This window comes from Lissotriton vulgaris, chromosome 3_1 (genome assembly GCF_964263255.1).
Source record: "Lissotriton vulgaris chromosome 3_1, aLisVul1.2, whole genome shotgun sequence".
Lineage (NCBI taxonomy): Eukaryota > Metazoa > Chordata > Amphibia > Caudata > Salamandridae > Lissotriton > Lissotriton vulgaris.
In genome coordinates this window covers 1,440,452,796-1,440,524,884 of record NC_141689.1, presented here as the reverse complement: position 1 = coordinate 1,440,524,884, position 72,089 = coordinate 1,440,452,796, and positions in this window count along the sequence as shown.

The following is a 72,089-nucleotide window of genomic DNA, read 5'->3' as shown; positions in this document are numbered from 1 at the left end:
ATAATGAAGAAGTGACCATAAGAAATGGGGACAGAGAGAGTGGTGTTAAGAGAAAGAGAGCTAAAGGGAGGAACACAGAGGGACTGTGTAATAGATAGTAAGACAGATAAAAAGTGTAAGAGGAAATAACTGAGAAAAAAAAATGAATAAGGGAGCAAAAGAAAAGAAGAAATAGGAAGAAGACAAAAGCAGAGGTTCCGGGAGAATGTAAATGGATGATGAAAGTAAAAGGAAGGACAGTTAAGCCTGTGAAATCAACCACAGAACCCAAAAGCTCTTTTCAGAGCTACCCTAACTCTGATCATTCAAAGCGTTTATTTTTTTCTAACTTTTTTCACTATTTTTCACCAAAGTACGCTTTCGGGTGCGCTTAACGGTGCGCGCACCGGGCGCTCCCCCCGTGGAAAATTAAAAATTTTTTTTTTTTTTTTTACGTTTATGAGCCTCCTAAGGCCCCCTCAGAAAACCTAGAGGGTCAAGAAGTCTCTACAGTGCCCCCTTCTACCCATACCGAACATTGTTTACCCTCCATCTTGTGTCTTGATTGTACCGAAACACAAAATGGAGGACTCCCGTAACGCTGCCGGTGCGCGTAAAGGAGCGCGCACCGGTAAGCGCTCGATAAAAAAAGGTGGGAAAGCAATTTACAAAAAAACCACTGGAGACACTTTCATCAAATATAGAATAGGCCCTACTACATAGCAGTCCCTACCATTTGCCCAAATTTGGTGAAATTCCATTGAGACATTTAGGCTACAGGCCTGTCTAAATATCCTGAGGTAAATTACATGACAAAAACACACTTGTAATGTTAGAATTTACAACCAATTAAAAAGTATCTCTCATTTTCTACGATTATTTCCTGACGTTTGATTGGTTAAGTACAACAATATATATAAAAGAAGAGAGGGAAACACAGCCATTTTGACTACTGCTTCCTGAAGTACACTTGAAAACAAATTTCACTGACAACTTCAACTAATTTCTCTAAGGTAACTTCTAATTATGGAAGTATATTGTACACGTTAAGTTTATTTCTTAAAAAATATTCTGTTAGTGATATGCTATCCCTCTTTAATAGTTAGAGATAGAGATAGACTTCTCTGTAATAGTTATGGATTGAGTTAGGCTTCTCTGGTATACTAGCTCTACTAATATAGTTAATTTATATGCAATTTTCAGAAAGAAAATGGAAGGAGAAAATAAGGCAAATGATACTTCTATCAAAGTAAAGGTGGAAAAACCAGAAGATGAAAAAAAAGAAGTTGATTTCATGGATGACTCTTTGGATGAACAGTTTATAGAATGTTTGGAAGAAATTGAATCATGTACATATAATTATGAGGAAATTCCGGACAATATTATGTTAGAAATTTTATTAAATTATGAAAAAGAATCAGAGGAATAAATTTATCTTTAATAATTTCAATTGTTTCAGACAATATTCTTTTTTATATGTAATTCATGAAGTATTACCAAAAATGTTTAAAATATAAAGTGAGACTTATGGAAAGGGGCGACCACTCGGTCCCCCCGAACGTATGGCGGAGTGCCTCGATCCCCCCGGGAAGCCATTTTGGGGCGGGAAGCGCGTCTCGGCTGGTATGCCCGAAGCGGCGTAGCCGGGGCGCGCTTTTTTCCCGCCCTAGAGTGGGCTGGCCTAGACACCGACGTAGCCAGCCCCGCCCTAGGGGCAGGCAGTGGCGGGTTTTCGCCCGCCCTGAAGACGGATAAAAAGAGACGCAAGACCAGAAGACGTCCTCTTGTTCTTGTGCTCCGAAGCTGCACCTCCTCGCTACACGTGAGCTCGGGACGGAACGAAGAGCCAATTTTGAGCGTTTTGATCTTTTTTCTTTGTCTTCTAGATACTTCCTCGGAGAGATGCCCAAGAAAGGCGCAAAGAGAATGACGACCGACCAGATGGTGCGGGCCCTTTGCAAAGAGGTGTCCGACATAAAGAAACGGTTGGCGGAGCGAGACGGGGAGGAGGGTTCGGGCCCTGCGCCGGCTGGAGGGAGACCTAAGAGGCCGAGAAGGGTTCCAGCCGGTGGAGACGTCCCGGTTCCCTCTGCCCCGCTCGAGGCGCCGACCCCAGTACCAATGGAGGGGAATCCAATCCCCGTTGTCGTCACCCCGACTTCCAAGGAAGACATGCCCCCCGAGCTGGCAGCACAGCTAGCAGCATGGTTGGGGGATAGTAGTGATGGCGCCACGGCTGCCGAGGCACAGGCGCTGATAAAAGGGCTTCGTGAGAAGAGAGATGCAGCTAAAGTGACTGCGCCGTTGGTGGGAATAGACAAACCGCAAGCGGCAGATGCTCCGTCCGGTTCAGGTAAGCGGCCATTGCCGATTGCAAGGGACGAGTCAGCACCCTCTCGTAGAGAGAGATTGGGACAACATGTGCCTTTAGCCATAAAGGAAAAGATCTGGGCGGGGGAGTACGTGAATATTTTCTCCTTGCTTGTTGATCATTATGAGGTGGAGCATGTTAAAAGTCAGAAGGACCTAATGCATCCGAGTGTTTGGCGCGCAAAAATGGCCGCCTTTAAGGTAAATGAGAATATTGGCAACTGGGGCAATGCGTGGGGAATTTTTACATCAATTTTGGGGGAACGTAGGCCCGAGTTGCTTCCTGAGTTTCCCATTTATCAATCACGAATAATGGGTTACTCGACAGCATATCAAGGTAACCATTGGTTTTGTTATGACAATCTGTTCAGGAAAGAAAAGGAACATAACAAGAGTTTGACTTGGGACTGTTATGATTCTGTAACATGGGATAAAATGAAAGAATCGGGAATGTTAAGAATGCCATTGGTTGGGAGCACTGTTGTTGATTACTCCCGCCAAAATGGGGGGACGCCCTTTCGACCAAGTACGAGCACTGACGATCAGTCAAGGCCCGCAGGCAATACAGGGAGAAAGGGTTTCTGTTTTAATTTCAACAAAGGGAAATGTACCAGGCCTCCGGGATCGTGTAAATTCAAACACGAATGTAGTACGTGTGGGTCGTCCCATCCTGAGTCATCGTGCAGAGCCAGAACGGGTGAGAATGGGGGTAAGGGAGGCGCCAAACAGGTCTAAGCTAGTCCGAGGGGCGCCTTTACCAACCCCGATTGATACCTTGGCAATGATTCCCTGGCTCAGCGAATACCCGGATCGTACTTCTGCTGGGGTGCTGCGGAACGGTTTTACACATGGTTTCCGCATCCCGGTGGGGGACTTTCAGGGTGTAGGGATGTGCAAAAATCAACTTTCCGTTTTACAACATACATCTGTAGTGCAAGAGAAAATTCAGAAAGAAGTTAGCCGGGGACGGGTCGCCGGCCCGTTTAGTGTACCCCCGGTACCGGATTTTGTTTGTTCTCCGTTAGGGGTGGTCCCCAAGAAGGACCCAGGTGAGTTTCGTTTGATCCATAATCTGTCAGCTCCACATGGTCTTTCTGTGAACGACGCAATTGATCCAGAAGTTTGTTCGGTGCGATACGCATCGTTTGATGAGGCAGTAGCCATCTTGAATCGCCTGGGGCCCGGGACGTTGATGGCGAAATCAGATATCGAGTCAGCGTTCCGGTTGCTCCCGGTACACCCAGACGATCAGCGTCTTCTGGGATTCGGGTTCCAGGGGTCATTTTACATGGATAGGTGTATGCCAATGGGATGCTCTATATCATGTGCTTATTTTGAGCAATTCAGTACTTTCCTGCAATGGGTGTTCACTAAGAAAACAGGTTTCCGAAATGTAATGCACTACCTTGACGACTTTTTGTTCCTTGGCCCCGCCGGAAATCCCGAATGTGCTCAGGCCTTAGCTGAATTCTGTGTGTTGATGGGTCATTTTGGCGTGCCATTGGCACCGGGTAAAACTATGGGTCCCACGACTTGCCTCGAGTTTTTGGGGATCGAGTTGGACTCAAGGGAAGGGTGTTTCCGTTTACCAGCTAGCAAAGTGTTGAAATTCAGGGCAGCCCTCCAAGTATGTTTAAATGTATCTAAGGTTACACTGCATCAGTTGCAACAATTAGTGGGAAAGTTGAACTTTGCCTTGAGGGTGATCCCAATGGCTCGCCCCTTTTCCCGCTCAATTGCCCAAGCGATGGTTGGCCTAAAAGAGGGTCATCATCGCACGAGGTTATCGGCCGAGGTCCGCCAGGACATGCGGATTTGGTTAGCATTTTTGGCGGACTTCAATGGCCGAGTCGTCTGGAACAAGCCAGCCGTGTCCTCCGAAGAGCTTGGGCTATGGACAGATTCAGCAGGAAGCATAGGCTTTGGTGCCATCTTCGGCACAAAATGGTCGGCACAAAGGTGGCCCCTGTGGTGGCACGAGAAAGGGCTGACGAGTAATATTGCTTTCCTTGAACTATTTCCCATTCTGGTGGCCCTGAGAACCTGGCCAGAAGGGTTCAGAGATCATTCTGTCGTGTTCTGGTCCGACAATATGACCGTGGTAGAATGCATCAATAGTCAGGCAGCCCGTTGTAAATTGATTTTGAGGCTGCTCAAAGAAATTGTCTTACTGTGTATGCAACTGAACGTGATATTCAGAGCAAAACATGTCCCAGGGGTGATGAATCAGGCTGCTGATGCACTGTCTCGTTTTCACATGCAGGCTTTCTCGGGTTTCCTTCCTTCAGCGGACCCAGAGCCGGCACCCTTCCCCGAAGCTCTCTGGTCTCTCGGTGCCCCGAACTTCGTCACCTCGTGGGAGAGAGTCTAGCACCCAGGACAAGGAAGGCATATGAAGGGGCGTTTCAGGCCTATTTAGCCTTTTTGGGGGCAGAGAGAGGGGGACTTTGGGGTCAGGAAGAGTGGGTAGTACTTTTTCTGATGTCCTTACGTAGGGCTGGGAAATCGGTGGCTACGGCCCAAAGGCATCGTGCCGCCATTTCCTTTGTTGCCAGGGCCCATGGCATCCAGGACCCAACAGCGTCTTTTTCAGTACAAAAGGCGCTGCGTGGGTGGCAACGCCTAGAGGGTCGCAGAGTAGACGTAAGACGACCGATAGGTCTAGATAGGTTGTCCCAGTTACTGGCCACACTCCCTAACACATGCTCGTCTCCTTTCGAGACCTGTTTGTTCCGGACTGCATTTACGCTGGCATTTCACGGGGCTATGAGAGTTAGTGAGCTGGTTGCAAGGAACAAACAAGATGTGGCGGGGGGCTTGTGCAGGGAACATGTTCAGATCAGGGGCGATGCGATGGTTGTCTCCTTTCTCAGGTCCAAGACCGACCAAGATGGGAGGGGGGACTGTACGATCATTCGCAGGATCCCCGGGTCATCCATGTGTCCGGTACAGTGCTTAGAAGATTACCTAGCACGAAGGGTGGCATCATGGGGGGGGACATTGTTGAGGCATGCAGACGCCACCCCGCTGACGAGGTTTCAGTTTCAGCGGGTGCTTGCAATGGCCATTGCCGCAGCGGGCTTGGACCCGGGCGAATTTGGGACCCATTCCTTTCGAATAGGGGCTGCCACTGAAGCTACAGCCAGGGGTCTTAATGTAGAACAAGTGAAACGTGTGGGGCGCTGGTCCTCCAATTGTTATAAAAGGTATGTGCGATTGCACATGTTGTGAAGCTGTAATCATGTACTCACGCTTCTTGTCTTTTGTTTGTTTTCAGTTGCGCAAGCCTACGCGGCAGGGCGGACTGTGCAGTCGACCCAACACCAGGCCAGCGGTCACACATCACCGGCTGAGAGAAAGGAGGTGTGGGTCGTAGGCCACTCATACGTGAGACGGGCCGCAGACGTATTCAAAGCAGGTGACATGATTCACGTACCTGGGGAATACGGGTACAGAGTGTCCTTCTACGGAAGAGGCGGTCTCTGTATTGACCAGTTTCAAGCATTCTTTGAGGGTTTGTTAGAGCGGATGAGGTCACCGCCGTCCATAGTCATAGTGCATTTGGGGGGCAATGATTTGGTCACCACCGGTAGACGACTTCTCCTGGAGGCTATGCTTTCCACGGTAAGTTGGTTAGCAAGGAGAGTTCCGGGGTGCATAATTGCGTGGTCTCATATGATCCCACGAAAAGTGTGGCGGGGGGCTATCTCGATCCCTGCTTTGAATCATTCCGTTAGAAAATTGAATAACAAAGTGAGTAGGTTGTTCCGTTCCAAGACATTGCATTCGATCTCACATAGTTGTATTAATGATGACAGTATGTATTTGGGGGATGGTGTGCATTTGTCGAGGGTTGGGAATGAGTTACTCATAGGAGACTTCCTAGCTTGGTTAAAATCGTTAAAACATGACCTTTAGGTAGGAGTTTTGTGGGGGGTCCGGATAGCCGGTCAACTATCCGGACCTGTGGCGGTAAGGTCATGATCGGTGAGCACTAATTGGTAGATCCCTATGAGTGGGCGTCACCCAACACGGATGGGAGCGCTCGGGAGAGGTGGCCATTGGCCCCTCAATGGGGAGGCGGTCCCGTCTAAGGGCGGGTCGCCGGAAGTAAAGGAAAGGCGGTCAAGGCCCCTTCCTTTGTAGGAGGGGTTACAGCCCCCTCCTGGGGAATTTCCCGGGGCCAGTGTCATCTGCGACGGCAGATGCGGTAAGTTGTGTGGGGTGGGGTGAGGTCCACGATACCTTCTAGATACCACACACAAGTCTTCGAACGACCTTTAAATGGCGTCGAGTCTTAAGTGCCCCCGTCAAGTCAAGGGAAATTGTTAGTAGTTGCACTTGAGGTAAGCCTCTGTGCTGTCGCCCCTCCCAAGTGGGAGGGGTAAGTCTGGTTAGGGATCTTGACACCGGTTATGACCTTGCCGTTGGCCCTTAAACGTTAGGATGTACAATTTCAGTGTTTCTAGAGAATGTTTTTTGTAGGATGCTAGTTCGGCTAGGAGAACCTCTGTATTAGAGAATATGTTAAGGTTAGCCAAACATCGCAATGTGATAATGAAATTGTACATAACATGAAACGTTTAATGTTTTAATTTTTTGTTTTAATAAATACGGCCGGGATGGTTACTCCATCCCACATCCAAAAACTGTAAGAACTGTTTCCGGTTTTCCTCCTTTTGGGGATTGTGTTGAGAGGGGGTGGCGGGTATCTCAGCCATATGGAAAGGGGCGACCACTCGGTCCCCCCGAACGTATGGCGGAGTGCCTCGATCCCCCCGGGAAGCCATTTTGGGGCGGGAAGCGCGTCTCGGCTGGTATGCCCGAAGCGGCGTAGCCGGGGCGCGCTTTTTTCCCGCCCTAGAGTGGGCTGGCCTAGACACCGACGTAGCCAGCCCCGCCCTAGGGGCAGGCAGGGGCGGGTTTTCGCCCGCCCTGAAGACGGATAAAAAGAGACGCAAGACCAGAAGACGTCCTCTTGTTCTTGTGCTCCGAAGCTGCACCTCCTCGCTACACGTGAGCTCGGGACGGAACGAAGAGCCAATTTTGACCCACCCACCAGCCCCTGAGGACAGCAAGTTGTTGTGCAATAAAGTGAATTTATAAGTTTGTTCTTTCCATTTCGTTTACAGGCTGTGAAAGTATCAGTTTGTTGTTGATCATAATAAAGTATGGTGAATATCGTGTATATTGATATGATTAAAATGATTTGATGTAGTGTTGCATTTTATGCATGTTCTTTCGGTCGTAGCGACCAATGTTTTCATAGGTTTGAGTAAGAATTGTCGTATTTATTTTTTGGTAGGCGGTAAGGTCATGATCGGTGAGCACTAATTGGTAGATCCCTATGAGTGGGCGTCACCCAACACGGATGGGAGCGCTCGGGAGAGGTGGCCATTGGCCCCTCAATGGGGAGGCGGTCCCGTCTAAGGGCGGGTCGCCGGAAGTAAAGGAAAGGCGGTCAAGGCCCCTTCCTTTGTAGGAGGGGTTACAGCCCCCTCCTGGGGAATTTCCCGGGGCCAGTGTCATCTGCGACGGCAGATGCGGTAAGTTGTGTGGGGTGGGGTGAGGTCCACGATACCTTCTAGATACCACACACAAGTCTTCGAACGACCTTTAAATGGCGTCGAGTCTTAAGTGCCCCCGTCAAGTCAAGGGAAATTGTTAGTAGTTGCACTTGAGGTAAGCCTCTGTGCTGTCGCCCCTCCCAAGTGGGAGGGGTAAGTCTGGTTAGGGATCTTGACACCGGTTATGACCTTGCCGTTGGCCCTTAAACGTTAGGATGTACAATTTCAGTGTTTCTAGAGAATGTTTTTTGTAGGATGCTAGTTCGGCTAGGAGAACCTCTGTATTAGAGAATATGTTAAGGTTAGCCAAACATCGCAATGTGATAATGAAATTGTACATAACATGAAACGTTTAATGTTTTAATTTTTTGTTTTAATAAATACGGCCGGGATGGTTACTCCATCCCACATCCAAAAACTGTAAGAACTGTTTCCGGTTTTCCTCCTTTTGGGGATTGTGTTGAGAGGGGGTGGCGGGTATCTCAGCCATATAGTATACTGTTCAACTATTTTTCTGTTACATAGTAAGTTTACTCATAGTTACTACCTTTCTCCCACTATATTATCTCATATGAATATTTTACACCTCATTTTCATAAGTGAACAGGATAGACTACTCATGATCCCCTAGAAATTCTCAGGGAGTGCTTAAAAGATCTGTTTCTCCTTTCCAGACAGACTATATTATGAATTCCATATACCACAAAAAATACAATAACAACATGCAAGATGTCTACAAAGAAGATGGTGAACATTAAATTTAAGTCTCTTCATTAGTACCTACATGTAGGTACTTACATAAAATAAAAAAATAAAAAAAAAACAATTCATAAACATACAATTTTTGAAGTGATTATTTTTCCATAGTACCCTCCTCGATACGCTCCCCGGTGCGCGCACCAGGCGCTTCCCCCGCGAAAATCGAAAAAAAAAAAAAAAATTTTGAGGCCCCGCGGGGCCCTTTAATGGCCCCCATATCAAACCTAGGGGGTCAGGGGGGGTCTACCCTGCCCCCTTATGGTCAATTCCACCCTTTGTTTTTGCCACCTCTTATGACTAGATTTTACCGATAGACAAGATGGCGGCCGCTCCGGACTGTTTAGAATGTTTACAGACAACTGAGAACCAATCAGCTTTCTGCGCGCAAGTCGCGTGTCGCGCCGGGAGCGCTCACCGGTGCGCGCACCGGAGAGCGCCTATAGATATATATATTTTTTTGAACGTTAATTTCTCAAAATCCACTGAAGCACATATCTTGAGACATAGCAAAGGCACATCGGGCTACCAGTCCCTACAATTTTGCCAAGTTTGGTGGAAATCCATTCAGCCGTTCGAGCTAAAAGTGAAATCGACCGCCCTATGGAAATTAACATGGGGAAAACGCGTTTTGGGACCCCCCTTTTATCTCAGCCCCCGCTTGACGAATCCCCCCCAAACTTTCAGGGAAGGACCGGACCGCCATGAGACCATTTTCCTGAAAATTTCAGGCAGATTCGTCAACCGGCGCCAAAGTTATTCAAAATAGAATGTTGAGATTTAACATTGAAAATTATCCTAACTATAACTACCTACTGGCGACCGCCAGTAGGTAATATATATATATATATATATATATATATATATACATATATATATATTACCTACTGGCGGTCGCCAGTAGGTATATATAGTTAGGATTTTTTCCCTATGGGATTTCTGAAAATTCTATGTCTAATAACTTTGGCGTTTGTGGACGGAATTGGCTGAAATTTTCAGGAAAATGGCACATTTTGTTTCTGAGCAGCTCCTGGAAATTTGGGGGGGGGTCGTCAAGGGGGGGCCGAGAAAAAAGGGGGGTCCCAAAACGCGTTTTTCCCATGTTAATTTCCATAGGGCGGTTGGACTCACTTTTAGCCCGAACGGCTGAATGGATTTCCACGAAACTTGGCAAAATTGTAGGGACTGTTAGCCCGATGTGCCTTTGCTAGGTCTCAATATATGTGCTTCAGTGGATTTTGAGAAATTAACGTTTAAATCAAGATATATATCTGTAACAGCGGTCCGGGCAGCGATCCGGTTCGCGTACTTTTCGCGTAACGGAACTTTGCGCACGGAAAGCTGATTGGCTCTCCTGTGTCTGTCAACATTCTAAACAGTCCGGAGCGGCCGCCATCTTGTCTCTCGGTAGGATTGAGAGACAAGAGGAGGCCAAAACAAAGGGGGAAATTTCCATAAGGGGGCATAGTAGATCCTCCCTGACCCCCTAGGTTTTATGTGGAGGTTTTAAAAGGGCCCAGCAGGGTCAAACATTTTTTTTTTTTGCGCGATGAGCGCCTAGTACGCGAACCGGAAAGCGTTCTAGGCAGCGTACTTTAAGGATAATAGAATGATACACTTTTCAAAGACTGTATGTTAATTGTTTGTTGTTTTTGTTGTTTTTTTTTGTTTTCTTTATTTTTAAAGTTTTTTTTTATTTTGATTGTTTTTCATAATTTATTAAACTTTCTAACATTTCAGTGTCTGAAATGTCATTATTTTCTTGAAATATTGTTTGCAATCTGTGAGGTTGTAAAATGTCCTCATTTGCAAGGAGGGCATCTACTGCTTGGACACATTGCAGCAGTTCATTATCCAAGCTTTCATCCATAAATTCCATGTCAATTTGTTCAATCAATTCCTGGCTGCTCTCTTGCAGGTCCATTTCAAAAGAAACTTCGTTTTCGCCTTCCATTTTGCCTGAAATTTGGATTAAAAAAATATATATTAGTAGAGATAGGGCACTGTTGGGATTAATTTTAGATAGGCAGTTTTTATCAGTGAATTTATCTTTTGGCAGTGTATAGTATCAGAGTGGAAATAGGACTATAAAAAAGTGTATGTGATTTAACCAAGACAAGCCTAACTCCATTCATAACTATAACAGAGAAGTCTATCTAAATACATTACTACTACAGAGGGATAGTGTATATCTAGCAGAAAAATTCTATTATATTAAGTTATAGTGCACAATATATTTCGTTTTTAAAAATTATAACTTACCTTCACAAAGAAGTTGAAGTTTTTGGAAGCTATTGAAATGTGATGTACAACAAGAAGTAGTAGTCAAAATGGCTGTGTTTTCTTCTCTTCCTTTATATATATTCAAGTATATAACCAATCAAATGTCAGGTAATAAAAGTAGAAAATGAAAGTAACATTTTCATTGGTTGTCAATTCCAACAGTTCAGATGTGTTTTGTGAAGTAATTTACCTCACGGTACTTGGAGAGGTCTAAAGGCTAAATGGCTAAATGAAATTTCAATCAAATTTGTGAGAATGAAAGGGATTGTTATGTAGTATGAGCTAATTTATATTTGGTGAGAGTGTCTGTAGTCGTTTTTCTGTAAATTACTTTCCCACCTTTTTTTTGGACCGCTTCCCGGAAAGCGGTCCGGTCCGCGAACTAGGAGCGTAACGGGAGTCCACCATTTTGTGTTTCGGTCGAATCAAGGTATAAAATGGAGGGTAAATAATGTTCTGAATGGGTAGAAGGGGGCATGGTACAAGTATTTTGCCCCCCTACGTTTTCTGAGGGTGGCTGAGGAGGACTATATGTGCGAAGAAAAAACTTTTTTTTTTAAATTTTGCGCGGTTAGCTTCCAGTTCGCGTACTTCCCGGAAAGCGGTCCGGTCCGCGAACTAGGAGCGTAACGGGAGTCCACCATTTTGTGTTTCGGTCGAATCAAGGTATAAAATGGAGGGTAAATAATGTTCTGAATGGGTAGAAGGGGGCATGGTACAAGTATTTTGCCCCCCTACGTTTTCTGAGGGTGGCTGAGGAGGACTATATGTGCGAAGAAAAAACTTTTTTTTTAAATTTTGCGCGGTTAGCTTCCAGTTCGCGTACCGGATAGCGCTCTTTGAGCGTAGTTTGTTGAAAATTACAGAAAAAAGTTAGAAAAAAAATAATAAAAGTGTGTGATCAGATGAAGGGTAGCTCTGAGAAGAGCTTTTGGGTTTATGGTACATTTAGGTACTTATAAGTAGGTACCAATGCACAGTCTTAAATTCAGAATGAAAATTCTGTTGCCCTCATCTGAGAAGTGAACTCCATCTCCTCTGTAGATATCTTGCATGTAGTAACGCAAGTTATTGTTGTACAGAGAGCCCATTCCATGGTCTCTCATGAAAGCTGACACAGATTTGTTTACATGCTTCCTCAATTTGTGGACAAAATTGGTTGGACCACCTCCATTTCTGTCTTTGGCATATATTGGAATATACCAAGGCAGTTTGAGGAAAAAGTGCCATTAATTGCTCAAAGGTGTCCTTTAAAAGCATTTCCAGACCTACCCCTGTCAAAGTGCCCAAATCATTACCTCCACAGTGCACTATTAACAGGTCAGGTTTTGGCAAATGCATAAAGGTTTTCACCAATGGTATCAATTGGTGACATTTTAATCCTCTTTGGCCCAACCACTTAATTTCCACATCCTGTAAATTGAGGTTAGGTAAATTTCTGTTCTCAGCATACCTTTGAGCCCAGTGGATGTAACTATGTCCAACAATCCAGACCTTAAACATGGTGGGAGAAGGTTGTTCTGCAGTCAGATGAAGTGTGGTAATGAAAGGGCAGTTGAAACAGTAGGAGTTTGTAAAGAAAAAAAACTGTGGATTTCCAATGCTAATGAATCATTAGCAGTGATTGGTGCATTTCCATTTCTGAAAACAGAAAGTTAGGGTGCATGGATGTGTTCTTTGAAAGATGTAATTTGAATGGTCAAGGAAGAAACATTTCATGAAAGATTGCACTGGATACGCAGGTGCACTGAGAGTTCAGAGTTCAATTGAAACATTGTTGTGTGAATTTGCAAACATGAGAGGTCTTCCAGGAGGTGGTTGCTATGGAAAAAAGGCAGAGAGGGCAGAGGGGGGAAGGGTTTTGATTTGAAAAAAGTGAGGGAAGAGTTATGATTGGCTAATATGAGAGATATGTGAAATGAATATCTGTATTTCTGTGCTTTCAATAGCTGCAGCCTCTGGAGTGCATCCTTTTTCTTCTGCTGAAGACAATTTGGTGTATTTCTGAGACTGTTTTCAAAACTCAAAAAATATTTGCTAAGGTGAGAAAAGATTTATTTAATTTAGATAGAGAATAGTATGATTTAAGGAGAAAATGATGAAGAAAGCTGTGTTTTTAAAATGTGGTTTTGTCTCTAGTGATATACAAATAAAATTAGTTTCTTTGAGAAATTGTAATTGCATATTCGGTGTAGCATTCTGGCATGCAGTAACACAAGTTATTGTGGTACATGGAGCCCATTCCATGGTCTGTTATGTAAGCTGAAACAGATATGTTGTTTTTAAAAACGATTTTAGAAATCAATTACATTTCTGGATATGTACTGCTAGAGCTTCATAGGTTGTTTTGGGCCATATTTATAAGGCATTTGAGTGTCTTTGATGTTATGTTTTCCTTTTAAAATGGAAAGTGTTCCTCATGGGGCAAGTGTCTTGTAAATACGCTCCCACTTGCGCTTGGCAAATTTAGATTTTGATTATGGGAGTTACCTAGCCATGTTAATAGTGTCCCAAAAATGGTGCTAGGGCATTCCAGAAACACTTTCATGTGTCTCAAGGACATTTTCAGTCATTTCTTCATGAATGCAGGTATACAATTGATTTATATGCTGTGTTTAAAAACGAATTTTGAAATCAATTACATTTCTGGATATGTACTGTTAGAGCTTCATAGGTTGTTTGGGGTCATATTTAGAAGGCATTTTAGTGTCTTTGATGTTATGTTTACCTTTTTAAATGGAAAGCGTTCCTCATGGGGCAAGTGTCTTGTAAATACGCTCCCACTTGCGCTTTGCAAATTTCGATTTTGATTATGGGAGTTACCTAGCCATGTTAATACTGTCCCAAAAATGGTGCTAGGGCATTCCAGAAAACACTTTCATGTGTCTCAAGGACATTTTCAGTCATTTCTTCATGAATGCAGGTATACAATTGATTTATATGCTGTGTTTAAAAACGAATTTTGAAAGCAATTAAATTTCTGGATATGTGCTGTTAGAGCTTCATAGGTTGTTTGGGGTCATATTTAGAAGGCATTTTAGTGTCTTTGATGTTATGTTTACCTTTTTAAATGGAAAGCCTTCCTCATGGGGCCCTGAGCAGTTCTTAGCCATGTTATTTAATGGGAAGTGGATAACATGGCTAAGAGCATTTGCTGGAAAATGCATGAATATCGCTGACTTTTCAGCGATATTCATGCATTGCGGCCGTTTTTTTTCGCATTTGCGAGCAGTTCTTAGCCATGTTATCCAATGGGAGGTGGATAACATGGCTAAGAGCATTTGCTGGATAATGCATGAATATCGCTGACTTTTCAGCGATATTCATGCATTGCGGCCGTTTTTTATCGCATTTGCGATAAATCTTGCTAAGGAGAAAATGATGAAGAAAGCTGTGTTTTTAAACTGTGGCTTTGTCTGTAGTGATATAGAAATAGATTTTGTTTCTTTGAGAAATTGTAATTGCATATTCGGTGTACCATTCTGGCATGCAGTAACACAAGTTATTGTTGTATATGAAGCCCATTCCATGGTCTCTTATGTAAGCTGAAACAGATATGTTGTTTTTAAAAACCATTTTTGAAATCAATTACATTTCTGGATATGTACTGCTAGAGGTTCATAGGTTGTTTTGGGTCATATTTATAAGGCATTTGAGTGTCTTTGATGTTATTTTTCCTTTTTAAATGGCAAGCATTCCTCATGGGGCAAGTGTCTTGTAAATACGCTCTCCCCTGTGCTTGGCAAATTTAGATTTTGATTATGGGAGTTACATAGCCATGTTAATACTGTCCCAAAAATGGTGCTAGGGCATTCCAGAAAACGCTTTCATGTGTCTCAAGGACATTTTCAGTCATTTCCTCTTGAATGCAGGTATACAATTGATTTATATGCTGTGTTTAAAAACGAATTTTGAAATCAATTAAATTTCTGAATATGTACTACTAGAGCTTCATAGGTTGTTGGGGGTCATACACCATTTTTGGGAAATTATTAACATGCCTATGTAACTCCCATAATCAAAATCTAAATTTGCCAACCGCAGGTGGGAGCGTATTTACAAGACATTTGCACCATGAAGAACGTAAAATAGCATAATAGACACTCGAATGCCTTATAAATATGACCCAAAACAACTTATGAAGCACTAGCAGTGCATATTTCCAGAAATGTAATGGTTTTCAAATAATGACTTACTTCATTGGTAGGTCTTTACATGTATTTTCTCCTTGGTTTTTTTCAGTGAAAATCTTATCTGCAACCATGTGTTGGCCTCACCTCAAATAAACAAAACAGGTGATGGACCGAATGTGGATCAATGACACACATTCACCCCAGTCCAAAGATCTGGGCCTAAACAAACCTTTAGATAGGCTACATCTTATCGTCATCCTGAATTAATCATTTAAAATATTAGGGAGTGATTTATGATTGTTCTATGCCTGTTTTGTACCATTGAGTGTCATTTTTGTGATGCAGTGCTGGTGCAAAAGATTTGCTATGTTAAATAATTAGTAGGGCATTAAGTTTTAGATGACTGTTATTCATTTACTGTTTGGTAATAGTGGTTAATAACATTTTTTATTATATTTTTCCACAGATTCAACTGCAGATTCTTTCATAGTTTGGAAAATGCCTACAAAAAATAGAATTAGAAAGGCTAGAAAACGTCAAAGACAGCAGGATGATGTTTTATTGCAGCAGTCCTCTTCCCCAAATACTTGTCAAAACACCAAGAAAGGTCCGGGTAAGAGCACGAAATCATTCTTAAGAAATATTTGTAGTAAAAAAAGTATTTCTCCAAAAAATGTTTCAGTCCACAAAAAGAAAAGCAATTTAAATGGAAAGGAGAGACCCATCAAAAATGTTACTGGTAGAGGAAGAGATAACTCTGTGCATGATAGTAGAAGGAAACAACAGTTTAGGGACATTCGAAATCGAATGTTCCGTAACAGAATAATAGTTAATTTATTGAAAAATATAAAAAAAAAAGGCCAACAGAAAGCGGCATTTTATAAGAAGAAGAAAAATGTAGAGAAAATTATTGATCATGCTTTTGAAATTAAGCGAAAGTTATTTATTTTGGTAATCAATAGAATTAGGAAACTAAGCAAGGTAATTTCTGATTTCAAAACAAAAAGTAGATGGAAGAGAGTAGTAAATCGTACTAACTTTTGTGAAGTTTTTTCCGGAGAATGGATGCATAGTTCAAGTTGTGAGGCATTTTTTAATGAGGAGAGTTATTTTCAGGATAATGATTTGGTGTTTGCAGTTGACACCAGTGGTCGAGCTTATGAAGTGAAGGATGGTTGTCCAGTTGAAAAAGAACAACTTGTGACAACAGAGACAGAAGAGGCGCTAAGTGATGAGGTTTTAGGAAGACGTCCTAAGGGTCCTGTGTACATTTGGAAGTGTAGTTCTATTTGCAGTGTGCGACAGGTTTCCATCAATTTGCTTTGTGATTTTATACGGACATTTAATAAGAAAAGTTTGAAGCAGAAAATAAAGTTGTTGCAAGATTTAGATCCTTGCAGAGTGAGACAAATGACAGGTTTGCGTGGTCATTCACTGGCTTGTCTTTCCAGGAGAGTATGCCAGAGTGTTTTTCATCATTTCAGGATGCTAGCAGTGCATCATAATAAAGTGAGAAAATTAGTGAGAATGTTGTATTATGCTAAGAGTCCAGCAATTATGCCTAAACAATTATGTGCTGCTCTTTTGCATGGTTCTGAAATAGATGTGAAGAATATTTGTGAAGAAATTGAGTTTTGTTACTTTGGTAGTAGAGATGAGAATGTTCAAATTGACCCAGAAGTAGAGGGTTATGTTGAAGATAATATACAGGTTTCTAGTTCAGATAATTTTCAGAAGGAAATTGCCACGTTTCAGATGAAATCAAGTGAGAGGCCTAATTTCACGTGTGTATGTTGTCGACGCACTTATTATAAGAATCAGACTAAGTTAGTGGATTTATATGCAAAAACTGAAAGGGAAAATAATAGTGAATGGAAGGATTTTGCCACATACTTGATGGTAGAAAATTGTTTTGATTTGGGAGTGGACCAACGTGTGTGTACTTATTGTTGTAATAAATTAAATCAAAACCAGATGCCTGCTAGGGCAGTTCATAATAATCTGGAATTGGTTGAGATTCCTTCAGAATTGAAGGATTTAAATACTTATGAATCTATTTTGATTCAAAGTATCCATCCCTTTCAGGCTATTGTAAGAATGGAGCCAAAGACAGGGAAGTTGCCTCCAACAGATTTACAGAGAGGATTAAAGGGAAGAGTTGTTTATTTGCCTCTAGATTTAAACAAAAACATTAACACAATTGGAGTTGAGAAAGTGGAAGAGGAACCTCTGGTTATCTTGGTTAATGGGGTTCCAACAAAGAATAAGAAAATATGGCAAGATTTAGTGGATGTTAGGAAAGTGAAAAATGCAACTTTGTATTTGAAGAAAAATAATAAGTACTATAAGAATGTATATGTAGCAGAAGAGGAAGTAAGTGATGAAGAGGATAGCGTTTTGTGTGCTGGCCAAATTGAGAAAGTAGAGGTGTCTAATAGTGAAGAAATATATGAACATTATAGTGTTCATCCTTTGCATTCCAAGGAAGTCATGGGGAATGCTATTGAGTTGTTTCAAATGAAACAAGCCAAAGGGAGTCCCATTAGTGTTTGGGAGGAAAGTTTGGAAGCTCGGTGTTTCCCACAGCTATTTCCCACAGGTCAAGGAGGAAGATATGATGAGCGACCTCAACAAAATTCCTGCGTCTGAATACTGGACTTTACGATTGTATGCAGAAGATCCTAGGTTTCGTCAATGCATTCCCTATTTGTTTCATCTCCTGTTTGAAAGCGATCTGTCAGGACTGTCATATGCAGTGAACCACATTTTAAAAAGTGGTATACAGATGCGAAACATCTCGGCAAGTGATTTTATGCATAAAATCAATGTCCAAGACAGTATTTTGGATTCTCACTTAATTAATCTCATGGCGTGTCAGCGTGGTACTAATGAGTACTGGTACCGTCGTCATGGTGATTTAAAATGTATGCTGAGGAACTTAGGAACTCCGACATGGTTCCTCACTCTGAGCTGTGCCGAGTATGGCTGGGAAGACTTACTTGAATTTCTACGAGAGGCAAATGGAAATATTGAAAACATTGATTTCAAGACACCTGGAGAACTGTGTTCTTTGGATCCAGTGAATGTATGCAGGTACTTCAATCATAGATCTGAAGCTATGATGTCTTTCATCACAAATAAGAAGAATCCACCTCTTGGAGAGGTGTTGGATTTCTTCTGGAGAAAGGAGTACCAAGCAAGAGGTGCCCCTCATATACATATGTTGTTGTGGATCAAGGATGCACCTAAATTTGGAACAGATCCGGATGACTTAGTGATGAATTTCATAGAACAGTATTCTACGTGTACTGTTCCAAACGCAATGGAGAAGAAAAGCCTAAGAGAACAAGTTCTACGTTTCCAAAGCCATCGTTGTGGAAAGTACTGTCGTCGTAAATTCAGAAACAAGGACAAGTTCTACACCAAATGTCGTTTCAACTTTCCACGACCGGTGATTTCTAAAGGAAGAGTGAACAGTTTGATGTCTTCGCTGCGACATAATGTGACGAGGAAATCACCCAAGAATACATACAATTTGAAAAGGAACGAAGAGTCCAAGTACATCAATGACTACAACCCAGTGATTTTGTCCATGTGGAATGCTAACATGGATATACAGTTTGTGGCTGACAACTGTATGGCTGTGGCTCGGTATGTGACATCTTACATCACCAAAAAAGAAAAGACAGAACTGAAGGATATGTGGGAGGACATTTCCCATGAAAAGAGCCTCAGCAAGAAGTTGTACAGTTTCAGTCTGAAGATGTTGTCGCATCGAGAAATCGGAGCTTACGAATGTTCTGATCGATTGTCTTCAGCAAGTCTCTATGCCAAATCCAGGAGTATCGTTTGGGCGAGTCTTGGTCTTGCTGCAACGCGAAATCGAGTTCTAAAACCTGTCCGGGAAATTGAGTATTTGGCAGAAAAGGAACCAAACAGTACCGACATTTTGAAGACCAACATGTTGGATACATATTATCCAAATCGAAGCAGTCACCTTGAGAATGTTTGTCTATATGAGGTTCTCCAAAATTATATATTCAAGAGGAACATCAAAGAAGATATTGAGAAAGGAGTGTATGCTGTAATTGGAAGTGAGGGATGCCTGGTCAAGCAAAGAAAATGCCAATTAGTAAACCATCGAAAATTGAGTGGTGAATCTCCAGAAAAAAAGGAGTTTTTCTATTTAGCACTTTTGCAACTTTTCAAGCCTTGGCGTGCAGAAGAGGAACTGCTTGGAGATTTCCTCTGTTACGAAGACTCTTTCAATGCAGCCAAGGAGTCCATAGAATGTCCTGCTTTTCCTAAATATCAAGAAATGCTAACTTTGGAAATTGAGCAGGAAGCAACGATTGCAGCCGAGATTGCCAGAGACAGTTCTCAGGACAGTCAGAGTTCTGTTTCATTGAGTCAAGATCCACTTGGAGGACCTATTATCGAAAATGAAGCTGCCACTGCTATGAATGAAGTGGAAAGAGCCATGGCACATGCTCAGGAGGATTCAGTTAACTTAGAAGACTTGGAAAAACAACTCAACGTTGAGCAGAGGAAAATATATGATGAAGTTACCAAGGAAATTGAGCACGGATTAAGTCATGAGAAGAAAGAGTGCTCATGTACATCGTTGAAGCCTGTCCGACTGTACGTGAGTGGAGTAGCGGGAACTGGAAAAAGTTTCCTCATTAAAGCAATTTCTTGTTATTTGCAGGAAAGGACTGAGTCATCGCTGTCTTGTGTTGTCACCGCTCCTACTGGACTGGCAGCACATAACATTAAAGGTATTACTTTGCATCGTCTACTGATGCTGCCAGTGGAGCATGACAACAAATTACAATACCACAAGTTATCTGAGGATGCTTGCTATGAAGTTCCAAGAGTTTTGAGGAAAATGAAACTACTTATCATTGACGAAGTAAGCATGGTTTCCAATGTCATGCTTGCCTTTGTGCATTTGAGAATGCAAGAAGTACTTAAAACTGAATATGATGTGTTATTTGGTGGCAAACACATCATTGTTTTTGGAGATCTTCTGCAGCTGACACCAGTAAAAGGTCAACCTGTGTTCAAAATACTCACGCATGAAGATACCAGGAAGTGCCTAGGGAGCATTGGCAACGTCAATATATGGTTAAACTTCAATTATGCTGAACTGCATGAAAATATGCGTCAGGCAAAGGATGAAGATTACAAGAATATTCTACAAGATATTAGAATTGGAAAAGTGACCGAACATGGGAAAGAAGCTTTAAATGCACGATTACTGTCAAATTTATATCCCAAACAAGAGATTGTGCCTGAGAATATTTTTCAGAAAATTACTGAGAAGAAATCCGGGATATGTTTGATGCCAACTCTTGCAGAATGTGCCATCTTCAACAACAAAATGTTGAATTTAGAAAAGCAAGAGATTGTGAAACTTGAAGCTATCGACAAAATAGAGCATATGGGATCAACAATTATTTTGTCAGACAATTTGAAATCAAAATTGGATTCATTAGAGAAGACTATATCTAAAACAGCGGGTTTTGAAAAGACTTTGAATGTGTGTTTAAATTGCCGAATCATTTTGAGAAGGAATTTACATGTAGAAAGAGGTCTGGTGAATGGATCAATGGGTAATGTTGTTGATTTTGAGAAATACAGAAATAGAGATGGAATAGAATTTTTAAGAATTAAATTTGATGGCATTGAGGAATTACAGCTAATTGGTCGTTGTTCTGCTAGGTTTTTGCTTGTTAAAGACTTATATGTTCGCCGTAAACAGTTTCCTGTTTGCTTGGCATATGCGGTGACAATCCATAAATCGCAAGGTTTAAGTGTAGACAGTGCATTGGTGAATATTGGCAGTTCTGTGTTCAAGGAGGGTATGGCATATGTGGCATTGTCACGAGTTAGAACTTTATCGGGATTGTACTTGATTGACTGTGATGTCACAAACATTTGTGCGGATCTAGATTGTGTTAAGGAATACAATAGGTTAAGAAGAGAGTATGCGCCACATTTGCCTCAATATCCTTTGTTTGAGAAACGTGTGGTAGGCCGGAAACGTAGAAATATCAGTAATAGTAGGGAGGTTGTTGCAAAAAGACTAAAAGTCAATGAACCGAAAATTGTTAGCAGAAAGAAAGTGGATTCTGTTGAAGATGTTGTCGGTTTTCAATTTGAAAACAGTTCTGGTGTCAACTGCTATGCAAATGTAGTGGTTAATGTTCTCTTTTCACTAGAGAGTTTAAAAGAACAGATTCTGTTGAATTCAGAACAAATTTTATGCTGTTTGTTGAATTCTGTTTTCGAGAAATGTAGCACTGATCGAACAAAAGTAGAAAGTGTGTCTGAAGTTCGTTATCTGTTAGATGAATGTTCAGGTCAAACAGACTTCTCTGAAAATAATCAGCAAGATTGTCAGGAGTTTTTAATGTATATGCTTGATGTATTGCAAGATGAGGGTGTAGATGTAGATCACCTGTTTGGGCTTTCTTATCAATGGCAGCATGACTGCGAGAACTGTATGGTATCAAGTACTACTAGTGTAGACTCAGAAAGATTTATATATTTAACTTTGCCAGACAGTAAATCAGTGTCCTTTAATAAGCTAGTAAATGCAGCGGATCACAACATGGAGTGTAGCCAATGTAAATGTGATATGATGTCAACATTATTTATACGTAGATATGGCCAGTATGTCATTTTAATGATCCAACGATGTAGGCCTGATGGATCAAAATTGTCAACTTTAATAAAAAAATTTGTGGCATCTCAGCTGTCAATATCAGGGAGGACTTTTGTAACTGTAGCAATTATCTATCACGATGGTCCTTCAACAACATCAGGACATTATACAGCTTACTTAAAGTCTCGAAACGGCTGGTCATTCTGCAATGATTCTGTTGTAACTTTCAAAATTGCCGTTTGACCTTAAAAATTCTTCCCTGGTGTTTTTAAAACCCAAATTTTAAAGAAAGAATTTTGGGATTTCCTGTGAGGAATTGGAAATTGTTCATCAAGTAGAGGGAATGTAAGTCTGCAATGTTGTCTAGATTATTGGTCCAAAACTTTTAATTATAATGTCAATTTTAAAATCTAACTATATAAACCTGATGCAAGTAAGTCTGTTTCATACTAAGCAGTATCAGTGTCATAAGAAAAGGAGAACATGAGTGACAAAGAAGAGTAAGATATTAGTAGTCCAGGATTGTGAAAATAATCTTAAATGTTTTCTTTTTGAAAGTTGCGAAAACAGAAAATGTCGGGATTTGATTGGACGAATTACAAGACTTGAGAATCGCGGCAACATGATTTGGCCTAATGGAAACATGTGATAGAATGAGAGAAGTCTTTTCTTGTATGTAACATATTTTTCGAATCGATCGAGGTTTTCTTTCAGAAAGTGGCGGGCTGAAAATATTTATAGCACAACAGAGTGGAAGCTGTTCATAGGAGATCCTTCGACGTCATTGAAAGTAAGTTAATTTTAAGGAGTTTTGAATTCAGATTTCTTAGGTTGTATGGGTTTTTTAAACACAATCATTTTGATTGTGTTTTTTTTTCCCCGCTGTTACATGATGAATACCTTCAAATCACTGATTTAAGTGAAATTTGATACATTCTGAGAACAGCAAAAATAAACCATTTAACATGTATAATTAATGTTCTGCTTTTTGTACTTATGATATACATTTAGAAATGTGAGGTAGATATGGAAAAACTGAGTCTTCTGTAAGTGTCAATTCTAATGCTTACAGTGCTGTACTTCTGGATACTGTTTTTTTTGAAAAAAAAGAAATAGGCCTCACTTCAAAGAAAGCTCTTGAAAGCACACATCTTATTTGCATCCTGAAACAATCATTTAAAATGTTAGACACAATTTTATGATGGCTTTACATCTCTTTTGCGCTGCTATTGCATCACTATTGTGAGACATAAGCAATGCAAAAGAAGCATTATGTTTCAAAATAGGCCTCATTTCATCAGCATGAAGATACTGTTTGTTTAAAATAAATATCTTTAGGATTGTGTACGGGTTGAGAGAAGTAGAGGTTTCTGTAAGTGTCAAAGTTGTTTAAAAACTGTTTCTTCTTGAACCTTTTCCCTTCTTTTTTCTAATTTTTAAATACATGTTTTAATATTTTTGGAAATGTTTGTTCTCTCTTTTACAGATTGAATGTATGAAAAATTTTCTTTAAAAGTTAACAAGAATTATAAGGTAAATGTTTTCTACTTTTTTAACCCGCATTCCACTGCTGATGATGTCACTGACTATGTTATGGATGATGTAATAAGTGGGCATGTTTTACTACAATGGTAGGTCTTCACATCTATTATCTCCTCTGTATTCTTCAACAAGCATAAATTTGATATGCAACCCAGAGTACGGTTCACCTTAAACAAACTTTTAGAGAGGACACACCTTATCGTCACCCTCAATCAATCATTTAATCTATCACATTTAACATCTATTAGTTCTACTGCTTCATTTCTTTAATCTTTACTTTCCTGTGTTTGCTACTTCTCTCATTCCTTTCTCTATTACTTAATATTTCTACTCCTTCCAGTATTTTTCTCACTCCCTCTCTTCTCATACTTCTTCATTATTATTCACTAATTCTGTCTCTATTAATGTTACTGTTTCTGAATGATCTCCAAAAATTTTTAAAACAAGAACAGTAAGTATAAGGATAGGAAAAGACATTTATGTTACAAGAAAGACAGCTATAGGAAGTAAATAAAAAAAACTGTTACTCGCAATCCACTGCTGATGATGTCACTGACCATGTCAAAAATTATGTAATATATGACATGATCAGAAGTGAATTGCGGGTAACAGTATCTTTTCTTTACTCCCTATAGCTGTCTTTTTTGTAACATAACTGTCTGTTTCCTTTCCTTATACTTACTGTTCTTTTTTTTAAAAAAAATTTTTTGGTTCGCTCAAAGTTAGCGTACCGGAGTGCGAACTGGGAGCGAACTAATAGAAATAGAGCTTGGCAGAGTTCAAAGAATTCTACCAATTTTTTTTAATAATGGGGAGGTAGTTCTGAAAAGAACTTTTTTTTTGTTTTTGTTGTTTTAAATTTTTTTAATTAGTTTTCTGATTTTTTTTTATATTTTTTTGTTTTTTTCTGAACATTTTGTATTTTTTTTATTTTTTGGGGGAAGGGGTAAACAAAAATGATTCATCGAAGAGGGCTCAACAGGAGCAACAAAAAAAGAAGAATTTATTTTTGGGGGCGTTTTGGACATACATGATTTTGGATGGCTCTAATTATAAGAGTTATGCTACTTTCGCGGTAGCATAATATTTGATTGCACCTCACACAAACTTGTTTCACTTCCCCCATGTCCATTTGAATATTTGGGATCAGCTCCCTTGCTTCAGGTCCCGTAACTTCTGGCACAACCGATCTTCTGGCTATTGCTGGTGAATTCTGTTGTTCGTCTCGAAGCTAAGCTGCACTATAGTTATTTGGGTGCCACCTGCTCATGTGTCTGTGCATAGTGAAATTCCCATAACTATATTTTTTGTCCGTGCCTCTAGAAAGACGATCATCACAGATTCGGCAAAAGACATACCTGGCGTTCACTTTCTTTTGCCCTGGTGGAAATTAAAAAAATTGCCAAATGAAATTTTCCTTCCTGTTGTACCTCCTGGGCTCCTCAGGCAAATATTCAGGCTCTTCCTCCTCTTCCTGCTCTTCCTCTTCTTGAAAGATTGGTTGAGTTGGTGGTCCTTTCTTTCCATGAGGAGGTGGAGGTGGTGGTGGGGGAACACTACCAGAAGCAACAACAGAAGCCATTTCTCTGGATTGTACAAAGGTCTTTCTCTCACCAAGATGAAAGTCAGAGTGAGGAAAGAAGGAGGGGTTTTCATCATTTGGGAAAAGCCAAAGTTCTAAACCAATGAAAAGTGTTAATTTTAGATCACATGACCTAGTATTACATCATTAGGAAACCAAAAGTGAAATGAACCAATGAAAAGTGTTATTACCGAGTCACATGACCTGCTGTGTTTACGTTTCGCGCTTTGCGCCGCTTTCAGTCCGCTTCCGGGTCCGCTAACTTGGCGCGTCCAATGACGTATTACGCGACAACGCAAAACGTCATTCTAACGTAACAGTTACGCTGAAAGAACGTTTACCGGTTCGCGGACTAGGAGCGGCTTTAAAATGAGCTAACGGAAAGCAGACCGGTTCGCGAACTGGGAGCGGAACAAAAAAATATTTTTTAAAAACATGTATTAAAAACATGTAAAATATATTTAAAGATTTAAAAAAGAATAGATTTTACAGCTACAGATATTAGCTTTCAAAAAACCATTGAAATTCAATGAAAAAACCATAGGTTATAGTCCATATATAGTTAGGAATTTGCATTTACAAAACCTTGAAAATTCAATGAAAAAACCATTGGTTATAGAACATATATAGTCAGGAATTTGCATTTACAAAACCTTATTTTACTCGCATAAAACCATTGAAATTCCATATATAGTTAGATGCGCTAACTATATATCGCGCACCCGCAATCCACTGCTGATGATGTCACATATTACATCATTCATGACATGGTCAGTGACATCACTGATGACATCACTCATCTCATTTGACATGACTGATCATATCTCTGATGATATCATTCATGTGATAATACCACGAACCTCTTCAGACTCTAATATAACCTTAGATACAATCAGTGTAAACAGACAGTCACAGACTGTCACTCATCCATGGAGTTACTCACACACCTAGTCAGTTATGCAAAAAATCAATCACACCTCCATTTTCTCAACTATACAGTTATACACACCTTACTAATTCAAACATATAATAACACATATTTACTCTCTTATACAATCCCTGATACTTATTCACAATGATCCATACAGCCACTCACACATTCACTGGCTCTTATGTACAGTTATTTATATATGTCAACTCTCACATGTACTGTGTTTTACATATGTACTTACTTTGACATGTAGCACTGAGATATCCATTCACTCACCAATACACTCATGCACACAGTCAACCGCCCATATAGCTGTTTCCACATGCACTCTTGAACTCATACACCTAGTGAATCAACTGCTTACACATCTATGCACAGAGTCACACACCTCCCAGCCACCCACACACATACTCAGTCTCCCATACAAATACTTGAGCAACCAATCAATAACCCATATAGTTATTCATGTAGCTACTGATCAACACATGCAGCAGTTTACAGAACAACAGATATAATGATGCACAAATTAATACAGTTTAATCACTAACCCATGCACTCAGTGAGACACATTTAATCACTCCCTCATACAATCAGTCATGCACCTACTAAATCCTTCATCCAGACACTTATACATCCACTCATTCTTCAATATGTAAGACATATTTTAACTTTACAGAAACATACAGTCACTGGATGTTGTCATCAGTGATGTCATTTGAGTTGTCATCAGTGATGTCATCAGTGATGTCACTGACCATGTCATGAATGATGTAATATGTGACATCATCAGCAGTGGATTGCGGGTGCGCGATATATAGTTAGCGCATCTAACTATATATGGAATTTCAATGGTTTTATGCGAGTAAAATAAGGTTTTGTAAATGCAAATTCCTAACTATATATGTTCTATAACCAATGGTTTTTTCATTGAATTTTCAAGGTTTTGTAAATGCAAATTCCTAACTATATATGGACTATAACCTATGGTTTTTTCATTGAATATATATATATAGATAGATAGATAGATAGATAGATAGATAGATAGATAGATAGATAGATAGATAGATAGATAGATAGATAGATAGATAGATAGATAGATAGATAGATAGATAGATAGATAGATAGATAGATAGATAGATAGATAGATAGATAGATAGATAGATAGATAGATAGATAGATAGATATATTACCTACTGGAGGTCGCCAGTAGGTAGTTATAGTTTCCATTGAGGAAATATAATTTTTGATCGAGTAGTGTTCCCCAGCGAGTACCCCACCGTCTCCATGTACCAGCTTTCAGTGCATGTTATTTCCCTCCTGTGCTAGCTACGAAGACGCAAATACATTTGCGTCCATCTTTAACTTGTCCTCTTTCAGATCCGCCATGAACGGATTGAATATTCAGTTTCTATATATGCTGTGCCATCGTCTTTTTGTGGTACACTTTACACGTTTTTCAGCTCTGGCGAAGTAGGCCCAGAATATGCCATTGAGCCTTTTTCGAGTTCTCTCCTGCTTTCTGACTCCGAGGGCCTCAGCCCAGGCTACCTCTGTGCCAGTGGCCCCCACCTTACTTCCTTGCGCGGCTCCGGCGCATAGCCTAACCTCTGCCTGCCAAGACCGTCTTCAACCTTCGAATTATCTGCTCCACTCCTCGAAAACACATTCCTGTCTCGTAGCTCAAGTAAACATCCTCCCAGCTGCAGGAGCAGAGGGCCCAGTTCTTCTGTCTCCGTGCAAGTAATTCATAGACTCCGTTGCCATGGTAGGCCCATGCCCCCTCACCCTGCATGCCAACACGTAGACGCATACATGCAGACAGTATAGAGTAGTCTCCGCCCGAGAGACCTTTTCCCTTCCAGACACTACTGTTCCTTAAACATACGATGCCAGATACGATTTGGGATTAGGTTGATCTGACATCCCAGACTTATGTCTACACTTATGTCTACACTTGTAGTGCTAAATGTCAAGTCCTTTCACCCTCTGGATATACGTCAGACACACGTCAATCTGCTGCGCGCGCATCTCTGCCTTATATTTCTGCTGACATTGCAAGATTCTCTTATGTATCCACCCATTTTGTGACCTCATGATCAATGACGTTTCTAGTGTACGCCTTCATGCACGCCTATTATACCGCCTTTTTAATGACGTTTAATGACGTTTCCATGTTTTATCTCTACTTTTCCAGCTGTTACGCCTACTATATGCTCATACATTGTAATGCATTGACTATATATATGTATTTCTGTAAAAAATATGTTGTCTGTCTTCCCTTCCTGAACCCTGTGTGGTGAATGGAATGGTTATGCCACCTTGGCTCGAGCCAATAACCCAATTCCTTTTACAGGAATAAAACCCTTTTGAGTTTACCTCAATATCCCGGATTTTGCCTCTTATTTTTCTGAGTTATTCTTATTGATTATTGATAGCAAATTAAGTATAGGTAATCGATTTTACCACAGTTTCTGGCGCCCGAACAGGGACCCCTCCCCCACCCCACGCGCCGGCGGTGCGTTGCAGGCCTAGCCCCCTGCCACAGCCGGACGGACAATTACGCGTACCCGCAGGATTTCCTGTATCTCCCTCAGGCCAACGGAGGTGACTGAGGCTGCGATCGACACCCAGACGAGGCGGTGAGGCGTGCGGAGGATCCCAACCCGAGCCTAGCTGAGAGAGCAAGATCCGTGGTATACCGAGGCCCGCCAGGTTCCGAGGTTCCGAAGTTTCTGCGTCGAGTCCGAATCCAGTCCGTGTCGAGTCCAGTCCAGAGTTTCCGAGGCCTTCTGTTTCCGTGCTTCCTGGTGAGTACCGTTGCTAGGGACGCATCCTGACGTGCGCATTAGTTTGTGCCGGTCAAGACAGGTTCGGGTGCACGAGCCTGGTCTGCACTGTTTAGCAGTGTATCTGTACTGTATAGCAGTATATCTAGTCTGCATCTGTATAAGGTGTATCCGTGCCGTTTAGCGGTACATCCCGTTGTCACTGTTATCTATTAATGTGATTCGTTCTCGAAATGTTTTAATGTGTCATTCAAATGTCGTGGTATGAGTGAATGTTCGATTTTCATTGTTGTGCTTAGACGTGTCTTATGTATAGTGTGTTCATATCTGAGTAAGAATCAAGTAGTCAGATTTCAGAATGCCGTTGTTCTCTAAACTAAGACAAATAAAAACCCGTAAGGGGGTTCTAGAAGAAGCTGTTCCTATTCCACCTAGGGACACTCCAGGGTACTTTATGTACCACAAACACGGTCTAGATGCTGTTTTATTTCTCGACTTATGGGTAGACTACACTAAAGAATTGTCAGAGAATCAGAGATGGCCCGCTGCAGGGACATGGGATGCGGATTGCATCATGAGAGTAGAAGAAGCATTATGGAAAAAGAAAGCCAGACAGTCACAGAAAGATGCCATCGAGTTGTGGCGTAAAGAGTCGCATAGACGCACAGAAAAAGCACACAGACTAGAGGAAAAGAGTAAGGAAGAACCCGATAAGGTCCGAGAAAACGCATTAGTTGAGGAAGGTATCAGAGTAAAATTAGAACAAGTAGACAGACAGCGTAATACGCTTATGAATGGCATGTTCCCCATCCTATCAAAAGGCCTGCCTAAGGCCTCTCCAGAAATACCGAAGGACCTACCACCCCCATTGCTCCCGACTAAGACACATCCGAGGACAGCAAAGGACGTCTTCCTTTCTTCCTACTTAGATGAGGTTGCTCCCACCTATGTTAATACCCCGTTACCTGCCCCCTTGCCTGCGCCAGTGCCTGCGCCTAACGGTCTGAACCCTTATGCTCTTCCTCCCCCGCAAGCTACTCCTCCCCAGAATCCTCTTCCTACTTCCCTTGATACAGATCCGACTAACCCTTACGGAGCCGGTGCCTCAGGAGGCGCGTCCGGAGGGGCTGGTTACCAGACTCCGCCACCGAATCAGCGCCTGAGTCTTAGAGAAATAGCGCAACAGCGTACACCTAGAACAGATATTACATTTTATGGAGATCGCCTTGCAGATTGTAGATATGATCCAGTACCTGGTAAAAAGAATGATATAGACATGTTACTTGCATCAGTACGTTTACGACGAGTCACGAACTTCTTAATGTCACTACCTGAAATGACAGAACATATGGATCGAATATATAAGTTTGTGCAGACAGGAGTAGGGCCTGAAAGCATTAAGGAGGCCATGGAGCATCAGAAAGTAGATACTAAAGCCAAGTTATTACGGTTTCTTATAAACTGTTTTATTCGAGAAGCAGATAGGCCGGGTGCGAACCCGGAAGATTTGAAAGCACTTCACAAGTGGGGCCGACATATATCCGATGGACAGCATGACAAAGAAGCTAGTATAGAGAACATGTACCGAAGAATCAGAACTTCAATAACTAAGATGCACGAGAAAAGACAGGCTGCACTAGAAGCAGATGCAGATAAACGAGAATCCTCAGAGGGGGAGGCAGAGGAAGAACCAGAGACACTAGCACAAGCTCAGTTGCCAGTCAGAGATAGGGTCGCGTATGTAGGTAAAGGAAGGCCGTTTAAAAGTCCAGTGCGTCTAGTGCTCCCAGAATGCAAAAGAATATATCAGGAAGCCATGTGTAATCCTAAAACGCCCGAACACTTATTTCAAGCCACCGACCGAGTACTTCAAGAGCGCATGGGGTATCATGCACTTGACTCTATGGATGAACAAGAATTAGCCAGGTCAGCCGTGCAATGGGCTGACAATTCTGAGAAATATGGTGATGATGTGCTAGCGCATACGTTTTTGAACTTGACACCGAGTGAACAGCGTTTAGCTGGTATGTACATGATACAGCATCTGCTCTTATTATATAAAAGCCAACATTCTGATCCAGGTCCCCTGCGTGACATACTAATAGAACTGGTCACGAACAGATGGAAAGGTTTAAGTACTGATCTAATTAAAGTAATTCTAGAACACCGCCACAAGTATAGTACATTCTTATGTCCACAGATCAATTCAGTACCCGTTATGGAACGAAAGACCATGTATTACATGGATAGACAGAATCCGTTGCGAGAAGTGCACCCCGTACAGAATGCAGACCACACGCTTAGACGCGTATTCGTGTATACTCCTGTGACTAAAATGGAATTATTGGAAATGAAGAAACTAGTACCCAGTCACGATAAAGACCCTGCAGGTTTTCACCGCGAAATAAAAGATATGTTATTAATGGGCGATTACACTTATCCCGACCTTATGAAAATACTGAAAGTATTACTGCCTCCAGGCATATATGAAAAACTCAAAGAAAAAGAGTGGGAGGTGGGTGATGCAAAGATTGATTGGGCTGCATTAGAGGATGAAGAGAATACCCGAGTGCCAGGCCTAGGGCTTGGAGATAAAGTTAAACTGTTACCAGGTTTATTAGTACAAGTGTTGCCACGTTTATTGAGTACGAAAAAGGAAGATTGGGGTGCGATTTCAGCATGCAAACAGAAACCTGATGAAGACACTAGTGATTTTTATACACGATTTGAGAAATGTTTTGGTATTAACAGCGGCCTGAAAGCAAGTAGCGAGTCATATCCACATCTTTTTGTAACGAAATTAGTCGAGAATTCCCTACCTCAGGTCAAGAATAGAGTACTGAAAGTAGAAAGCACTTGGCAAGCTAACACCCCTTCGCAAATGTTACAAATGTTACAGTATCACCAGAATAGACTTAGAGAAGAACAAGAACATGAACAGAGACGTATGAAGGATACGAAAATGAAAATGTTAGTTGCTCAGTCAGTTCCTGCTGATGGTCAGAAAAAGGGTGCGAACCAATCTAGTAATTCGTCAGTTCCCGTAAAAGGTGTATGTAATTATTGCAAGCAACCAGGTCATTATATAAATGAATGTGCCGTCTTGAAACATAATATTGCCACGGGCAAGACCAAAGAGAGACCACGTCTTCCTAGACAAGATCAGACTTCACAACAAATACCCCAGAAGACACAGCAGACCGCACCCATGCCAGCTCCTTCACAGACAGTAGCGATACCTCAGCAACAGCCTATTCCTGCAACACAAACCACGACACAGCAAATGTATCAGTATGCACAGAACGATTACCCTGATTACCAACGATACACATGAAACAGCCTAGAGAGTGAATTCCGCTTGCCCCTTATTGAAGTACCTGTAGATCAGAGTGGTCCTTATGTAAATAGTCAAGTTTTAGGGAAAGACAGAAAGTTTCTTATTGATACAGGGGCAAGCAGGACCACGATAAGTCACAATGAAGTACCAGGGGCACCCCTCTCAGGCTCACAGAACGTGTCCCTCGGATTTTCAGGAAAACCGATTATCAACGAAGTGTCACAACCCCTCCCTCTTGCAGTAGGTCCTCTGACACGGACTACAGATTTATTGCTCACGAAGTCATGCCCGGAAAATCTATTAGGCATAAAAACACTGAAAGCTTTAGGAGCTATTATTTGTTGTTCTCCCGAGGGAGTACGACTATTTTTGCGAGATTTCAAAGGCCATTATGTATTGAGAGATATGGATCCCCGACTACAGAACGTCCCTGCCCACCTGTGGGCGCAGGGCCCCACTGATGTAGGTTGCATGCACATTACCCCGTATCGAGTCACACTTAAAGCAGGAGTGGTATTACCACGAATTCGACAATACAAGTTACCCCCAGATGCTGTAGTGGCTTTACTGAAAATCATTGACGAGCTCATCGCACAAGGAGTGGTTGTGGAAACCGACTCTAATGTGTGTAATTCTCCTATCATTCCTGTTCTTAAACGTACTGACCCAAATTCCCCACCTGTTTATCGATTGGTTATTGATCTGCGCGAATTGAACAAGTGTATTGTACCACAGTACCCTGTGGTTCCAGATATCTCTTCGTTACTGACAGCTATTGATTCCGAAGCAGCGTTCTTTACTGTAATCGATCTCAAGAATGCTTTCTTCAGTGTCCCTATTGATCCGGAGAGCCAATTTCTGTTCGGATTCAGTTTAAATGGACGATCTTTTAAATTTGCCCGTGCACCTCAAGGATTCACAGAAAGCCCCAGCATCTATAGTCAAGCATTGAAAAAACAACTAGACAGTATCCACATGCCCGTCCACACTGCTCTGCTTCAGTATGTCGATGATCTGCTGATCACCGCTCGAAGCGAACCCGAATGTGAAAATGCATCTCTGATTGTTTTGAACTTCCTGGCTGACAAGGGACACAAGGTGTCTCCTTCGAAGCTCCAATTCTGTGTTCAGCAAGTTGTGTACCTGGGTCACTTGCTGTCCAAAGTGGGGAGACAGCTCACTCCTGATCGCATTCAGTTAATTGTTAACATGTCGCCACCCAGAACACAAAAGGAAGTGCGGGCCTTTATAGGCCTAACTTCATACTGCAGACAATGGATTCCCCAATATGCATTTCTAGCAAAACCACTCATTCAGTTGACAACACAGGAGGCAGCGACTTCGTCTGTCCTCCCTTGGACTCAGGAACATACACAAGCTTTTGAAGACTTAAAGAAAGCCTTATGTCAAGCACCTGTTTTAGCAACACCATGTTACAGTAAGCCTTTTACACTTTTTGTTACAGAACGTGATGGTACTGCATTGTCAGTCCTCACCCAGGAACAAGCAGGTTCACATAAGCCTTGTGCTTATTTTTCCAGTACATTAGACCCAGTAGCACAAGCCCTTCCAGCATGTTTGAAATCAGTTGCAGCTACAGCTTTAGCAATTAGACAGAGTGATTCTATTGTGTTAGGACATCCATTGACAGTACAGGTTCCACATTCTGTAGAAGTCCTTTTGAATCGAACTCAGACCCAACACCTGACCATAGCAAGATTGACAGGTTACGAATTGACATTGTTTCAGCCACACATCGAAATCAGACGCTGCAGCACATTGAATCCTGCCACGTTATTGCCAGTTAATGGAGTAGATCCATTGGCACATGATTGCATTGAAGTTATTACTATCACAACAAAACCCAGACAAGACTTGACAGATGTTCCGTTGCCAGATCCAGACCTGACACTTTATGTGGATGGTTCATGTATGAGAACAAAAACAGGTGAATTAGTGGCAGCCTACGCCGTCACGACAGACACGGAAGTCATTGAAACGAATTGTATTGACACCTTGTCAGCCCAAGCAGCAGAGCTTATTGCTCTGACACAAGCATGTATTCAAGCCCGAAATAAGAGAGTCAACATATATACTGACTCACGTTATGCATTCGGAGTCGTTCACGACTTTGGAGTCCTCTGGCGAGAGAGAGGTTACTTAACTTCTCACGGTGCCAACATCCAACATGGTCCTCTCATTCAAGCTCTGTTAGACGCAATACATCTACCCACTGCAATCTCTATCATGAAATGCAAAGCACACACTAAGGTCACTGATGTCATTTCCCAGGGTAACGACCTGGCAGACCGTACAGCAAAGCAAACTGCTCAGAACCGAATTCATGTAACTGATCAGACACGAATAGAGGTACCAGCACACTGCATGACAGTTAGGGATCCCGCACATGATGTGATCGACATACAGTCACATGCAACACCAGATGAAATTAAGGAATGGACTAGACTAGGAGGGGTCCAAACAGACCAGGGATGGATGACGAAGGGAAAATCTACATGGTTTCTCCCCGATTCTATGGTACAAGTCATCATTAATACAATACATAGTCCTGCACACCTTGGTGAGAAAGCAATGCTAGACAGTATTCAACACATATGGTCCAATAAAAATTTACGGGCAGCAGCCAAACAGAAAGTGCGTACTTGCATGATTTGTGGTCAGTTCAATCCAGGTAAAAGCATTCCTGTAGAGCAAGGTGGATTCCAGCCTCCTGACCACCCTTTTGAAGTCCTCCAGATGGATTATATCCAGATGGAACGGTGTCGAGGATTCAAGTATGTTCTCGTAGTCGTGTGTGCTCTTTCCCGATGGGTAGAGGCATACCCAGTTCCCGATTATACTGCTCCAACCACCGCCAAGCAGTTGGTTCGTGAATACTTCCCGCGGTATGGTTTGCCCCGTATCGTGTACTCAGATAATGGTCAGCCATTCTCATCCGAACTCGTGAAACACATTACACTTCTGTTAGGTTACCAGTGGAAGTTCCATTGTGTCCGGCATCCCGAGGCAGCAGGTCTCGTGGAGCGCCATAATCAAACACTGAAAATCCGACTTTCCAAGATCTGTAGAGACAAAGGTATAGACTGGATAGTTGCCTTGCCGGTCGCCCTCTTCTATATGAGGATGGTGGCCCATTCCCGTTCTGGACTATCCCCGTATGAAGTGGTCTTCGGTAGGCCACCGAATATGTGGGGGACGCCTATTCCGCGTAAAATAACTGATGTTGATTGTCTTATGCTGACAGATTACCTTGCCTCCTTGATGTCTGCACTACAATCTTGTCGTTCACAGGTAGCTGCAGCCTTTCCCGACAATACTGAGACGAAGCCCCATGAAGTGGTGCCTGGCGATTTCGTATACGTGAGGAATTTTGATCGGAAGAGTCCGCTGGAGCCCCGCTGGCAATCGCCGAAGTTGGTCCTGCTTACAACGAGGACAGCTGTTAAGATTGAGGGCAGGAAGGGATGGCTGCATTCCAGCCATATTAAAAAATACTTTGGACTTCCTTCGGACTTGGACACTAAGCCCTGCCCTCCTCCACAAACTGACACGAAACTCCCTTTGGTTGAGAAAACTGCTTCAGAGATTTACAGACAAAAGTTACGATCTAGCAAGTCAGACAGTTTAATTGTTTAAGTCCTCCCCTAGGTGAATCGGTTAAATTAGTTTCTGACATGTATCCCCTAGATCGAGATAGAGAGACAGATAGACAAAGACAACATAAGAAAAAGGCGTATTGCAAATCACTTCGTAGTCGCTGTATAGTGACACTACTTGTTATGTTTTTCCTATGTTTGCTGGTTATCACTGCTAGTATTCTTCTGCATATATACTACCCTATATTCAAGCGTGCTACTTATAATGCTACTACTGAACATTCTTTTAGTGAACTCCCGCCTCATGAATTATCATATAGACTTGCGCTGCGCAACAACACTTTCATTAGTATGTTACATCACTCCCATCAGGCTACCAATGCTACAAATTGCTGGATATGTGGTCGACTCCCTCCTTACCAAGAAAACAAGGGTGTTTTGCCCCTTTTTCCGTACCCGTTCACTCACAATGGCACATGTGCCGCATGGTTTAAAATGCTCAATTCCCTAGTTTCTACTGCTGCTATTTATGAAGGTAACTGGGTTTGGGGTGACCTGAACTTAGTCCTACTTAAGGTATGCTACCCTGACAAGGAGGGACTCCCCGTTGACACTGGAACTGATCTAGAAAACGAAGTATATGGGTTAGGAAATTACACAGTCACTTTCATGATTTTATCTGTCGAATCCGAAGCTGCTCCTGTTCTACCTGCTATGGCAGTATTACCTGTTACTGGTGAACTATGTGTTCGCAAAAATGGTTCTGTACACGTAGGTCATAGTAAATGCACCACTGTAGTCGAATTTACTGATCATGGTAGATCCACGTTTAGGGCTCTACGTCATTCCTATTTTGTTTGTGGTCATACCGCATATGTCCGTTTGCCTTTAGACTGGGATGGTACCTGTTATATTGCATTCCTTCTGCCACCTGTTTTTCTAGCCCCTCCCGATTATCATAGAAACACCAATCTGATTAAGCATCGATATCAACGAGATCTCCCGCTTGTCAATTATAAAGAAACTACATGGGAACAATATACAGATTTCAATAAAGGTTTCTTCCCCTACCTAGGTACTGTTTCAAATAGTAAACTAATCCGTAGATTAACCAGAACCCTCGAAGCAGTGGTACTTGAGACCGCTTCAGCTCTAGGTAACTTAACGGAGGAGCAGTCCGCTATGCGGGTTGTTGTTCTTCAGAACCGCCTTGTTATTGACGTCATCTTGGCAGATAGGGGTGGAGCTTGTAAGGTCATCGGGTCAAGCTGTTGTATTTTCATCCCTAATAACGCGCCATCCGTGTACAAAGCTATTACACGTCTCCATAAGATTGCAAGTTTAATTCATCAGACTCCAGGCACCTGGACTTGGTCCGGTTGGTTCTGGACAACGTTGTCAGCCTGGGGGTGGAAGATCCTATCCCTCCTAGGTATTGGTTTTCTCGTAGTATTCAGTTGTTGCCTGTGTATCCAATGTGGACCGGCAATTTGCGGCCTGTGTGCCACTTCATGTGTTCCACGTTCAAGTTCCCATTCAAAGCGCATAAAGCAAGAAGAGCAATTGATGTTAAGTGAACAAGTCGATCAATTAATGAGAATCGATGTTTCATGAAGGGTCCGTGGGGAACAAGGAGGGAATGAGGAAATATAATTTTTGATCGAGTAGTGTTCCCCAGCGAGTACCCCACCGTCTCCATGTACCAGCTTTCAGTGCATGTTATTTCCCTCCTGTGCTAGCTACGAAGACGCAAATACATTTGCGTCCATCTTTAACTTGTCCTCTTTCAGATCCGCCATGAACGGATTGAATATTCAGTTTCTATATATGCTGTGCCATCGTCTTTTTGTGGTACACTTTACACGTTTTTCAGCTCTGGCGAAGTAGGCCCAGAATATGCCATTGAGCCTTTTTCGAGTTCTCTCCTGCTTTCTGACTCCGAGGGCCTCAGCCCAGGCTACCTCTGTGCCAGTGGCCCCCACCTTACTTCCTTGCGCGGCTCCGGCGCATAGCCTAACCTCTGCCTGCCAAGACCGTCTTCAACCTTCGAATTATCTGCTCCACTCCTCGAAAACACATTCCTGTCTCGTAGCTCAAGTAAACATCCTCCCAGCTGCAGGAGCAGAGGGCCCAGTTCTTCTGTCTCCGTGCAAGTAATTCATAGACTCCGTTGCCATGGTAGGCCCATGCCCCCTCACCCTGCATGCCAACACGTAGACGCATACATGCAGACAGTATAGAGTAGTCTCCGCCCGAGAGACCTTTTCCCTTCCAGACACTACTGTTCCTTAAACATACGATGCCAGATACGATTTGGGATTAGGTTGATCTGACATCCCAGACTTATGTCTACACTTGTAGTGCTAAATGTCAAGTCCTTTCACCCTCTGGATATACGTCAGACACACGTCAATCTGCTGCGCGCGCATCTCTGCCTTATATTTCTGCTGACATTGCAAGATTCTCTTATGTATCCACCCATTTTGTGACCTCATGATCAATGACGTTTCTAGTGTACGCCTTCATGCACGCCTATTATACCGCCTTTTTAATGACGTTTAATGACGTTTCCATGTTTTATCTCTACTTTTCCAGCTGTTACGCCTACTATATGCTCATACATTGTAATGCATTGACTATATATATGTATTTCTGTAAAAAATATGTTGTCTGTCTTCCCTTCCTGAACCCTGTGTGGTGAATGGAATGGTTATGCCACCTTGGCTCGAGCCAATAACCCAATTCCTTTTACAGGAATAAAACCCTTTTGAGTTTACCTCAATATCCCGGATTTTGCCTCTTATTTTTCTGAGTTATTCTTATTGATTATTGATAGCAAATTAAGTATAGGTAATCGATTTTACCACACCATAGGAAATCTGCAACATTCTATTTGGAATAACTTTGGCGCCGGTTGACGAATCTTTGCGAAATTCTCAAAGAAGATGGGGCGCTCCGCTCCACTCCTTCCCTGAAAGTTTCGGGGTGATTCATGAATAGGGGGCCGAGAAAAAAGGGGGTCCCAAAACATGTTTTCCCCATGTAATTTTCCATAGGGACTTTTAGACACTGCTGAACGGAATTACACCAAATTTGGCAAAAAGGTAGAATTTAGTTCGCAGATCACGCTTTTTGTGTGGTGTAAATCCGTTCAGTAGTTCCTGAGAAAATCAAAAGTAAAATCATAGATATATCTATAGACGATATATCAATAGCCCTGGGGCGCGTTTTAAGTTGGGGAATTAATTCCTCTTCAATCCAGAGGTCCCCTAGGGGCCAACTAGCCCACCAGGTACCTCCAGTAAGCACCACGGAGCTGCGTTGCAGAGTGTTGTAAAAAGGGCATGGCCTCTGAACACCTTTCTGCAAAGCAGCTCCCTGGCGCTTACTCTAGGTACCTGGTGGGCTAATTGGCCCACAGGGGACCTCAGGAATGAAGAGGAATTAATTCCCCAAATTAAAACGCGCCACAGGACGTGTTTTCACACATGTCACCTCAGGCACCGCTCCCTTCCTTCAGTATTGTGCAAATATTCCTCTAAAATCAGCAGAACTACGAATTCCGATTTATTCACCTGTTATCAGGAGTGACCTCAACGCTGCAACTTTAAGTCGAGGACTGATCCTGAAAAGTAATTTTAACCGTACTTACCAGTTACTTGAATTTCCTTCCATAGGAATCCATTGTGTGGTTTTCACCAGAAAAGTTTCTAAGTGTGGAGTTTTGGAACTTTAAAATATTCCTCAAAATCAGCCGTAGTATGAATTCCAATTTACTCACCTGTTATCAGCAGTGACCTCAGTGCTGCAACCTTAAGCTCAGTAGTGACCCTGAAAAGTAATTTTAACAGTACTTACCAGTTACTTGAATTTCCTTCTATAGGAATCCATTGTGTGGACTTTTGGAACTTAAAACAATTCCTATAAAACCGACCGGACTACAAATTCCAATTTAATCACCTTTTATCAGGAGAGGACCCAGTACTGCATCTTTTAGCACAGCACTGACCTTGAAAAGTAATTCTAACCGTACTTACCAGTAACTTGTATTTCCTTCCATAGAAATCCATTGTGTGGTTTTCACCAGAAAAGTTTCTAAGTGTGGAGTTTTGGAACTTTAAAATATTCCTATAAAATCAGCAGAACTACGAATTCCAATTTACTCACGTGTTATCCGGAGTGACCTCAGTGCTGCAACTTTAAGCCAAGCACTGATCCTGAAAAGTAATTTTAACCATACTTAACAGTTACTTGAATTTTCTTCCATAGGAATCCGTTGTGTGGTTTTTACCAGAAAAGTTTCTTATTGAGTTTGGGACCTTTAAAATATTCCTATAAAATCAGCAGGACTACGAATTCCGATTTACCCACCTGTTATCAGGAGTGACCTCAGTGCTGTAACTTTAAGCCGAGTACTGCTCCTGAAAAGTAATTTTAACCGTACTTACCAGTTACTTGAATTTCCTTCCATAGGAATTCCTTGTGTGGTTTTCACCAGATAAGTTTCTAAGGGCCCCATTAGGATGGCGGGCGGATTGCCTCCGCCAGGGTAGCAGTGGCCACCGCCACCCTGGCGGAGGCAATCCGCCCGCCATCCTTCCCTGCATTCCCCCCCGCCATATTACGATGGCGGAGGGGACCGCAGCGGTCGGAAACACCGCCCGCCTGTTTTCCGCCCCGGTCGCCTAGCGGCCGGGGCGGAAAGCCTGTAACATGGTGGCGGTGTCTTGTAGACACCGCCCGCCATATTACTATGTGCATTACACAGTGCATTTCCGTGGCGGCAATGCCGCCACGGAAAGGCATGCGGAGACTCCCTGCGGGGGCCCCTTGCGGGCCCCCTGGGAGTCCGTGGCTTGGGGGGTGCACATGGGGGGTACCTAGGGTACCCCCCCGCATGTCAGAGTGCAACATGGCAGGCACCGCGCGGTGCCTGTCGTGTTGCGCGTTGCCAAGCAAAACGTGCACTTTTACCATTGCGGCGGGCGGAGATTCCTGCTCCGCCCGCCGCAATGGTAGACATACAGGATGCACCCGCCTGTGTGGCGGGCGCATCCTAATACATATGTCGGGACCCCCGCACTGTTAGCGGGCGGTCCTCTTCTCCGTTAGGGTGGCGGGCGGGCAAAGCCCGCCCGCCATCCTAATGGACCCCTATGTGTGGAGTTTTGGAACTTACAAATATTCTTATAAAATCAGCAGAACTACAAATTCCGATTTACTCACCTGTTATCAGGAATGACCTCTGTGCTGCTTCTTTTAGCCCAGCACTGACCCTGAAAAGTAATTCTAACCGTACTTACCAGTAACTTGTATTTCCTTCCATAGGAATCCATTGTGTGGTTTTTAGCAGAAAAGTTTCTATGTGTTGATTTTTGAAACGTACAAATATTCCTATAAAATCAGCCGAACTACAAATTCTGATTTACTCTCCTGTTATCAGGAGAGACCTCAGTGCTGCAACTTTCAGCCCACTACTGATCCTGAAAAGTAATTCTAGCCGTAGTTACAGTAACTTGAATTTCCTCCCCTAGGAATCTGTTGTCTGGCTTCACTTGGAAATTCTTCTACTTGTGGAGTTTTGGAACTTTAAAAAATTCCTCTAAAATTAGCCGAACTACTAATTCAGATTTACTCACTTGTTATCAGGAGAGACCTCAGTGCTGCATCTTTCAGCCCAGTTCTGATCCTGAAAAGTAATTTTAACCGTACTTACCACTAACTTGAATTTCCTTCCTTCCTTTCATAGGATTTCATTGCCTGCTATATAAAATATATATACATTTAAAAAAATATAAAATTAAAAAAATATATATTACAATTTCAATATTTTTAAACACATTGTTTTCAATTTAGATAAAAAAGATGTAATGTAATTAAAAAAAATATATATCTCAAAATAAATAGTTTAAAACAATGTAGTAAATCAGTATAAAAAAAATAACAATTAATACATTTAAAAATTATCATTTACAAAACCTTTGAAATTCACTGAAAAAACCCATAGGTTTCAGCCACGTTATAGTTAGGAGTTAGCATTTAAAAAAACCTTAGAAATTCACTGAAAAAACTATAGGTTTCAGCCACGTTATAGTTAGGAGTTAGCATTTAAAAAAACCTTATAAATTCACTGAAAAAAACCATAGGTTTCACACATGTTATAGTTAGCTGGACATTTCACTCATACAAAACCATTGAAATTCCCCCATTATAGTTAGTTCAGCTAACTATAACTCATGCGCCCGCAATGCACTGCTGATGACGTCACATATTGCATCACTCATGACATAGTCAGTGACATCACTCATGACATCACTGATGACATTCTATTCTCAATTATGGCTTTTACTATTACTCTATAAATATAGAATATGTAAATTGGTAAATAACCCTTTATTGATGATTTTTCCGCGATGATGTATTACTGATGGATTATAATTCGACTGAAAGTAACGCTACTGACAGTATGTCTTTAATGTTTATGCTTAGTTCAGAGGGGCATGTGTATACATTTTGCATTTAAACTCGCTGGTTTCATGGTGCATCATGTGATCAAGACGGGGTGCCCTGGTTGAAACGCGTCATGGTGCCAGAGGAGGAATAAAGCACTTTTTCACTTTCATCTGCGCAAAGAGTGGTCTGTACCTGTTGTCCATGGATGTTTCTGCAACTTCAGGATTTGTGGATAGTATTTAAATTTGGCGGTGTAACTGCATCGCGTATACAGACCCTCTCTTTGTAAGCGGCTTGGTTCTTGCAGTTCATATCGCGCTGCAATACCTTGTTCAACCCGGAAGGAGTTTGTCGTGCCCAGCCCCCCGCAACCAGGAAGTGGAGCAATCAGTGGCGTATCCTTCTGCTGGAGCTTGAGGATTTGATGTGGAGTCGTAGGGCCCTCGGAGATCATTATAGCTACGATTGAGGCGAGCCTTAGGTAACGCTACCTTCCGGAAGACGATTGGCGGGTGAAGAGATTGTGTGCAACGATAGTTTGGGACTTAGTTCTACAGATTTTCCAAATCTAATTTCTGTGCATAACTATCCTCCTGGGAAATTGTTTGCTGTAAAGGCAATGGCAGCTGATGTGCTTAGGGACTGTGAGTTAGTAGCAGATGCCTTATTTTTAAACCTACCGGACACTGTGGAAATTAATAAAGGGGTCACTGGTACGGTGGATAAAAATGATGTAAAGAGTAAACTGAAACGCCTGGAGAAACTGCTTAGGACTGAACTCACCAAATGGTGGAAAAAAAAGTCCTTGGAAAAATGTAAGGAGGCCGGCAGAGTACTTCGGGGGTTGAGGGTTTTCATTGCTCCATCGTTTGAGAACCCCAACCCCCTCATGCTGAAAGAGTGGGAGGCCAACAATTTGGAAGCATCAATGAATATGGTGTGTATATTAATCAAATACGCAGAAATTGATAGACTGGATATTGTGCGCCAAATTGAAATATTGAATGCTGAACTCGACGCCATGGAACAACAGGATTTCATTATCAAATCAAGGGATTAAATCAAGAAGAGCCTTGAAAAAAACGAAAGCACTATCAAAACACGTAAGGTTTTCAAGTTTGCTCGTGACCGAGCCGACTATGAACAAGGGCGTATTTTTACCTTTTCTAAGAAATTTGAAAATGTTAAACCGCAGGCACTAACAACAAAAGCTGCACCACCATTGCAGGTGCAACATGATGAAAATGTGGAAACCTCTGATACCGATTTAAGTTCAGTTTTGAGTAGTGTGGAGTCGGATGACAGTACTTCATTGGCAGTTATAAGTGGCTTTACCCCTTCTGACGAGTTGGGGTTTATGATTGAGGACTGACGGCGAACCTTGAGGTCGAGACTTCCTCCCCAGATGAAAGGCGGCGCCAACAGAATAAATGCCGCAAAGAGAGGAGGAAACAGAGGAGGGTTCATAAAGAAGAAGAGAGGAAGAGGAGCACTCCAAACCAATTAAACTCTGCCATTGCCCCATAATCTGTATTTGATAATACTGGTATTAATGTTACAGATCTTGATTTAGATACAGCAGAAACCCAGATCTTGGCCCTAGGTTTATCGTATTGTCCTAAGAACAATTTTAAGTACGTTCAATTTCGTATTGACATATTTAAATTTATACGTTGATAAAGTTCCACAAATTGAATAAAGTTGCTCATGTTGCCAATACTATAATTGCAGATTCTTTACCCAGCAAAAATGTGCTAATTTCTGATGTGCCAATTTTGAAAACTATCCATGTGATTGTTGATTCAGATGATGAACCTCCTTTGGCTGCTACTCAGGAAATATTGCAGTCTATGGGGCTGCCAGTAGTAGCCCAGCTAGTAGTCCTTTTTGCCCTCTTTCTACATTTTGCCCCATGATGCCTGGGGAGGCAATTGAAGTTTTTAATGATCGATGGTTGAGGATTTGAAGGAATTGAATAAGTCTATAGCTCAGAAACAAAAACGTAGAAGCTTTGCAGAGATTAGATATTCCACCCTCATACGTAAAATCAGCGATCATGGTAACATCATCGTGAATAAGCCATATAAAGGGGGTAATGATGTTGTGTGACCTCGAGATATGTACATTAAAGAGGCAGAGAGGCAATTGAACGACCCTTGTTGTTATAGGAAGGCATCCTTTAATGAACTAACCAAGTTAAGGACTTAATATACACTCAGTTGGCTCAATGGAAATGGGAGGGTCTTATCACTAAAAATGAATTTTTGTATTTGAAGAAAGACCACCCTATAACTCCAATGCTATATCTTTTGCCTAAAGTCCATAAGGGATTGTCTCCTATAATGGGGCGTCCCCATTATTTCTGCCCAGAATGGTTTACTTGAACCAATCTCTAAATATGTTGATTTCTTGCTTCACAGTTATATGGAATCTTTACCATTGTACATTAGAGATACAGGTCACTTTCTATCTAAACTTAAGGAGGTCATTTGGAGTTCAGATTACCTTTTTATTATAATGGATATCTGTTCACTCTATACTTCGATCAATCATCTGGACAGCTTACATGCCATTCAACACTTTTTGTCAAGTAGAAACATCAAATTTTATGAACACAGTAAAATGCTATTAAAGATGATTGAGTTATGCCTTTAGAATAATTTTTTCCTTTTTAACATCGAGGTTTACCAGCAGCTACGGGGCGTGGTAATGGGTGCATGCTTCTCCCCCAGCTATGCGTGTTTACACGTAGGTTGGTGGGAGGAGCATGTCCTGGATCGCGCCTCGGGCGCTGCAGGAAACCAAGGCACTGGAATCATCCAATTTTGGCATTTTATTGATGATGTGTTTTTAATTTGGCAAGGATCTAAAGAAACCGCGGAGCAATTTGTGAAGAATATTAATAAAAATATGCTCAATCTAGAATTTACGGCTACCATTAGCAAAGAGAGGGTTGAATTTCTGGATGTGGACGTATATATTTGTGATAATATCATATCATCCACACTAAACTTCACAGTAAGAGCACAGCCGGCAATTCAACTATCCATGCCTCCAGTGCCCATCCCCGCCACTTAATTAAAAGCATCCCCTATGGGAAGTTTTTAAGAATTCAGCGTATCTGCAGCAATGAGAAAGATCTGGAATTATGCTTGAATGAATCATTTCAAAGATTTATAAATTGTGGTTACAGAGAAATTGATCTTAAGAATGTATTAAAGAAAATGGTTTTAACTTCTAATGCCTCGCCACAAATGAACAGTATTGATAACACACCCTTTATGGGTGAGGTGGTGCCTATAAAAGAGGACATGACGGTTAGATTAATTACTACCTTCAGTAGTCAGGAGAGAAAGATTCGCAATATCCTCAAATCTAACTGGCTCATCCTTAAGATTGACATTACCTTGGCACCACTTTTGAGCGAGGTCCCCTGTGTTTCTTTTCGGAGGGCACACTCTATGAGGGATGCTCTTGTTAAGACTAGTCCTGAAGTTGTGAAATCTTCGAATTGGCTCTCCAATCGTACAGGCTTCTTTAAATGCAGTACTTGCAGAGCCTGCAAGTTTGACAGCAACATGAGGGAGCACTATGATGCCTTTAGTCAAGAAGCTATTAAGATTAAAGGTTTGTTTACCTGTAAAACGGATTACGCCATCTATGTTTTGAGATGTACTTGCAATTTGTAGTACATTGGGAGCACTAAGCTCCAGGTTTACAATCGCATCTTACAACACATACGTGCTATTGTTAACTCCGATCCCAGCTACTCGGTGGCGCGTCATTTTAAATTAGTGCATCAAAATAATCTCAAGGATTTTAGTTATTTTGTTATTGACGCAGTCCCAAGCTCTAAGAGAGGTGGTGATAGGAAGTGCAAACTTAGACAATTGGAGAGCCATTACATTCTTCTTCGTGATACCAAGATTCCGAATGGTCTTAACACAGGGGATGATTTATACAACTTTTTATGAATATTTTTATAATGTTTATAATAAGTATTTGCATTTCTGAATTGTATTGTCTCTTGGTTAGGGGCAGGCTTGTTCCCTTACTAGTAACTGCTACATTTTCCGACTTCTCACTTCTGCTATTTGGCATATGAATTTTAAGCTAAATTATATTTCAATAAATCTTATTGGGAGCCTTTTATCATGCTTTTATCTGATTTTTAACTAGTTTTTCTAGTGTTTCTAGTTTTACTGGTTTTTTATCTTGTGGAGATGTGGTTTGGGGTTTCTGGTGGCTATTTATTGGACATTTGTTTGATTAGTGGCACTTTAGATACTTATTTGATGATTTGAGCCTTCTTTGATGAGGAATAAATATTGAGCAGGACATTAATTATTGCATGCAACTAGACATGTATTCCTTGTCCTTTTCATTGTTGTTTCAACCACGATAACTGTGTACCTTATGTAATATCCGGGGTTTAATATGGAGTTTTTGTTAAAACTATTTTTTATGAAATTGCACTTGCACTTTAATGATGGTTTAGACATTCGCTATTGAGATATTTGAGTTAATATATCTCAGATTTAATAATTAATTTTATCAGCACTTTTGCATGTATTTAATGCGACTGTTTGCACATTTTTGCTCTACCTAACATGTATTTTCTACTTGTAGCTTATTCTGTAGATCTGTCGAATGTAGAAGATATATGGGCACTAGCCCTTTATTTTCTGTTCTCAATTATGGCTTTTACTATTACTCTATAAATATAGAATATATAAATTGGTAAATAGCCCTTAATTGATGATTTTTCCACAATGATGTATTACTGATGGATTATAATTCGACTGAAAGTAACGCTACTGACAGTATGGGGCAGATGTATCATCACCATCATTTGCGATTCTTAAATAGTGATTTTTTTAGAAATCGCTATTTGAGAATTGCAAAATGGTATGTATCTAGAAATTCGCTATTTTTTAGCGATTTCTTAAACTTCCTTAATTGCGATTAGCAAATTGCTAATCGCAAATAAGGAATAATTTCCCATTCATTTCTATTGGCCAGGAGGCCCATAGGAAGGAATGGGAGGTTATTCTCAATTTGTGATTCGGAATTTGCTAATCGCAAATTGAGAATAATTTCAAGGGTGCAAGGGTGTCTTAAGGACACCCTGCTGCACCCCTGAAATTTACATGTGTGCACATATGGCGCACATAAATGCCCTAAGGGCATGTATGAGCGCCACATGGCACCTTTACAAATGCCAAAAGGTGCATTTGTAAAAGAATTCTCAAATTACCACCAACTACAAGTTGGGGGTAATTTGCGATTTCTTAGTGTAAATTTGCAATACTTAATTGCTTCATACATAGCATTTAAGGAATCGCAATTTGCGATTCCTTAAATGCTTATGCAATATTAATATTGCGATCGTTTTTACATGATACATTCCATTTTTACATTTTTTTGTCACAAACGCTGCTTGTTAGCGATTCACAGCATTTGCGACAAAAAAATGCTTTGCTACATCTGCCCCCATTGTCTTTAATGTTTATGCTTAGTTGGGAGGGGCATGTGTATACATTTTGCATTTAAACTCTCTGGTTTCTTGGTGCATCATGTGATCAAGACCAGGTTGCCCCGTTCGAAACGCGTCATGCTGCCAGAGGAGGAATAAAGCACTTTTTCACTTTCATCTGCGCAAAGAGTGGTCTGTACCTGTTGTCCATGGATGTTTCTGCAACTTCGGGATTTTTGGATTATATATATATATATATATATATATATATATATATATATATATATATATATATATATATATATATATATATATATATATATATTCACTGAAAAAAAACATAGGTTATAGACCATATATAGTTAGGAATTAGCATTTACAAAACCTTAAAAATTCACTGAAAAAACCATAGGTTATAGGCCATATATAGTTAGGGATTAGCATTTGCAAAACCTTATTTTACTCACACAAAACCATTGAAATTCGCATATATAGTTAGTTGCACTAACTTTATATCGCGCACCCGCAATCCACTGCTGATGATGTCACATATTACATCATTCATGACATGGTCAGTGACATCACTGATGACATCACTGATGACATCATCCAGTGACTGTATTTTTCTTTAAAGTTAAAATATGTCTTACATATTGAAGAATGAGTGGATGTATAAGTGTCTGGATGAAGGATTTAGTAGGTGCATGACTGACTGTATGAGAGAGTGATTAAATGTGTCTCACTGAGTGCATGGGTTAGTGACTAAACTGTCTTAATTTGTGCATCATTATATCTGTTGTTCTGTAAACTGCTGCTTGTGTTGATCATTTGCTATATGAGTAACTATATGGGTTATTGATTGGTTGGCCAAGTATTTGTATGGGAGAGTGAGTGTGTGTGTGGGGGTGGCTGGGAGGTGTGTGACTCTGTGCATAGATGTGTGAACAGTTGATTCACTAGATGTATGGGTTCAAAACTGCATGTGGAAACAGCTGTATGGGTGGTTGACTGTGTGTATGAGTGTATTGGTGAGTGAATGGATATCTCAGTGCTACATGTCAAAGTAAGTACATATGTAAAACACAGTACATGTGAGAGTTGACATATATAAATTACTGTGTATAAGAGCCAGTGAATGTGTGAGTGGCTGCATGGATCATTGAAAATTTGTATCAGTGATTGTATAAGAGAGTAAATATGTGTTAGAATATGTTTGAATAAGTAAGGTGTGTATAACTGTATAGTTGAGAAAATGGAGGAGTGATTGATTATTTGCATGACTGACTAGATGTATGAGTAACTCCATGGATGAGTGACAATCTGTGAGTGTCTATTTACCATGAGTGTATCTAAGATTATATTAGAGTCTGAAGAGGTTCATTGTATTATCACATGAATGATGTCATCAGTGATGTTGTCAGTGATGTCATTTGAGTTGTCATCAGTGATGTCATCAGTGATGTCACTGACCATGTCATGAATGATGTAATATGTGACATCATCAGCAGTGGATTGCAGGTGCGCGATATATAGTTAGTGCAACTAACTATATATGCAAATTTCAATGGTTTTGTGTGAGTAAAATAAGGTTTTGTAAATGCTAATCCCTAACTATATATGGTCTATAACCTATGGTTTTTTCAGTGAATTTTTAAGGTTTTGTAAATGCTAATTCCTAACTATATATGGTCTATAACCTATGGTTTTTTCAGTGAATTTCAATGGTTTTTTAATAGCAAATATCAAAAGCTGTAAAATGTATTCTTCTTTTAAAGGAAAAATATATTTTATATGTATTTAATATAATTTTTTTATGTATATTTTTTTTTATAATTTTTTTTTGTTTGGCTACCGGTCCGCGCACCGGGTAGCTTCCCGTTAGCTCAATTTGGTGCCGCGACCCGGTCCGCGAACCGGGATACGTTTCATTAGCGCAACTGCCGCGCAAGAAAACAACATCGTGACGCGTCGCGTAAACGCGACGTACCGCATTGCCGTGTAATGCGTCTTATGATGCGCCGCGTTAGCGCACCCGGAAGTGCTCCGGAGCGCGAACTGAGGCGCGAAGCACAGCGCCCCGGAAGCGCTCCGGGTGCGTAGCGGGATGCGTAACGTAAGCATAACAGGTCATGTGACTTGTTCATAAAGCTTTTCATTGGTTCATTTTACTTTTGGTTTCCTAATGATGTAAGGCTAGGCCATATGACCTAAAAATGACACTTTTCAAAGGTTTAGAACATTTTTTTTCCCAAATGATGAAAGCCCCACCTTTTTTCCTCACTCTGACTTTCATTCTTATGAGAGAAAGACCTACTTTGGAAATTTGCAAAAATGGCAAGTGTTGTAGCTGCAGCTGCTGGAGCTCCTCCACCACCACCACCACCACCAAAAAAGGATGGACCACCTCCTCAGGTCCTCATTAATCAAGAGGAAGAAGAAGAGGAAGAAGAGGAAGATCAGCAAGTGAGAGGGCCGTTTTTGCAAGAAGAACCAAGGAGGTCCCATGTCAAAGTAAACTACATCTGGCAATTCTTTACATATCCCCAGGGCCAAAAAAAAGTGAATGCCCGTTATGTCACTTGTTTGATCTGTGACAAAGAACTATCCAGAGGAACAGATAAAAAATACAGCTATGGGAATTACACCATGCATCGCCACATGGAGAGGTGGCATCCTATTAATTACAGTGCTGCACAGGTACGTGACCTACAAGAAAACCCCCCTCCTGTGGCCAGTACATCAGCTGAACAGACAGTAATGGGACCAGAGGCGAGGGAGACGGTCTCAAACATACGGATGAACTTTGGTAACATGAAACATACCTGTATTTTTTGCGGCAAGTTAATTTCCTATGGGGAAAAAAGTATAACTCTCATAAATACAGCTTATGAAAATCATAAATGTTCAAAACGGCCCCGAAAGTAAATTATCTTTTTTTTTGTTGCTCCTGTTGAGCCCTTCATAATGACTGTTTTTCGTTTCCCCCCCCAAAAAAATAAAAAAATATATAAAACCGTTCTTAAAATACAAAAAAAGACAAAAAATGTTCATAAAAATAATAAGAAAATGTAAAACAATAAAAAAAGTTCTTTTCAGAACTACCTCCCATTTATAAAAAAAATGCTAGAATGTTTAGCACTCTGGCAACCTCTTTTTTTAAAAAGTTCGCTTCCTGGTTCGCCCCCCGGTACGCGAACAGGAAGCGAAACAAAAAAATTTTTTTAAAAAGGAAGAGTGAGTATAAGGGAAGAAGACAGAGAGAATAATGTTAAAAGATAGCTAGAGGGAGTAACACAGAGATACTGTATAATAGATAATAGAAAAGGAATGAGGGAAGTAGCAAAGGCAGGAAACTGAGGGTTAAAGAAATGAAGCAGTGGAACTAATAAAAGTTAAATGTGATAGAGATGTAACGGAATGAGTACTAAACACTTACCTTATAATTGTCGTTAACTTAGTCACTTGTTATTTTTATACTTTCAATCTGTGAATGAAAGAACACAAATTTTAAAATTGATAGAAGGTAGTAAAAGATGAGTGAGCATGAGACAAGATGAGTACATATTAAAAATCACAATTCAAAGTACAGAATTATTTATACATATTAAATGGTTTATTTTTGCTGTTCTCAGAATATATCTAATTTCACTAAAAACAGTGAGTTGAAGGTATTCCTCATATAACAGGTGGGAAAAAAAACACAATCAGAACTCCTCAAAAGAAACTTACTTTCCATGACGTCAAAGGATGTCCTATGAACAGCTTATACTCTGTTGTGCTGTTATTATTTTCAGCCCGCCACTTTCTGAAAGATAAGCTCCATCGTTTTAACTAAAATGTGACATACAAAGCATTTTAAAACAGCACACTAAATTACAGCAACACCTAGAATCATTATAGTCCAGTTATCTACCCTAAATTCTCACTTCTGAAAACAAGTCAAAAGGCAACATTGCTTCATAGTCAAATAGTAATCATTGCCGAAAGACCAGCCTTTTTTACATTTCAAATAAGCTGTGTAATATCCTGATGTTGTCAAAGGACCATCTTATCATATAATAGCTGCAGATACAAATGTTCTTCCTGAAATCGACGCCTGTGTAGCCAAAACATTTTTAATTAGACTTGACAACTTATTTACATCCGGTTTATATAGTTGGAATTGTAAAATGACATTTCACCCATAAGTTTCTATAAATAATGTGGACAGCATTGCAGACTTACATTACCTCTACTCCTTCTTTTGATCTGCTGCTTGAATTAGCTTATTAAAACAAACAATTTTCGCTCTGTGCTACACTTATCCACAAGGCTATATAGTGTAGGAGCCATTAGAACCTCTTGAAATTCCGCAGAACAAATCCCGAGATTTCTTCCCTAAAATTTTGGTTGTTAGAACACCAGGTAAGAATTTTTAAGGTGAAAAGGCAATCTTTTTTTGAAAGTTAAAACAGAATCATTGCAGAATGACCAGCCGTTTCCAGACTTCAAATAAGATGTGTAATGTTCTGATGTTGTTGAAGGACCCTCATGATATATAATTGCTGCAGTTAGAAAAGTCCTTCCTGATATTGACAACTGAGAAGCCACAACATTTTTAATTAAAGTTGTCAATTTTGTTCCATCAGGCCTACATCGTTGGAACATTAAAATGACATACTGGCCATATCTTCATATAAATAATGTGGACAGCATTGCATACTTACATTGGCTACACTCCATGTTTTGATCGGCTGCTTTTACTAGCTTATTAAAGGATACTGATTTACTGTCTGGCAAAGTTAAATATATAAATCTTTCTGAGTCTACACTAGTAGTACTTGATAACGTTTAATTCTCGCAGTCATGCTGCCATTGATAAGAAAGGCCAAACAGATGATCTACATCTACACCTTCATCTTGCAATACATTAAGCATATACATTAAAAACTCCTGACAATCTTGCTGAATATTTTGAGAGAATTGTGTTTGACCTGAACATTTGTCTAACAGATTTCGAATTTCAGACACACTTTCTACTCTTGTTCTATCAGCGCTACATTTCTCTAACACAGAATTCAACAAACAGCAAAAACTTTGATCCGAATTGATCACAATCTGTTCTTTTAAAGTTTCTAGAGAAAAGACAACATTAACCACTACATTAGCATAGCAGTTGACACCAGAAATATTTTCAAATTGAAAACCAACAACATCTTCAACAGAATTCATTTTCTTTCTGCTTACAATTTTGGGTTCATCGACTTTTGGTCTTTTTGCTACAACCTCCCTACTATTAGTGATATTTCTTCATTTCCAGCCTACCACACGTTTCTCAAACAAAGGATATTGAGGCAAATGTGGCGCATACTCTCTTCTTAACCTCTTATATTCCTTAACGCAATCTAGATCCGCACAAATATTTGTGACATCACACTCAATCAAGTACAAACCCGATAAAGTTCTGACTCGTGACAATGCTACATAAGCCATACCCTCCTTGAACACAGAACTGCCAATGTTCACCAAAGCACCGTCTACACTTAAACCTTGTGATTTATGGATTGTCACTGCATAAGCCAAGCAAACAGGAAATTGCTCACGGCGAACATATAAGTCTTTTACAAGCAAAAACCTAGCTGTGCAACGACCAATTAGCTTTACTTCCTCAATGCCATCAAATTTAATTTTTAAAAATTCAATTCCATCTCTATTTCTGTATTTCTCAAAATCAATAACATTACCAATAGATCCATTTACCAGACCTCTTTCAACATGTAAATTCCTTCTCAAAATAATACAGCCATTTAAGCACACATTCAGAGTCTTTTCAAAACCAGCAGTTTTAGATATAGTCTTCTCTAATGAATCCAATTTAGATTTCAAATTCTCAGACAAAACAATTGTTGCACCCATATGCTTTATTCTGTCAATAGCTTCCAGTTTCACAATCTCTTGGTTTTCTAAATTCAACATTTTGTTGTTGAAGATGGAACATTCTGCAAGAGTTGGCATCAAACATATTCCCGATTTCTTCTCAGTAATTTTATGAAAAATATTCTCTGGCAGAACGTCTTCTTCTGGATACAAATTTGACAGTAATTGTGCATGTAAAGCTTCTTTCCCACGCTCAGTCACTTTCCCGATTCTAACATCTTGTAGAATATTCTTGTAATCTTCATCCTTCGCCTGACGCATATTTTCATGCAGCTCAGCATAATTGAAGTTTAACCATATGTTAACGTTGCCAATGCTCCCTAGGCACTTCCTGGTATCTTCATGCGTAAGCAGTTTAAACACTGGTTGTCCTTTCACTGGTGTCAGCTGCAGAAGATCACCGAAAACAATGATGTGTTTGCCACCAAATAACACATCATACTCTGTTTTAAGAACTTCCTGCATTCTCAAATGTTCAAAGGCAAGCATGACATTGGAAACCATGCTTACTTTGTCAATGATAAGAAGTTTCATCTTCTTCAGGACTCTAGATACTTCACAACAAGCATCTCCCGATAACTTGTGGTATTGTAATTTGTTATCATGCTCCACTGGCAGCATCAGTAGCCGATGCAAAGTAATACCTTTAATATTATGTGCTGCCAGTCCAGTTGGAGCGGTGACAACACAAGACAATGATGACTCAGTCCTTTTCTGCAGATAACATGAAATTGCTTTAATGAGGAAACTTTTTCCAGTTCCTGCTTCTCCACTCACGTACAGTCGGACAGGCTTCAATGACGTACATGAGCACTCTTTCTTCTCATGACTTAATCCATGATCAATTTGCCTGGTAACTTTGTCATATATTTTCCTCTGCTCAACGTTGAGTTGTCTTTCTAAATCTTCTAAGTTAACTGCATCCTCCTGAGCATGTGCCATGGCTCTTTCCACTTCAATCATGGCAGTGGCAGCTTCATTTTCGATAACTGGTCCTCCTAGTGCATCCTGACTCAATGAAACAGAACTCTGACTGTCCTGAGAACTGTCTCTAGCAATCTCGGCTGCAATTGTTGCTTCCTGCTCGATTTCTGCATTCAACATTTCTAGATATTTTGGAAAAACAGGACATTCTATGGAGTCCTTGGCTGCATTGAAAGAGTCTTCATAACAGAGGAAATCTCCAAGCAGTTCCTCTTCTGCACGCCAAGGCTTGAAAAGTTGCAAAAGAGCTAAATAGAAAAACTCTTTTCGTTCTGGAGATTCGCAATCCAATTTTCGATGATTTACCAATAGACATTTTTTTTGCTTGACCAGACATCCCTCACTTCCAATTACAGCATACACTCCTTTATCAATATCTTCTGTGATGTTCCTCTTGAAAATATCATTTTGTAGAACCTCATACAGACAAACATTTTCCAGGTGACTGCTTCTATTTGGATAATATGTATCCAACATGTTGGTCTTCAAAATATCTGTACTGCTTGGCTCCTTCTCCGCCAAATACTCAATTTCCCGTACAGGTTTCAGAACTCGATTACGCGTTGCAGCAAGACCAAGACTTGCCCAAATGATACTCCTAGATTTGGCATAGAGACTTGCTGAAGATAACCGGTCAGAACATTCGTAAGCTCCGATTTCTCGGTGCGACAACATCTTCAGACTGAAACTGTACAACTTCTTACTGAGGCTCTTTTCATGGGAAATGCCCCCCCACATATCCTTGAGTTCTGTCTTTTCTTTTTTTGTGATGTAAGACGTCACATACCGAGCCACTGCCATACAGTTGTCAGCCACAAACTGTATATCCATGTTAGCATTCCACATGGACAAAATCACTGGGTTGTAGTCATTGATGTTCTTGGACTCTTCGTTTCTTTTCAAATTGTATGTATTTTTGGGTGATTTCCTTGTCACATTATGTCGCAGCAAAGACATCAAATTGTTCACTCTTCCTTTAGATATCACCGATCGTGGAAATCCAAAACGACATTTTGTATAGTACTTGTTCTTGTTTCTGAATTTACGACGACAGTACTTTCCACAACGATGGCTTTGAAACCATAAAACTTGTTCTCTTAGACTTTTGTCTTCCTTTGTCTTTGGAACAGCACATGTAGAATGCTGTTCTATGAAATTAATCACTAAGTCATCGGGATCTGTTCCAAATTTGGGTGCATCTTTGATCCATAGCACCATATGTATATGAGGAGCAACTCTTGCTTGATACTCCTTTCTCCAGAAGAAATCCAACACCTCTCCAAGAGGTGGATTTTTTTTGTTCATGATGAAAGACATCATAGCTTCAAATCTATGATTGAAGTACCTGCATACATTCACTGGATCCAAAGAGCACAGTTCTCCGGGTGTCTTTAATTCAATATTTTCAATGTTTCCATTTGCCTCTCGTAGAAATTCAAGTAAGTCTTCCCAGCCAGACTCAGCACAGCTGAGAGTGAGGAACCATGTGAGAGTTCCTAAGTTCCTCAGCATACATTTTAAGTCACCATGACGACGGTACCAATACTCATTAGTACCACGCTGACATGCCTTCAGATTAATCAGGTGAGAATCCAAAATACTGTCTTGCACATTGACTTTATCCATAAAGTCCCTTGCTGCGATATTTCGCAGTTGTACACCACTTTTCAGGATGTGGTTCACTGCATAAGACAGTCCAGACAGATCACTTTCAAACAATAGATGAAACAAATAGGGAATACATTGACGAAACCTAGGATCTTCTGCATACAATCGTAAAGTCCGGTATTCAGAAGCAGGAATTTGATCAGGTCGCTCATCATATCGTCCTCCTTGACCTGTGGGAAATAACTGTGGAAAACACAGAGCTTCCAAACTTTCCTCCCAAACACTAATGGGACTCCCTTTGGCTTGTTTCATTTGAAACAACTCAATAGCATTCCCCGTGACTTCCTTGGAATGCAAAGGATGAACACTATAATGTTCATATATTTCTTCATTTTTAGAGGCTTCTACTTTCTCAATTTGTCCAACACACAATTCGCTGTCTTCTTCTTCACTTACTTCCTCTTCTGCAACACATACATTCTTGTAGTACTCATTGTTTTTTTATCAAATACAATGTTGCCTTTTTGACTTTCCAAACATCCACTAAATCTTGCCAGATTTTCTTACTCTTTGTCGGAACCCCATTAACTAGGATAACCAGAGGTTCCTCTTCCACTTTCTCTACTCCAATTGTATTAATGTTTTTCTTCAAATCTAAAGGCAAATAAACAACTCTTCCCTTTAATCCTCTCTGTAAATCTGATGGAGGCAATTTCCCTGTCTTTGGCTCCATTCGTACAATAGCCTGAAAGGGATGCACACTTTGAATCAAAATAGATTCATAAGTATTTAAATCCTTCAATTCAGAAGGAATGTCAACCAATTCCAGATTATTATAAACCGCTCTAGCAAGCATCCGGTGTTGGTTTAATTTGTTAAAACAATAAGTACACATACGTTGGTCCGATCCCAAATCAAAATAATTTTCTACCATCAAGTATGTGGCAAAATCCTTCCATTCACTATTGTTTTCCATTATACTTTTTGCATATAAATCCACTAACTTAGTCTGATTCTTATAATAAGTCCGTCGACAACACACACAAGTGAAATTAGGCCTCTCACTTGATTTCACCTAAAAGATGGAAATTTCCTTGTGAAACTTATCAATATTAGAAATCTGTACACTCTCTTCCACATTACCTTCTTCTACTGGGTCAATTTCAACATTGTTCTCTTTACTAGCAAAGTAACAGAACTCAATTTCTTCACAAACATTCTTCACATGTAGTTCTGAACCATGCAAAAGAGCACTTCTCAATTGCTTAAGCATAATTGCTGGACTTTTAGCATAATACAACATTCTCACTAATTTCCTCACTTTATTATGATGCACTGCAAGCATCCTGAAATGATGAAAAACACTCTGGCATACTCTTCTGGAAAGACAAGCCAGTGAATGCCCATGCAAACCTGTTACTTCTCTCACTCTGCAAGGATCTAATTCTTGCAAAAACTTCATTTTCTGTTTTAAACTTTTCTTATTAAATGTACGAACAAAATCACAAAGCAAATTGATGGAATCCTGTCGCACACTACAAATACTACTACATTTCCAGGTGTACACTGGACCCTTAGGACGTCTTCCTAAAACCTCATCACCTAACACCTCTTCTGCATCTGCAGACACAAGTTTTTCTTTTTCAACCGGACAACCATCTTTACCTCATATGCTCGACCACTGGTGTCAACTGTATGCACCAAATCATTGTCCTGGAAGTAACTCTCCTCATTGAAAAATGCCTCACAACTTAAACTATGCATCCATTCTCCTGAGAAAACTTCACAAAAACTACTACTATTAACTACTCTCTTCCATCTACTATTTGATTTGAAATCAGAAATTACCTTGTTTAGTTTCCTAATTCTATTGATTACCAAAATAAATAACTTTCGCTTAATTTCGAAAGCCTGATCAATAATTTTCTCTACATTTTTCTTTTTCTTATAAAATGCCACTTTCTGTTGGCCTTTCTTAAAAAATTTTAACTGATTGACAATTATCCGGTTGCGGAACATTCGCCTACGAATGTCCCTGAATTGATTTTCCCTTCTACTGCCATGCACAGACTTATCTCCTGCTCTAGCAGAAACTTTTTTGACGGGCCTTTCCTTTTCCTTTAAATTGTCTCTCTTCTTCTGCACTAAAACATGTTCAATACTGGTATTTTTTTGTCTGCAAATTCTTTTTAAAAATGATTTCATTTTCTTACCCGGAGCTTTTTTGGCGACTTGAAACGATTTCATAGTACAGGACTGCTGCAAATCTTTACCAAGGTGGAGTGTAAGTCGCTTTGCTTCTTTTTGTTTTTTCTGCCTTGAGGGCATTTTTAAAGTTTTCAAAAGATCTTCAGTTAAATCTGTGGAAAAATTATTAAAAAATTGATATTAACCACTATTACCAAACAGTACACCAATAACAGTAGGCAAACAATTAACAGACTAGTTGTCAATTCTACCTACAGTAATTTAACAACATAGACAAAGGGGGCGTATTTACAAGGCCCTTGCACCATGGGGGAAGTGAGTTAAAATTCCAAGCACACATGGGGTCGTATTTACAAGGCCCTTGCACCAGGGGAAAGTGACTTAAAATTGCCAAGCAGACATGAGGGCGTATTTACCACACCCATGCACCAGGGGGAAGTGAATTAAAATTGCCAAGCACACGTGAGGGCATATTTACAAGGCCCTTGCACCAGGAGGAAGTGACTTGAAATGGCCAAGCACACATGAGGGTGTATTTACAAGACCCTTGCACCAGGGGGAAGTGACTTAAAATTACCAAGCACACATGAGGGCGTATTTACAAGGCCCTTGCACCAGCATAAGGTGTGGCCTATCCAGAGCTATGCTGGATTGTCTGGCAGCCATGGTAAAACCAAAAAATATCTAGGAGCAAAAAGGCAGGTCTTGCAGTCACAAAAGTTTGTTTGAGGCGAGGCCTACTCAGGGTTGCAGATGAAATTTTGGCTTGTTGAAGAGTACAGAGGACATAATACATGTGCAGGCCAACAGATGAAGTAAGTCATGTCCACTGTACACTTGAACAAAGGCCAGACCTCCTCTGTCTCCCTGGACAGGCCTAAACCTCATCTGCACAATGTGATTAGTAATGTTAGGAAACACAGGTGATGTAATTGAAAAACGTGCAAATATTTTTGCTCATTTCACAATCACATCACCTTAGGTATCTCATTGAGCAGATATAGTCTAGCATATCCAAGAGTACGCAGAAGGTGAGGACTGTATGCAGCAGTGCAATGTACATAATTCTCCTCCTTTGACAATTAGAGAAGCCTCAGCATATCCATGCCCCCTAAACAGTCCTAAATGTATATCATTATTATCATAGTGACTATGAAACTCTAGCAGTACATATTGTGAAAGTTAAATGACTTCAAGAAACGAGTTTTTAAACCATCAAACAAGCAAATTATTCTCCCATATTCATGTTGGGAAATGAAATATTTATTTAAAAAAGCAAACCCCATGTTGTCCTTCTCATAAATGTGAAAAGTATTTCTTTTTTTAAAAAAAAACGATTTTCTGGTCATAATTTGAAAACACAGCACAGCTCCTATGTACAAGCACACCCTAGCTGGCTTCCTTATTTTCTCCAAAAAGCATACTAATCTCTTTCTAAATAAATAAATCTTTTCTCACCTTAGCACGATTTTTAAACACAACTTGTAGGCAAATTAGTCTCCCAGATTCATGGGAGAAGTACTTTAAAATTGTCTAGCACACATAGGGGCGTACTTACAAGGCACATGCACCAGGGGAAAATGACTTAAATTTGCAAAGCACTCATGAGGGTGTATTTACAAGGACCTTGCACCACCTTTAAAGTCACTTTTAAAATGGGGAAAATGGCGTGAATGTGTCTCATAAGCCTTGTAAATATGCCCCCATGTTGACTATGTAACTCTTGCAGAACATATTGTGAAACCTAAATGACTTCAAGAAACGAGTTTTTAAACCAACAAACAAGCAAATTATTCTCCCATATTCATGTTGGGAAGTGAAATATTTATTTAAAAAAGCACACCCCATGTTGTCCTTCTCATAAATGTAAAAAGCATGTCTTTTTGTTAAAAAAACGATTTTCTGGTCATAATTTGAAAACACAGCACACCTCCTATGTACAAGCACACCCTGTCAGTACTAATACTTCGCATTATCTATAATTATAATTTATCAAATAAGCAAAATCGTTTTGGAAAAAATATTGAAAACACTTGACACAAAACAACATTTTAAATGCACAGCTGGCTTCCTTATTTTCTCCATAAACTATACTAGTCTCTATCTAAATTAAATGAATTTTTTCTCACCTTAGCAAATGCTTTTTGAATTTCAAAACAGTCTCAGACACACACCAATTTTTCTTTAGCAGAGCAAAGGGTATGCACTCCAGAGGCTGCAACCAACAAAGGCACAGAAATGCTGTATTTCATCACACATATCTCTCATGTCACCCAATCAAAACTCTTCCCTCGCTTTTTTCAAATCAACAGCCTTCCCCCCTCTGCCCTTTCCATAGCAACTACCTCCTGAAAGACCTCTCATGTTTACAAGCTCACACAACAATGTTTCAAATGAACTCTTAGTACACCTGCTAATCCACTGCAATGTTTCTTAAAATATTTTTTTCTTAACCATTCAAATTACATCTTTCAAAGAACACATCCATGCACCCTAACCTTCTGTTTTCAGAAATGGAAATCCACCAATCACTGCTAGTGAATCATTAGCACTGAAACTCCACATTTTTTTTTCTTTACAAACTCCTACTGTTTCAACTGCCATTTCATTCCCACACTTCATCTGACCGCAGCAGAACCTCCTCTCACCATGTTTTCTGTCTGTATTCTTGGACATAGCTACATCCACTGGGCTCACAGATATGCTGATAACAGAAATTTACACAACCTCAATTTACAAAATGTGGAAATCAAATGGATTGGCCAAAGAGGATTAAGATGTCACCAATTGATACCATTGGTGAAAACCTTTTTACATTTGCCAAACCCTGACCTCATAATAGTGCACTGTGGAGGAAATGATTTGGGCACTTTGACTGGGGTAGGTCTGGAAATGCTCTTAAAGGACACCTTTGAGCAATTAATGGCGCTTTTTCCTCAAACTGCCTTGGTATATTCCAATGACAGAAATGGAGGTGGTCCAATCAAATTTGTCCACAAATTGAGAAAGCGAGGAAGCATGTAAATAAGTCTGTTTCAGCTTCTATGAGAGACCATGGAATGGGCGCCATCTACAACAATAACTTGCGTTACTACATGCAAGATATCTGCGGAGGAGATGGTGTTCACTTCTCAGATGAGGGAAACAGAGTTTTCACAGAAAATTTAAGACTGTGTATTGGTACCTACTTATAAGTACCTAGAACTTACACAGAACCCAAAAGCTCTTTTCAGAGCTACCTTAACTATAATTACTCTTTTAAAATTTTGAATGTACCTTTTTTCACTAATTTTCACTTATGTTAGCTTCCCGGTTCGCTACCCGGTCGCGTACCGGCAGCTAACCACGCGAAAAATGTAAAACATTTTTTTTCGACATATATGAGCCTCCTCAGCCACCCTCAGAAAACCTAGGGGGTCAGGCTACGTCTCCCGTGCCCCCTTATACCCTATCCCAACATTCTTTATCCTCCATCTTGTATCTAAATTCATCCGAAACACAAGATGGCGGACTCCCGTTACGATGCCGGTTAGTTTCCCGATACGCTATCCGTAACGCTACCCGGTTCACGTACCGGGTAGCGCTTCTACCGCGAAAAATCAATTTTTTTTTATTTGCCCCACGGGACCCTTTAATAACCCCCACATCATTCCTAGGGGGTCAGGAGGGGTCTACCTTGCCCCCTTTCATTAAATTCCCCCTTCGTTTTTCTCCACCTCTTGTCTCTCGATCCTACCGAGAGACAAGATGGCGGCCGGTCCGGACTGTTTAGAATGTTGACAGACACCGGAGAGCCAATCAGCTTCACTTCGCGAAGTTCCGTTACGCGTCAGGTATGCGAACCGGGGCGCTAACCGGAGCGCTGTCACAGATATATCTGTTTTTTTAAAACGTTAATTTCTCAAAATCCACTGGAGCACATATATTGAGACATAGCAAAGGCACGTCGGGCAAACCATATCTACAATTTTGCCAAGTTTCGTGTAAATCCATTCAGCCGTTCGAGCTAAAAGTGAATCCAACCACCCTATGGAAAAATGAATGGGAAAAACGCGTTTTGGGACCCCCCTTTCTTCTCGGCCCCCCCTTGACAAAACCCCCCCAAATTTTCAGGGGCTGCTCAGAAATAAAATGTGCAATCTTCCAGATCATTTCAGCCAATTCCGTCCACAAACGCCAAAGTTATTCGACATAGAATTTTCAGAAATCCCATAGGAAAAAAATCCTAACTATATATACCTACTGGCGACTGCCAGTAGGTAATATATATATATATATATATATATATATATATATATATATATATATATATATATATATATATATATATATATATATATATATATATATATATATATATATATATTCACAGAAAAAACCATAGGTTATAGTGGATATATAGTTAGGAATTTGCATTTACAAAACCTTGAAAATTCAATGAAAAAACCATTGGTTTTAGGCCATATGTAGTTAGGGATTTACATTTACAAAACCTTATTTTACTCGCATAAAACCATTGAAATTCCATATATAGTTATAAGCGCTAACTATATATCGCGCACCCGCAATCCACTGCTGATGATGTCACATATTACATCATTCATGACATGGTTAGTGACATCACTGATGACATCACTGATGACATCTCAAATGCATTTGCTGACTAATCATGCATTGCGGCCGTTTTTTATCGCATTTGCGATAAACCTTGCTAATAGCAAGGTTTATGTGCGATAAAATTCGCCGAAGTGCGGCGATAATTATTGTCTCTAAACAAGTTAGAGACAAAAATTACCGCTAGTTGTTGGAAATATGCCCCCGGGTTTTTCCTTGCAGGAATCGGGAAACGAAAGACTAGCACTGAAATCAGTAGTCTCACACCTGAATCGGGAGGGTTGGCATGTCTGGATACTCTACAGCTGGAGCCATACACTACATCCGCAGGGCTAGGTGATAGCCTAGGTCCGGCCTGGACAATCGGACACAGAGGAAGAGAAGTGTCAGAGGGTGCGGTAGTGAATAGGGTGAAAGGGAGGTGTCGAACGGGCACAGGGTGTGATTCTCAGAGAAGAGCAGCGCAGATGGGGGAAGTATATGGCCCATGCATGAGAGAGAGAGCGGGGGTGACCATTGCGTGGGGGAGATGCGTGCGAGGGTGGGGAGCCATGCTGAGAATCGACGGCGTGCAGAGAGTGGCCCTGGTCAAGGCATCTAAAATGGCTGCCGTGCACGACAAAATTGTGGCATTGGACAAAAACGCAAGATGGCGCAGACAATGTTTATCAATAAGGATTCATTTATAACAAAATATTTACTCGCAGTGACAAAATGGTGTTCAACACTTCCTGATTTCCATCGAATCGAACGTTAACAAACGTCACGCAGCAAAAAAAAAAAAAAAAAAAAAAAGCTCACGCACAGAGCGGTTTTTAGCCATGTTATCCAATGGAAGGTGGATAACATGGCTAAGAGCATTTGCTGGATAATGCATGAATATCGCTGACTTTTCAGCGATATTCATGCATTGTGGCCGATGTGCGGCGATAATTTTTGTCTCTAAACAATTAAAACGAAGCACAAAATGGCGAATTCCCGTTTCGCTACCAGTTTGCGGCCCAGTTCGCGGCCCGTGAAGCGCTTCTACCGTGAAAAATAATTTTTTTTTTTATTTTCCCCACGGGACCCTTTAATAACCCCAACAACATTCCTAGGGGGTCAAGAGGGGTATACCTTGCCCCCTTTCAATAAATTCCCCCTTCGTTTTTCACCTCTTCTTCTCTCTCGATCCTACCGAGAGATAAGATGGCGGCCGCTCCGGACTATTTAGAATGTTGACAGACACCGGAGAGCCAATCAGCTTTCTGTTATCCAATGGAAGGTGGATAACATGGCTAAGAGCATTTGCTGGATAATGCATGAATATCGCTGACTTTTCAACGATATTCATGCATTGTGGCCGATGTGCGGCGATAATTTTTGTCTCTAAACAATTAAAACGAAGCACAAAATGGCGAATTCCCGTTTCGCTACCAGTTTGCGGCCCAGTTTGCGGCCCGGGAAACGCTTCTACCGTGAAAAATCATTTTTTTTTATTTTCCCCACGGGACCCTTTAATAACCCCAACAACAATCCTAGGGGGTCAAGAGGGGTATACCTTGCACCCTTTCAATAAATTCCCCCTTCGTTTTTCACCTCTTCTCTCTCGATCCTACCGAGAGATAAGATGGCGGCCGCTCCGGACTGTTTAGAATGTTGACAGACACCGGAGAGCCAATCAGCTTTCTGCGCGCAAAGTTCCGTTTCGCGAAAAGTAAGCGGACCGGATCGCTGCCCAGAGCGCTGTTACAGATATATATCTTGGTTTGAACGTTAATTTCTCAAAAACTACTGGAGCACATATATTGAGACCTAGCAAAGGCACATCGGGCTAACAGTCCCTACAATTTTGCCAAGTTTCGTGCAAATCCATTCAGCCGTTCGAGCTAAAAGTGAGTCCAACCGCCCTATGGAAAAATGAATGGAAAAAACGCGTTTTGGGACCCCCCTTTTTTCTCAGCCCCCCCTTGACGAAACTCCACCAAATTTTCAGGGGCTGCTCAGAAACAAAATGTGCCATTTTCCTGAGAATTTCAGCCGATTCCGTCCTCAAACGCCAAAGTTATTAGACATAGAATTTTCAGAAATCCCATAGGGAATTAATCCTAACTATATATACCTACTGGCGAGACGCCAGTAGGTAATATATATATATATATATATATATTTCCAAAGTCTCATTACAAAGTTGTATCGTGCACTGAGAGCGCACAATACAACTTTGTAATAAGACTTTGGATTGTGATTCACCGGCACGCTCCGCCGGAGTCTGCGCCAACCCTCTCGGGTCCCAGTATCTCGGAAGGAGCTCCTTTTGGATTATATATATATATATATATATATATATATATATATATATATATATATATATATATATATATATATATATATATATATATATATATATATATACATATACCTTAATCTGACTGCTTGCGAGTTCCTCATTGCGGGACTTGGTGCACTGTGTCCGAGGCATCTTGGTTGGGAGTATAGCGACAATCCCCATTGGAAGAACTTTCCCTGTCCGCTTCCCCTGAGAACGACTCCCAGCCAATGAGAACACTTGGGAGGTATTTAAACAGCAGCTCCGTGTTGAACTCACCTTGGCACATTCAGCAACTACCCGGCACTAATGAGGCACACGCCGAAACGCGTCTGCCGGAATATGATAATTGTGGACATCGCAAAGCTTGATAAATGTGCACCGGTGGAATAAATCACTGTTGGTAACCTGAGCATGTGTTTGACCTGTCTTTTAGTGAAGCGGGATTGGAGTAGTATGTTAAGGCGGAGGTCGGCTCCGCTTGATCTGACACGCCCCTCGGTCTGGAGCTCCGCATATAACCGACAAACTTGGACTTTGGCTTGGAGTGCTTAGAAGGCACAATGTGGCGCCCCCCCCAACCTGGAGTGTCTCGAAGGTAATGGGGAGAGGTAGCAGACAGTATGTTAGCTTAAAAGATTGCTCAGCAGTGATGTAAGCCGACCTTTGTTTTCCCGCAAAATTTAAAGGAGCCAGTAAAGCAACAACAGCATTATCATGTGCGAGGATGGGACATTGTACCTTAATCTGACTGCATGCGAGTTCCTCATTGCGGGACTTGGTGCACTGTGTCCGAGGCATCTTGGTTGGGAGTACAGCGACTATCACCATTGGAGGAACTTTCCCTGTCCGCTTCCCCTGAGAACAACTACCAGCCAATGAGAACACTCAGGAGGTATTTAAACAGCAGCTCCGTGTTGAACTCACCATGGCACATTTAGCAACTACCCGGCACTGATGAGGCACACGCCGAAACGCATCTGCCGGAAGGCTGATAATTGTGGACATCGCAAAGCTTGATAAATGTGCACCAGTGGAATAAATCACTGTTGGTAACCTGAGCATGTGTTAGACCTGTCTTTTAGTGAAGCGGGATTGGAGTAGTATGTTAAGGCGGAGGTCGTCTCCGCTTGATCTGACATGCCCCTCGGTGCGGAGCTCCGCATATAACCGACAAACTTGGACTTTGGCTTGGAGTGCTTAAAAGGCACAATGTGGTGCCCCCCCAACCTGGAGTGTCTCGAAGGCATTGGGGAGAGGGAGCAGACAGTATGTTTGCTTAAAGGATTGCTCAGCAGTGATGTAAGCCGACCTTTGTTTTCCCGCAAAATTTAAAGGAGCCAGCAACGCAACAACAGCATTATCATGTGCGAGGATGGGACATTGTACCTTAATCTGACTGCTTGTGAGTTCCTCATTGCGGGACTTGGTGCACTGTGTCCGAGGCATCTTGGTTGGGAGTATAGCGACTATCACCATTGGAGGAACTTTCCCTGTCCGCTTCCCCTGAGAACGACTCCCAGCCAATGAGAACACTCAGGAGGTATTTAAACAGCAGCTCCGTGTTGAACTCACCTTGGCACATTCAGCAACTACCCGGCACTGATAAGGCACACGCCGAAACGCGTCTGCCGGAGGCTGATAATTGTGGACATTGCGAAGCTTGATAAATGTGCACCGGTGGAATAAATCACTGTTGGTAACCTGAGCATGTGTCAGACCTGTCTTTTAGTGAAGCGGGATTGGATTAGTATATATATATATATATATATATATATTTATTTATTTTTCTAATGGTGGTCGCCAGTAGATAGTTATAGTTAGCACCTATTTTCCATAAGAATAAGGAATAACTTTGGCGCCAGTTCACGAATCTTTGCAAAATTTTCAAAACTAATGGCCAGCTCTGGTCCGCTCCTTTCCTGAAAGTCTCGAGGTGATTTGTCAAGCGGGGGCTGAGAAAAAAGGGGGGTCCTAAAACGTGTTTTCCCCATGAAATTTTCCAAAGGAACTGTTTATCGCGGCTACAGCCCGAACTGCTGAACGGAATTACACCTAATTTAGCAAAGAGATAGTCCTTAGTTTAGAATCGTGCCTTTTGATTAATTGGTGTAAATCCGTTCAGTAGTTCCTGAGAAAATCACAATTAAAAGTACATATATATGCATGGCCTTGCAGGATCCGCGCACTCCGCGAACTGTATGCTAATTGGCTGTCAACACTCCAAACCAGGAAGTGTTGCCAGCCATCTTGTGCCTCAGTAGAACCAAGGCACAAGAAACCTAAAAAACAAATGCACAAAACGCGAAAAGGGGGCAGGGTAGAAACAATTTGACCCCCTAGGCCTGCTCAGGGGGTCCCACAAGGACCCCCAGGGCCCAAAAAATATATATATTTTAAACAAATCGGCAAAATCCGCCCAGGGTGCGCGTATCTTGCAGATAAAAAAAACAAAGTGTGGGCTCCCGCGTTTGGATGATAATTAGTCCCCGGGAGGCCAAATCCCGGGGGCATGTTGAATAAAAAAAAGTGTGTTTGTGCCCAATTCTCCCCACACAGCCCAGGGGACCGGCACCCCGGGGCAAAGCATTCATAATTGCAGGGGTATACGACTCCCATGCAGCCCCGGGGACCGCCACCCCCGGGGCTTAAAAGTATAATATTGGGGGGCCACTAAGGCCCCCCCACAGCCCCAGGGACCACCACCCCGGGGCTTATTTTTAATTTAATACAAAGTAAAAAACCATGTGTGGGGGGGCTTGAACCCCCCACATGCCCCAGGGACTGCCACCTCCCTGGGGCTCTAAATATGTAAATTGGGGGGTCCATGATGGACACCCCAGCCCCGGGGACCGCCACCCCCGGGGCGTTGAAGAAGGTGGGAAGGGGGTCACACAGCCCCCATGTTGGAGACCTTGAGGGCCCTGGGAACCGCCACCCCCCAGGGACAGCTCCTGCAGTGTCCCGGGGTGCCCACCCCCGGGACACTGTAGTTTGCTATGGCAGGGCTCCCACCCTGTCATAGCAAACTGCTTTGCTATTTGGAAGAGGGAGCAGGAAACCTGCTCTTTCTCCCAAATAGCAAAGCAGATTGTTTTTCCACATGGGGAGCAGCATGTTAGCTAATCCCCGTGTGGAAAAGCAATGCCGGCTCCCACAGGAGGCGGGGAGCCTGCAGGACCGTGGGGGGATTGGGAAACCCCCACAGTCCCCAACAGAGAGGGCCAGCCCTGAGGGATGGGGTCCCCGGGGCTACTAGTGGCCCAGGAGGGGGCCACGCGGCCCCCCCTCCTCAAATTAGAAAAACATAAATAAAGAAATGAAGAAAGGCCGGCCCTGGGGGATGGGGTCCCTGGGGCCAAAAGAGGGGGGCAAGGCAGCCCCCTTCCAAAAAATCTTTTTTTTTTTAAAAGGGCCATGTCCCGGGGGGGTGGACTCCCCTGGGCTTATTAAGGCCTCGGGAGGGGGGCAACGCAGCCCCCTTCCCAATTTTCTAATTAAAACAAAAAAAACTAGGGGGCAGGCCCTGGGGAATGGGGTCCCCAGGGCCCAAAAATGAGGAAAAGAAGGGGGCTATGCAGCCCCCTTCTTAAAAAAAAAGAAATATCTGCATCGTGCCGGAGGCCATGCCTCCTCCTTTCAGCACTCTGCCAATGCGCCCCCTGCTGCGTTTGCAGATGGGGAATGAATTCCCCTTGAATACTGGGGTCCCTGGGGACCAACTAGCCCACCAGGAACCTCCAGTATGCGCCAGGGGGCTACGTTGCAGAGAGGTGTTCCGAGTCCACGCCCCTTTTTACACCTCTCTGCAACACGAAAAGGGGGCAGGGTAGGCCTGCTCAGGGGCTCCCACAAGGACCCCCAGGTCCAAACAAATTTTAATCGGCAAAGTCTGCGCAGGGTGTGCGGATCTTGCCGATAAAAAAAAAGAAGTGCGGGCTCCCGTGCTTGGATGATAATTAGCCCCGGGGGGCCAAATCCCGGGAGCATGTTGATTAAAAAAAGTGGAGAGGGGCCCAATCCCCCCACACTGCCCCGGGGACCGCCACCCCGACGCAAAAGCATGTATAATTGTGTGGGACACACGCCCCAATGCAGCCCCGGGGACCACCACCCTGGGGCTTAAAAGTATAATTTTGGGGGCCTCTAAGGCCCCTGAACCCCGGGGACCACCACCCCCGGGGCTCGACTACATTGAGATTAAGGAGGGGCACACTGCCCCCCCACACGCCCCGGGGACCGCCACCTCCCCGGGGCTCTAAATATGTAATCCATCACGGACCTCCAGCCCCGGGGACCACCACCCCTGGTGCTTTAAAATAAGTGGGAGGGTGGCCGCGCAGACCCCCATCCTGGAGCCCTTGAGGGCCCTGAGGCCCGGCTCCTGCATTGTCCCAGGGTGCACACCCCCAGGACACTGTAGTTTGCTATGGCAGGGCGGGAGCCTCACGGCTCCCACCCTGCCATAGCAAACTGCTTTGCTATTTGGAAGAGAGAGCAGGAAAGCTGCTCTCTCTTCCAAATAGCAAAGCAGATTGCTTTTTCGCATAGGGAGCAGCATGTTAGCTGCTCCCCGTGTGGAAAAGCAATGCCGGCTACCGCAGGACACGCGGAGCCGGCGGGACCGTGGGGGGATTGGGAACCCCCCAACGAAAGAGCTGGCCCCAGGGAATGGGGTCCCCTAGGCTATTACTGGGCCGGGAGGGAGGCCACACAGCCCCCTCCTCAAATTAGAAAGAATAAAGAAAGAAATGAAGAAAGGCCGGCCATAAGGAGGGGGGCAAGGCAGCCCCCCTTCCAAAAAATTATTTTAAAAAAGGGCCATGCCCCAGGGAATTGGGTCCCCGGGGCTGATTAAGGCACCCTTCCCAATTTTTTTAAATTTTTTAAAACAAATTAGCGGGCAGGCCCTGGGGGATGGAGTCCCCAGGGCCCAAAAAAAAAGAAATACCAGCATTGCACCAGAGGCCATGCCCCCTCCATTCAGCACTCTACAAACGCACACCCAGGCACGTTTGCAGATGGGGAATGAATTCCCCTTGAATACTGGTGTCCCTGGGTCCAACTAGCCAACCAGAAACTTCCTGTATGGGCCAGGGGGGTGCGTTGCAGCGAGGTGTTCTGAGGCCATGCCCCTTTTTACATCTCTGGCAATGCAGCTCTGTAGCGCATAGTGGAGGTAGCTGCTGGGCTACTTGCACCCCTGGGACCCCAGGATTCAAGGGGAGTTAATCCTCCAACTTAAAACGTGCCACGGGTCGCTTTTGCACAGTGGTGAAGGGAGGGGGATGGGCCAGAGTTCACATGTGTGCAAACACACCCTGTGGTGTGGTCTAAGTTGAGGAATTAATTCCTCATCAATCCCGAGGGTCCCTGGGGGCCAACTAGCCCACCAGGTACCTCCAGTAAGCGCCACAGAGCTGCGTTGCTGAGTGCTGTAAAAAGGGGCATGGCCTCTGAACACTTCTCTGCATCACAGCCCCCTGGCGCATACTGGAGGTACCTGGTGGGCTAGTTGGCCCCAGGGATCCACAGGATTGAGGAGGAATTAATTCTCTAACTTAAAAAGGCGCCACAGAGCGTGTTTGCAGACATGTCACCTCAGGCCACGCGCCTTTCCTTCACCACTGTGCAAACGCATCCTGTGGCGCGTTTTAAGTTGGGAAATTAATTCTCTTTGAATACTGAGGGTCCCTGAGGGCCAAATAGCCCAACAGGTATCTCCAGTATGCGCCAGGGAGCTGCGTTGCATACAGGTGTTCAGAGGCCATGATCCTTTTTACACCTTTCTGCAACGCAGCTCGGTGGCGCTTACTGGAGGTACCTAGTGGGCTAGTTTGACCATAGGGACCCTTAGGATTCAAGGGGACTTAATCTCTCAACTTAGAATGGCCACAGGGTGCATTTGCACTGTGGTGAAGGGAGGTGACCGGGCCAAGGTGACGTGTGCAAACACGCCCTGTGGCGTGTTTTAAGTTGGGGAAATAATTCCCCTTCAATCCTGATGGACCCTGGGGGCCAACAAGCCCACCAGGTGCTTCCAGTAAGTGCCACTTCGCTGCGTTGCATAGAGGTGGTGCAGGTTGTGCCCCTTGTCACACCTCTCTGCAATGGGGCTTACTGGAGGTACCTAGTGGGCTAATTTGACCCTAGGGACCCTCAGGATTCAAAGGGACTTAATCTCCCAACTTAAAACGGCCACAGGGCGCGTTTACAAAGTGGGGAAGGGAGGGGACGGGCCTGAGGTGACATGTGCAAACACGCCCTGTGGTGCTTTTCAAGGTATAGAAATAATTTCCCTTCAATTCTGAGGGCCCCTGGGGGCCAGCTAGCCTATCAGGTGCTTACACTAACCCCCTCAGTGCAAGGCAGCTCTGTGGCACTTACTGGAGGTACCTAGTGGGCTATTTGGACCCCAGGGACCCTCAGGATTCAAGGGGACTTAATCCACCAAATTATAACGTGTCACAGGGTGTGTTTGCAGCCATGTCACCTCAGCCCCCTTCCTTCACCAATGTGCAAACGTGCCAGTGGCGCGTTTTAAGAGGTAGTTTTATTCCCTCTGCCCTATTATATACTAGGGGTTTACAGAGGAGGTCATGCTAATCATAGGGGTACCCCAACACATAGTGATCCCTAGTGTATGTAGGTGTTTTAACTGTATTCTAAGTGTGTTTTAGCATAGCACTGGCTCTAGGACTGGTTAGTCAGAGTCAGTTACCACCAGTACCAGTACCCATCTGAAAAAGTTGAGGGTTCAGGATGGTTTTGCAACAAGGCTTCTTTCTGCATTTCTTTTGCTTCTTTCTGTTAGTTTTTTCTTCTTTCTTTACATATCGTACCCCTGTAGGCATTGGTAGAAACTAGCATTTAAAAAACCTTAGAAATTCACTGACAGAGTGATGTCATTTGAGATGTCATCAGTGATGTCATGATTGATGTCACTGACCATGTCATGAGTGATATAAT